Genomic DNA, 69,881 nt, shown 5'->3' with positions numbered 1-69,881 from the left:
AGAGGGAAGTTTACAGTGATAAAAGCCTAACTCATGAAACAAGAAAAATCTCAAACAATCTAACCTTACACCTAAAGGAAATAGAAAAAGAAGAGCAAACAAAGCCCAAAGTTAGTAGAAAGAAGGATATAATACATACAAGAGCAGAAACAAATAGAATAGAAACTAGGGGTGCCTGGGTGGCTCAACTGTTAAGTATCTGACTCTTGATTTCGGCTCAGGTCATGGTGTCGGGGTTGAGACCCATGTTGGGCTCCACAATGGATGTGGAGCCTGCTTGGGATTCTCTCTCCCCTTGCCCTCTGCCCCTCTCCTCCCAAAAAAGAAACTGAAAAAAAAAAAGAAAAGAAAGAAAAGAAAAGATCGATGAAACTAGGAGCTGTTTTTTTGAAAATATAAATAAAGTCAATAAAACTTTACTTCGACTCATCAAGAACAAAGAAAGGACTCAAATAAATAAAATCAGGAATGAAAGAGGGGAAGTTACATAAAACACCACAGTAATACAAAGGATTAGAAGTACTCCAATTTGTTGGCATATAATGAAAATTATATGCCAACAAATTGGAGTACTTGGAAAAAAATCTATAAATTCCAAGAAACATGCATTCTTCCAAAACTGAATCAAGAAAAAATGGAAAATCAGAAAAAACTGACTACTAACAACAAAATTGAATCAGTGATCAAAAAAACTGACAAACAAAAGTCCAGGATCAGATGGTTTCATAGGTAAATTCTATCAAACATTTAAAGAAGAGTTAATACCTATCCTTCTCAAAATATTTCAAAAAAGAAAGAGGAAGGAATACTTCCAAATTCATTTTATGAAGTCAGCATTACTTTGATACCAAAAGCAGACAAAGACACTACAAAAAAGATTACAGACCAATATCCCTGATGAGCATAGATGCAAAAAATCTTCAAGAAAATGTTAGCAAACTGAATTCAAAAATACATGAAGGGGCACCTGGGTGGCTCAGTGGGTTAAGCCTCTGCCTTCGGCTCGGGTCATGATCCCAGGGTCCTGGGACAGAGCCCCGCATTGGGCTCTCTGCTCAGCAGGGAGCCTGTTTCCTCCTTTCTCTCTGCCTGCCTCTCTGCCTACTTGTGATCTCTGTCAAATAAATAAATAAAATAAAATAAAAATACATGAAAAGAATCATCCACCATGATCAAGGGGGATTTATTCCAAGAGTGGAAATATGGTTCAATATACACAAATCAATCAAGGTGATATATCACATTAGTAAAATAGTAAAATAAAAGATAAAATCATGTAATTATCTCAATAGATGCAGAAAAAGCATTTGAAAACATTCAACATCCATCTATGATAAAAACAACAAAGTAGGTATAAAAGAAACATACCTCAACATACAAAGGCCATATAGAGAAACCCACAGCTAACATCATACTCAATGTTGAAAAACTTGCAGTTTTTCCTCTAAGATAAGGAAAAAGATAAGGATGTCCACTTTCACCACTTTTATTCAACATAGTACTGGAAGTCCCAGCAACAGAAATCTGATAAGAAAAGACCAAAAGTCATCCAAAGTGGTAAGGAAGAAGTAAAACTGTCACTATTTACAGATGACATGATAGTATATATAAAAATCTTTATAGACTCTACCAAAAAAAAATTATGACTAAAAAATGAATTCAGTAAAGTATCAGGATACAAAATCAATATACAGAAATCTTTTGCATTTTGATACACTAACAATAAAATAGCAGAAAGGGAAATTAAGAAAACAATCTTATTTACAATTGCATCAAAAAGAATAAAATATCTAGGAATAAATGTAAACAAAGCAATGAAAGACTTGTACTCTGAAAACTGTAAGACAATGATGAAAGAAATTGAAGGCAACACAAGTAAATGGCTAGATATACCATGCTCATGGATTGAAAGAATTAATATTGTTTAAATGATCATACTACCCAAAGTAGTCTATAGATTCAATGCAATCCCTATCAAAATACCAATATTTTTCACAGCACTAAAGCAAAAATATCCTAAAATTTGTATGGAACCACGAAAGACCCCAAATGGCCAAAACAATCTTGAGAAAGAAAAACAAGGCTGGAGGTATCACAATCCCAGATTTCCAATTATACTACAAAGCTACAGTAATCAAAACATTATGGTACTGGCCCAAAAATAGACATATAGACCAATGGAACACAAATGAGAGCCCAGATATAAACCCTTCTATGGTCAATTAATCTATGACAAAATATGCAATGAGAGAGCCTATTCAATAAATAGTTTTGAGAAGACTGTACAGCTACATGTAAAAGAATGAAATTGGCCACTTTCTTACACAAAAATAAACTCAAAAGATTAAAGCAAAAGCAAAAATAACCAAATGGGACTACATTAAGCTAAAAATCATTTTGCACAGTGATGGAAACCATCAACAAAACAAAAAGGCAACCTACAGAATGAGAGAAAGTATTTGCCAATGATGGATAAAATAATGGGTTAATAACCAAAATGTATAAAGAACTCAGACAACCCAACACCAAAAAAGCAAATAATCTGATTTGAAGAATAGGCAGGGGATATGAATAGATATTTTTCCAAAGAAGACATATAGATGGTCAAAAGAAAAATGAAAAAATGCTCAACATCACCAGTCACCAGGGAAATGCAAATTAAAACCATAATGAGACATTATCTCATACCAGTAAGAATGGCTAGTATCAAAAAGACAAGAAATAATAAGTGTTGACAAGGATGTGGAAAAAGGAACCCTTGTACACTGTTGGTGGGAATGTAAATTGGTACAGCCACTATGGAAAACAATATGGAGTTTCCTCAAAAAATTAAAAATAGGGGCAACTGGGTGGCTCAGTGGGTTAAAGCCTCTGCCTTCGGCTCTGGTCATGATCCCAGGGTCCTGGGATCGAGCCCCACATAGGGCTCTCTGCTCAGCAGGGAGCCTGCTTCCTCCCCTCTACCTGCTTCTCTGCCTACTTGTGATCTCCATCTGTCAAATAAATAAATAAAATCTTTTAAAAAATTAAAAATAGAAGTATATTATCCAATAATCCCACTACTGAGTATTTACCCAAAGAAAATAAAAATACTAATTTGAGAAGATATGTGCATCTCTATGTTTACTGCAGCATTATTTACAGAAGCAAGCTATGTGTCTATTGATAGGTGAATGCATAAGGAAGATGTAGTATATATACAAAATGGAATATTACTCAATGATAAAAAAAAGAAAAATCTTGCTATTCATAACATGGAAACCTAGAGGTTATTATGCTAAGTGGAATAAGTCAGACAAAGAAAGACAAATACTGTATGTGGTATCTATATGTGGTATATGTGGTATCTAAAAAACAAAACAAACAGAAACAGAAACAGACTCATAAATACAGAGAACAAACTGGTGGTTGCCAGAGGGGAGGGAGTGGGGGGATGGGTGTAATAGGTGAAGGAGAGTAAGTGGTGCAAACTTCCAGTTATAAAATAAATAAGTCACAGGATGTAAAGTACAGCATAAGGAATATAGTCAATAATATTATAATAATTTTGTACAGTAACAGATGGTAACTACACTTACTGTGGTGACCATTACATAATGTATAGAATTGTCAAATCACCATGTTATGCACCTAATACTAACATAACATTGTATATCAACTACACATCAATAAAAAAAGGCAATGTGTCAAACCTCACACAAGAAGAAACAGACAATCTGAATAAGCTTATGTCTATTGAAGAAATTGAATCAATAATTAATAACCTGGGGCGCCTGGGTGGCTCAGTGGGTTAAGCCGCTGCCTTCGGCTCAGGTCATGATCCCAGGGTCCTGGGATCGAGCCCCGCATCGGGCTCTCTGCTCAGCGGGGAGCCTGCTTCCTCCTCTCTCTGCCTGCCTCTCTGCCTGCTTGTGATCTCTCTGTCAAATAAATAAATAAAATCTTTAAAAAAATAATAATAATTAATAACCTGCCAAAATAGAAACTGCCAGGTCCAGATGGGTTCACTGGTAATTCTATCAAATATTTAAGGAAGAAATTAAACTAATTTTCTACAGTCTTTTCCAGAAGATAGTTGCAAAAGGAATATGTCCTAAGTCAATCTGAGACCAGTATTACCCCAATATCAGAACCAGACAAAGACATTAGAAGAAAAGGAAACTATAGACCAATATCTCTCAAAACATAGACGCAAAATCCTCAACAAAATATTAGCAAATCAAATTCAACAATATATAAAAATTATTATTATGCACCACAACCAAGTGGGATTTATCCCAGGTGTGCAAGGCTGGTTCAATATTCAAAAATCATTTAACATAATCCATCATGTTTACAGGCTAAAGAAGAAAAATCACATGATTATGTCAATAGATGCCAAAAAAAAAAAAAAAAAAGAAAGCATCTGATAACGTCAAATACCCATCCATAACCAAAACTCTCAGCAAACTAGGAGTAAAGGGGAAATTCCTCAACTTGATAAAGAACATCTACAAAGAACCTACAACTATCATCATAACTAATGGTGAGAAATTCAAAGTTGTCTCGCTAAGATCAGGGTCAGGGAAAGGATGTCCCCTTTCACCATCCCTTTTCAACATCATGTTGAAAGTCCTGACTAATAAGACAAGAAAAGGAAATAAAACATGTACAGATTAGGAAGGAGTAAATAAAACTGTCTTTGTTTGCAAATGATATGATTACCTAAGTAGAAAATCCAAAAAAATACACCAAAAAAAAAAAAAATCTTCCTAGAACTAATAAGCAATTACAACAAGGCTGCTAGATATAAGGTTAACAAAAAAAGTCAACCACCTTCTTATATACCATAATGAACAAGTGGAATTTGGAAATAAAACACATTCCATTCATATTAGCATCCAAGAAAAGTAAATACTTAGGTATAAGTCTAATAAAATGTGTACAGAATCTATATGAGGAAAATTATAAGACTCTGAGTAAAGAAATCAAAGAGGAACTAGATAAATGGAGAGATGTTCCATCTTATGGATAGAAAGACCCAACATGTCAAGATATCAGGTCTTTCCAACTTGATCTATAGACTGAATACAATCCCAGTAAAAATCCCAGCAAGTTATTTTGTGGATATTGACAAACTAATTCTAAAGTTTATATGGCTAGTCAAAAGACTTGGAATACCAATATAATATCAAAGGAGAAGAAAAAGTTGTAGGATTGTCACTGCCCAAGTTCAAGGCTTACTTACTATAAGTCAACAATAATCAAGACAGTGTGTATGCGTGAAAGAAAAAATAAATAGATTATCATGGAGCAGAATAGAGAGCCCAGAAGTAAACCCATGTAAATATAGCCAACTGATCTTTGACAAAGAAGCAAAGGCAACACAACAGAGAAAAGATCATCTTTTAAACAAATAGTGCTAGAACAACTGAACGCTCACATGCAAAAAATAATAATAATGATAATCTGGACACTGATTTTACACCCTTCACAAAAATATTAACTCAAAATGGATCACAGACCTAAATGTAAAATGCAAAACCAAAAACTCCTAGAACATAATGGACGAGGAAATCTAGGCAGCCTTGGGTATGGCAATGACTTTTTAGATACAACACCAAAGACACAATCCATGAAAGAAATCATTGATAATGTGGACTTAATTAAAATTTAAAAATTCTCTGAGAAAGAAATTGTCAAGAAAATAAGAAGGCAAGTCACAGACTGGGAGAAAAACTTACAAAATCGGTATCTAATAAGGAATGTTATCCAAAATTTACAAAGGACTCTTAAAACTCAACAATAAGAGAATAACCTAATTTTAAAATGAGTAGAAGACCTGAACAAACCCCTCACAAAGAAGACATAGAGATAGTGAATAAGCATACGAAATGATGCCCCACATCGTAAGTCATTAGGGAGCTGCAAATTAAAATGACAAGATACTACTTCATACTAATTAGCTCAGCAAAAAATCCAAAACCCTGACAAGACCAAATGTTGATGAGGATGTAGAGCAACAAGAATGCTCCATGTTAGTAGTAGGAATGTGAAATTATACAACCACTTTGGAAGACAGTTTGGTAGTTTCTTATAAAACCAAACATATTCATACCATCAGATCCAACAATTGCATTCCTTTGTATTTACCCAAATAAGTAGAAAACTTTGTCCCCACAAAAACCTGCATGTGCAGGTCTGTAAGAGCTTCATTAATGATCAACAAAATTTGGGAGCAACCAACATTTAGTAGGTAAATGGATAAAATGGGGTACATCCACTCAATGGAATACTGTTCAGAGTTAAAAAGAAATGAGCTACCAAGCCATGAAAAGACATGGAGAAACCTTAAATGCATATTACTGAGTGAATGAAGCCAATCCAAAAAGGTGCATACTCTATTATTCCAATGATATGACATTCTGGGAAAGGCAAAACTATAAACACTGTAGTAAAAAGATCAGTGGTTGTTAAGCATTAGGGGAGAGGAAAGGATGACTAGGTGGAGCACAAAGAATTTTTAGGGCAGTAAAACTCTTCTATATGATATTGTAATAGTAGAAGCATGTCATTTTGCATTTGCTATAAGCTATAGAACGGACAACACCAAGTGTGAACTCTAATGTAAACTATAGACTTCCAGTGATAGCACAATATGCGGCTTCATTGATTGTAACAAATATATCACTCTGGTGTAGGATGTTGACAATGGGTCAGGCTGTGCATGTATTCATGGGAATTCTTTGTCTTTCTGCCTGATTTTGCTGTGAACTTAAATGTTCTAAAAATAAAATGTATTTTAAAATGAAATGAGATAATACACAGAGGTTCCACATATAAGGGGCTTGGAAGTCACCACTCCATCCTAACAATAGGTGAAAACCTGAACAGATTGAAAATTCAGTAACTCTTCTTGGATCTGTAAGAGAGGGGACATTACAGGGCGAATAGCTGCCCCCACGACTGGAGAGACAGGCAAATATGGAGAGTCCCATTAATACGGGAAGCTTTCTAGTACCCTTTTTTCTGCAGTCTCTGTTCTCTTCTATTTCCTTTTTTGTGTTAGTCCATAAGGTTTTAAAAAACGTTAAGACATTTTGAAGATCTTGATTTGATTGTCCATGTATCTTTTCATTCATTCATCATTCATTCATTCAGCAAACATTAATTAAGTACCTATAATGTGTTGAATAGTGTGCTATTTCTTATGGGAATATAAAGGTGTATAGACGTAGACACTTCATTCAGTCAAACATTCAATGGTTTTTGAACATCTTCTATGTGCCATGCACTGTGCTAAGTGTTAAGGATTCAGCAATAAAGGGAGCATCCCATTTCAAAAACAGTGTGACAACCACAACAACAAACTCTTTTCCTCACTGGCTTTAACTCGTCTCTAGTGAGATCTTCATGGTACAACTCCTCGAACAGGTGAGGGTTTTGTTTGTTTGTTTGTTTGTTAGGTTTTTTGGTAGTCACTCTCTTAACTTCTTTTGGACTCAATGCACTCCAATCAGACTTTCAATCTAACATATTCCAGGAGGACTTACAACACAACTTTTCATGGTAATTGCGCTTATCAAGTTAATTACTAAATCTATGTTGCCAAAATCGAAGGTCAATTCTTTTTGTCATTGCATCTGATGCCCCACCACCATTCAACATGGTTGGCCACACTTCCCTTCTTGAAATACTTTCTTCACTTGACTCTCACAGTGGCACACTCTTCCAGTTTCCCTCCTGTCCCACAATGCTCCTGCTCAGGCTCTTCAGCTGGACCCTTTTCCTCTGTTCAGCCTCTAAATGTTGTTATCTGTCACAGGATTTAGTCCTGAGGCCTTTCCTTCTATCCCTGAGTGCTCTCACCTTATATTCCATCTAATCCTGTGACTTTAAAAAATTATTGTATACTTCCATTTCTCAAACTTACTTCTCTAGAAGGCGTAAGGGCATAATTGTCCCAAAGTGATCCAGGAGTTTAACAAGGTACCGAGAAGTGGGATCCACTCTCCCCAGCATGAAGGACCAGATCCTGAATGGCTCTCTGTGGAACTAGTGGCTTTCTTCCCCGAGGAGAGGGAAACATTTCCCGTGAGCTCCACTGACTCCAGGTGTTGGGCAATTGATTTTTCTTACAACTTTTATAAACAGCTGGCTTTCCAAACCCAGACTGTCTGGCACCAACATCACATGCGTTGCTCCTTCTATAAAGCTGCTTTCTGTGTTTATACGATACAAACGTGATATACAGTATTATACTGTATACAGTATAACCCATGTAAATATAGCCAACTGATTTTTATTGTCAAGAGAATGAGAAGACAAGTCACAGATTGGGAGAAAAATTTACAAAATCGGTATCCAATAAAGAATGTTATCCAAAATTTACAAAGAACTCTTAAAACTCAACAATAAGAAAGTGAATAACCTAATTTTAAAATGAGTAAAAGACCTGAACAGACTCCTCACCAAAGAAGACACAGACATAGAGATCTTTTTATAATATAATAGTCTCCTTTATAATAAAGGAGGCTAGTGTCCCTACACTGGAATGTGGACCCACACTGGGCACCACTTAGGCATCAGTGTAGAATGAAAGGATGGGGAAATCATGCCTTCTGTTTCTTTGCCAAGACTTGGCCTTTGTGAGTTTTCCTAATACAGCATATTGATTAACCCTTGCTATGGCATTTTGGGGAGTTCTTGTCAAACTCTGATGTCAAATGGTAAAGATACAGATAGGCCACATCTTACATGACATGCCCTGATCTTCCTTGAGCACCTGTCTGATGCACTATTTGCTTTAAAAAAAAATCCTCTTCTTCCATTGAATTTACTTGGCATCTTTGTCAAAATCAAGTGGCCATATGAATTTAAAGTATTAACTCACACCATAGGCAAAAATTCCCTCAAAAATTCCCTCAAAATTCCCTCAAAATTCCACAGGCAAAAATTCCCTCAAAACATAGGCCTAAATGTAAAGGCTAAAACAATACACCCCTTGGAACAAAACATAGGTGAAAATCCTTATGACCTTGGGTTAGATAAAAACATGAGTGATAAAAGAAAAAAATTTAGGGGCACCTGGGTGGCTCAGTGGGTTAAAGCCTCTGCTTTCAGCTCAGGTTATGATCCCAGGGTCCTGGGATCAAGCCCCACATCAGGCTCTTTGCCCACCCAGCAGGGAGCCTGCTTCCTCCTCTCTTTCTCTCTGCCTCTCTGCGTACTTGTGATCTCTGTCAAATAAATAAATAAAATCGTAAAAAAAAATTTAAAGATTTATTTATCAATTTTAGAGAGAGAGCATACCTGCGAGCAGGGAGAGGGGCATAGGGAAAGAATCTCCAAGTAGACCCCCTACTTCGGGTAAAGCCCAGTGCAGGGCTCAGTGTCACAACCCATGATATCATGACCTCAGCCAAAACCAAGAGCCCACATTTAACTAACTAAGCCACCCAGGCACCCCCAAAGAAAAGAATTTTTATTTTTTTTAAAGATTTTATTTATTTATTTGACAGAGAGAGATCACAAGTAGGCAGAGAGGCAGGCAGAGAGAGAGAGGGAAGCAGGCACCCTGCTGAGCAGAGAGCCGGATGCGGGACTCGACCCCAGGACCCTGAGATCATGACCTGAGCCGAAGGCAGCGGCTTAATCCACTGAGCCACCCAGGCGCCCCAAGAAAAGAATTTTTAAATGGGATTTCACCAAAATTAAAAATGTTTGTGCTTCAAAAGACACTACTAAGGAAATGAAAAGATAAGTCATAGATTGGACAAAATGCTTTCAAATCATTTATCTGTGGAAATAAATAAAAAGAAATTTCATTTAGGATGGAGTCAGTAGGCCAGCAGGGGGAGGGCTTATGCCAACCACTCATTGTCAATTGCATACCAAACCAGGAGATGTACCTTGCAAGTAGATACCACTTTACTCTCCGAAAAGGCTTTCCTCCTCCCCCAGAAGGAGCCCAACCAAAGAGGCTGTCACAGCTCAATCAATGAAAAGTTACTATCCTTCAAAATGGCATTTCACCCCAATGGACTTTCTGTTAACAGCATCCCAGCTTCCTCTTTTCCTCTATAAAAAAAGCATTCCTATTCTTTGTTTGGTGCACTAGTCTATGGTTCTGTCCTAGCTTTCTTATCTGGGATTGCAATTCTCTGCTTTTCCTGAATAAACCCATTTTTGCTGGTAAAATAACTGGTAGTTTTATTTTGTAGGTTAACTTATCTATTAAATCTTAACTTATCTATTAATATCCAGAATATGAAGTACTCCTACAACCCAACAATAAGAATATAAATAACCCAATTTAAAATGTGCAAAATATTTCAATAGATATTTCACCTAAAAGGTACAGGTACATCCAATAAACACATGAAAAGCATCACTAGTCATTAAGGAAATGCAAATCAAAAGCATGATGAAACACCACTTCTCACCCACTAGGACAGCTATAATTTTTAAAAAGGTGTGTAATGATTGGAGATGTCAAGAAACAATGTGGAAAAAAATTGAAACATTCACTCAATACTGGTGGGAAGTGTACCCATTTTGAAAAAAGTTTGGCACCTTCTTAAGTTAAAGATAAATTTACCATATGTCTCAGTGATTTTAATCCTACCTATCTACTTGGGAGAAATGAAAACATAGGTCTACACAAACACTTTATGTGGGTATTCACAGCAGCTTTATCTGTAATCATCCAAAAAGGGGGAAATCCCAATTATCCACCAACTGGCAAACCAATAAACCAAATATGTTGTATCCATACAATGGAAGAGTATTCAGCCCCTAAATGGAATGAAATGTGGACACACACTATAACAGAGATGAATCTCGGAAGTAGAGTATGCTAAGCAAAATGAACCAGATACAAAAGACCAAATATAGTTTGACTTCAATCATATGATGTCCTGAAAAGGCAAATTCGCAGAGTCAGAAAGGCAGTTGGAAGTTGCCTAGAGCTGAGGAGTGGAAATGAGGAGTGGCCGCTAATGAGCACAAGAGATCTGGGGATGACAGAAATGTTCCAAAGCAAGATTGTGGTGATGGTTACACAAGCCCATAATTTTACTTAAAATGGTTGAATTATACACTTAAAACAAGTGGATTTTATGGCATGTAAATTATATCTCAATAAATTTATTTGGAAATAAAAGAAATGTGATTTTGTGGCCCCCATCTGCCTTGCCCTTCATTTTTTTCTCATTTTCTATAGAATTTATAGTTATTGGTTCCACTCAGAGACTCTAAACCCTTGTTCTATGGGCTCTTAGGCTGAAACCGATTCCCAGAGGGACACTGGCCAAATTCTATCAGCCTCCAACACTCCTGACAGCTAGGGTAGTGAGTACCCTAGTGCTAAACCGGATGGGGGTTGTGTGTGGTTCACTGACAGCATGACTCTAGCAGGCAAAGCTGTATGAAACACATTGGTGGCCCCAGGTAGGGCTCCACAGGTCTCAGCAAGACCGAGGGCCATTAGCCAGTGCTGACAGCTTCAAAGAACACGCTCCTACAACTCAGGGACTACAGCCAAAGTTCCCTAGGCAAGTGTGTTGGTAGCACAAGGAGTCAAGTTTCAAGTGGGAAGAGGAGAATGTCTACAACACAAGGAAAAGAGAAAGAAAGGCCCAGAGGAGGGTGTCAATCTTTGTAGGGCATTTCTCCCAACAACTGAAGAAAACATTCTTCTTGAGTGCATGTCGTGTTTTTGCCAGGACCATAGGCTAGACTTCAAAACAGGTCTCCATAATTATCTAAGAGTCAAAAGCATACAGAGTGTATGTTCTGACCCCAAGTATTAAATTAGAAATCAATAACAATAGGATATTTAGAAAATCCCCTATTTTAGAAATTAAACAACATATTTTGGGATAACTCATGTATTAAAAAGGAAATCACAGGTAAATTAGAAAACATTTTTACCTGAAGGATGATAAAATCCAATACATCAAAATTGTCTGATGTGCCAACCCAATGCTGAGAGAGACATTTATAGCTTTACATGTCAATAGCCATAAAAGCAAAGGGATAAAATCAATAATCTAAGCTTTAACCCTAAGAACTTTGAAAAGCAAGACTAAATTGAAGCCAAAGGAAATAAAAGGAAGCAGATAAGTAAAAGAAGCTGATGAAAGAGAAAAGGGACAAACAATAGAGAACTACAACTGTTAACTTTTCTGTAATCCACACAGAAAAATTTCTATATTTAATGTTTCTATATTTAATGTTTAAGTGTTCTATATTTAAATGTATATCTGGAACCATAAAGACTTTAGGAGGAAAAAAAATCAAAGAGCATCTATTGGGACTAAAAATCAGAAAGTCATTGTTTCTGGGGTAGATTGGTGGGGGGAGGTGGGAATTGCCTGGAAAAGGGCAGGAAAGAGCTTTCTCAGGTGAAGGAAATGTTCCATATGTTGTCCTAGGTGGTAGTTACAATGAATATGTAATTGTAAAGGGTCATTGAACTAACACTTAAGATTTGGATGTCTTCATGCATGTAAATCACACCTCAATTTTTTTAAAGTAGGAAAAAAAGCTTATGAGGTTGGTATTTGGACAGCTCTGGAGCTCCCAAAGCATTCACAGCATCCTCTGAGACTCTGCTGAGAGTGGTTTTGTAACCAAGACGTCCATAAGATCCTCTGTGGCCACAACTCCTTATCCAAGCCATAGAGCTAAATGGTTATTACTAGAGAGCTTCCCTTCAGTGTTGTAATCTTCCTCCCCAGCTCTGGAGGTCTCCAAGGAGAAACGAAAATTGAGATTCTGGATATATGGTATTGGAAGGAAAGTCAATGCCCATAGAACTTCACAGGTGACTGAAACTGCCGCCAGTGCAGATGTCCACACTTTGCAAGACAGTAATATTTCCGATGACACTCTGAGAGAGGAGCTAATGGAGTACACAGTGGATTTTCTCCCCAAATGTGTTTACTTCACAAGGCAAACTTTCCCATTGTGCTGGCAGATTTTGTCTTTTCATTTAAATCCGCAGGTCTTGGCCTCCCAGACAGCTGGCACTGACTGCCGGATGTCTTGTTGCGAGGAGAACCAAATCTTTATCACACTGTGGCCCTGAAACTTGTTTCCTGTGCCTCAGAGGAATGAGAGATATATTAAAGGTCACTTCTCATGGGGGGAGGAGGGAACCTGGAAAAGGCATGAGCAATGATTATGTGGTAAGAGTTCAAGGGGAAGAGGCTGAGCCAGAAACAAGAGCGGATAAAACTCCAGGCCTGCCTTTGGGAAATAAGGAGACCAGAACCCAGGCTCTTCCAAGTGGCTTCCAACAGTCTAACAGGTTAGTACTTTTTCATTTTCTTTCAACTATTCCTGGGCATGGGAGTTTTGCAAAAATGGAGTGGAGGGAACAAAATAAGCCTATAACCACTTGACTTCTCTTTCTGGCCATCCCAGGGTCACCCTGTAATCTAATCTGCTCACCAGTTTTTCCATTCCTGGAGAGTGCTTCCATTTGACCATGGCTGGGTGGAGCTGTCTTGTGACAGGTGCAGGAGGGTTTCTGGGTCAGAGGATCGTTCGCTTGTTGGCGGAGGAAAAGGAGCTGCAGGAGATCCGGGCACTGGACAAAGTCTTCAGACCAGAACAGCGGGAGGAATTTTCTAGTAAGTGAACTTGAGTTCATGGGTGGGTTGCTCCATCTTAACCTCTACACAGGGGGTTCTTGTCTAGCTGATCAAGGAAAGTTGTAGCCAAATCAAGGATGATTCCCTGTCCAAAGTCATCAGAAAGGAAATCAGAGGTGGTGTAACGTAAGACATACAGGGCTGTCAGGAGACGGAATCTGACCCTGATCCAGAACTCGAGATCTGGATTACTGCAGGCCCGCTACTCTGGCCTCTAGGTCTCTTTTCTTCTCATTTATAAAATCATGTATCTCTCCCTTGTCAACAACCCTAATGTTCTGAAGATTGTGGACTTGGCAATGGCTGTGCAATACCTCCAAAGGACAGGCAAGCGCCATTACCTGGAGACCCTACAAGTAGGTCCCTGCCCCTCTTAATTGCCCTGGTCTTTCTGTGGCTTCATTTAGCATCTCCAGTGAAGGTGAAGCTGAGTGTGTGTGTGTGTGTGTGTGTGTGTGTGTGCGCGCGCGCGCGCGCGCGTGCACATGCGTGTGTGACAGGGTGGGGGGAGGAAGGTGGAGAGGACACACAGCGAACAGCATGGGAGAGAGCCAGAGACAAACTGTGAGGCTCCAGAGCGTGGGTTCCTCATGTGTATTCCCTATACATCTCTTCTTCCCATTTGTCCCTGCTTATCACCACAAGAAAAGTGACAGCAGAGGGGCGCCCGGGTGGCTCAGTGGGTTAAGCCTCTGCTTTTGGCTCAGGTCATGATCTCAGGGTCCTGGGATCGAGCCCCATATCGGGCTCTTTGCTCAGCAGGGAGCCTGCTTCCCTTCCTCTCTCTGCCTGTCTCTCTGCCTGCTTGTGATCTCTGTCTGTCAAATAAATAAATAAAATCTTAAAAAAAAAAAAAGTGACAGCAGATTCTGTTCACTGCTCTGCTCCTTTCCCCAGACTGCTGCCCCAGGTGCAAATGCAAACCTAGATTTCTAAAAACCAGTTTCACACTGTTTTACCCCCACGAATCCTCAAAACAGCCCTTTGAGGAAGGTAGAAAGGCACTCTCACTCAACAGGATATTGAGGAAATCAAGGTACATGAAGGTAAAGCAACTTGCCCAGGCACTCTGATTAAGGGACTGCGGGGCTCAGAGTGGAGCCTCATCGTGGACGTCCCGGTCATATGGCTCTAAGGCTGCCTCTTGGCAAAGGGAGTCTTCAGTCTCTCCCATTTCCCCACAGTGTGTCCCCCAAAGCAACCCCTCCCCTTCCCAGCCCCTGCGGACTGGGTGTCAACACGCAGGCCCCGGGGTGCCCGAAAGACCCTACCTCCCCACACGGAACCTCCCACACCCGCAGCCTCCCTCCAGGACTGCACTCATCACTCTTCTCTTCCTCATTCCTGTGCTCTGAACATCTCACACATCCTATTTCCTCTACCCTTTGCTTCAACGGGGCCTCTGATGAACACACATGAACATACACGATCAGCATCAATTGTTTGCGATCTTTTCGTCTCAGTAATACTCACAGTCTGACAGCCGATGTGGAGAAAGGCAAGGTTCAGCCCAAAAGACGGTTCCCCGGTGTGACCAGTCAGGGGGCGTCCGGGGCAGGCAGGGGCTCTATACAGATCCCAGTGGAGAATCCTCACAGCGGTCTGTCTACACTAGGCACTGCGCTCCGTGTTCTACGCCTGTCGATTCATTTGCTCCTGGTACCATCCCTGGAGGATAGGTAATGTTATCCTCCTCTTTTTAAAGACAAGAAAGCAGGCACAGAAGGGTGTCTTAGTCTGCTAAGGCTGCTACAAAAAGATACCCCAGGCTGGGTGGCTCAAACCTATTAGATATTTTATTTCTCACAGCTCTGGGGGCAGAAATCCAAGAGCAAAGCAGAGTCATGTTCTGGTGAGAGCTCCCTTCGGGGTTCAGAGCCTGTGTCTTCTTGCTGTAGAGGGCTCTCTCTGGGATCTCTTCTCTAGGACCCCCTCATGACCCGGTCTCCTTCGGAGAAGGAGAGAAGGCCCCATCTCCTGACAGCATCACAGCGGCATTAGGATTTCGACACGTGAATTTGGCGGGACACAAACTCTCAGACCATTGCAAAGGCTAACTTGTTCAAGGTCCCCCGGCTGAAAAATGACAACGCTGGAACTGAACCCAGAAGGTCTAAGTGCAGTGGCTGTGCTCTTAGCCACTAATTCGTCTAGTAGCTTCTCTCAGGGCCTCCCTACAAGGCAGCCCACACCGCGTAAGCAAGGGAGAGTTGGAGCTGCGCAGAATGCAGGAATCCGCAGAGCCTTGGGGCGGGCGGGAGCTGCGCCTCTACCACCGACACATCGGCAGCGCCCTCTTCTGGTCTCTCTGAACCCCTGCAAACTAATAGGTTGACCTGAGCCCGCCTGCGGATGTCAGCAGACCGACGAAGGGACGAAGGGAGGAAGGGACGAAGGGAAGAAGGGAGCGGGGCAGGAGGCGGGGAGGCAGAGATGGGGACACAATCAGAGAAAATCCTACTGATTCCCAGAAGCTTTCCCCCTGACTTTCTCCCCCTTCGGCGCCTTCTTGGAGCTGCCCAACAACGAGAACTTGCCCAGGACGGAGCAAACTTGGCAGAAGTGTAGGGAGAAGCAGATGGTTCTTCCAAGTGGTAACCCAGGAAGGAAATTTCGCTGCACTGAATTTTTCACTCTGAGTTTCTCTCTCACTGTTCTGGGGCTTCCACTGCCTATTTCAGTTAAACTGTCTTATCCTTTAAATACATACATACATAACATACATAGACTTATCCTTAATCTGCCTCAGGGAAAGGAAGAGAGTCCTGCCCTTGGGTGACAGGGGAAAGAGAACCAGGCTTGAAGGCAGGGGACAGGCCTGAGTCTTCCAGGGAACTGTGACTTAGACCTGCCCCTTAACCTGAATCCGCCTCAGTTTCCTTGTCTGTATAGTGGAAATCGGAATACCTATGTCATGAGATAGCCGTGAAAGAAAAATCAGGACACTGTGGTGGTGTGGGCAAAGCAGAAAGCACAAAATAAGTGGAGGGTATTTATCCAAACTATCCGTGGCGCCATGTTTAGTTCACTGGCCAGTGTGAAGTGAGGACGTTACCCAAAGTGCCCCTTCCTGTGGATTTCCAAGGAGCTGATGACCCTGAGGTTGAATCCACTGCCCTTGGCTCAGTGGCCAGAATGTTAGTCCCTTGGTGGCTGACTTATTTTCGTCACTGATATCTGCTTTAGATGATATCTAATCAGGTTTTTTTGGTTTGTTTGGTTTTTTTTTTGTTTTTTTTTTTTTCAGTTAAACCTCTCATTTGGGCCCATCCTAAATTCCCTGTTACTGGCTCCATTATCCTTCTGGTCACCTAAGCAGGAAATACTTGGGTTGACATGGATTCTACCTTTTTCTCTTGGCCTCCCTCCAGTAAGAACCAAGAGCTGGCTGGATAAGTTCTGAGAAGTCGAGCCTGTGTATCCATCCCCTTTCCTGCAGCTCCTGGGGGAGCCCTGGTTCTGTCCTCCTCCTCTGAACTCTGCTGCAGACATTCTCTCGATTTCTTTCTCAATTAATGTCTCCACTTCATGCCCCACACTGACCCATTTCACATACTGCAGCCTGGGTTGGCTGCACCGACCCCAAAACTGTGTTTATGTTTCTCTTCTTGTTTCAAATCCATGTGTGAGTCCTCATTCCCTACAGAATTAAATTCAAATTCTTTCCTCTTATATCCACCCTCCATAATCACCCTAACTCTCCTTTATGAATTTTATGAACTTCCCATGAATCTCTTAAAGAATTTTCATCCCAGCTGTACTTGACTCCTCACTGCATGAATTCCTTCCTTCTCTCCTTCCTTCCTTCCTTTAGAATAAAATGGGTTGGAAATGGATGTTCACTCTTTCCCAATAAATGCTACACATTGACTCATGTGCCTCTGTTTAACTTGTTCCTTCCATGGATTTGTCCCCCATCCCCACCCTTTCCCCCATGTACCTGTCCTTGAAGACCTGGGGAAATGCCCCCCTTTAACGGGAAACTTCCAGATCCAGAAAACCTTCCAGTGACCTGACTTGTGTTCACACAGAGCTCCAGAGCAAGATCAATTTGATGATGGTGGAAGGAGACATTCTGGATGAGCAGTGCCTGAAGAGAGCTTGCCAGGGCATCTCGGTTGTCATTCACACTGCCTCTGTCATTGATGTCATGAATGTCCTTCATCGAGAGACCATCATGAATGTCAATCTGAAGGGTATGGTATCCCAGGGAGGCTATGGAGTGAGGTGGGTGAATGAGGCTCAGAAAACAGAACAGGAAGGGAGGAGAGGCTCCCATCCCCAAACACCTGCTGAGTCTCTCCAGCTGCTTTTTCTTATCACTCCTGAGAGATTCAAGGCTGCTATGCTCAGTTTTTTAGAGGAGGAAACTGGGGCTGAGCAAAGCTAAATAACTTGTTCAAGTAGGAAAGCTGGAATTTAAGCCCACACCTATGTGTCTCCAGAGGCCACAAAAGCTCTTTCTACTGAAGCTCCAATCAAGAGTCGACTCCAATCCAACCTTGAACTCTGGCTATCCAACTCTCTTCTGCTTCTCCTGGGCAAGGACCAGACCTCAGGAGTGCCTCCCTGGTCATCATATTAGCCTTTCTGTGCCCCTCTGAGTTGGTAGTCACACAGTAAGGCCGAGAGCTAGGAACTCTGTGATAGGAAGGGTCCCCGTGTCCACGATGAGTGAAGGCCATAGCTCCCGGCCAGTTTCCTTCCAGCAGGACGCCTGTGCGAGATCCCCCAGCCTAATGAGAACATCTAGCTCCTTCCTGCTCACCCCAAAGAAGGATTCATCTCAAGAGACCTGCAAAGCTAGTTCACAGCCGTCTGGCAGGACAGAATTACCCAGGCCTGGCCTTCCCATGGTATCTTCTTAACAATAATAGCTTCCCCATATCCATAAGAGTACTTCTTCAGTTCGCTGCTGGGTCTTTTGTAAAAGGGTCCTTTCTAGCTAGGTGCCCAAAGTACACCCCCCTAGATCTTCATCAGTAAATGGCTGGGGCTCTTTCTGGTTTGCGACTTTCCAATCTACTTTAAAACGAGACACAGTTGTTTAAGGGATTAGCTTAAATCCCTTACTAGTTTCACATGCAAAGTCATCCTTCTGAGCGCTGGAGGCCAGTCCCTCTAGGACCACAGCTCCCCAACCCCCAGTCCCATCTGGTTTTCATGCCCTGCTCTACAAAGTTGGGAGTTGCTTTAGGGTCTCCAGCCTAAAGTAATACAATCTCAAGAAAGACCCTTTCTAATTTCTACTTAGCCATACTTTCACCACTCCCACACTGCAAGGAGGGTGCTAGATTAACCGAGTTTTCCTTTTTAGCCCCTTCTGCTAATTCCTGCTCTCCAGGACTCCCAACACCAGGGGATTTGAAATCCCTGAGAAGTGGTAGAGGTATCAGTTAATTAAAACAAGGTCAGTTCCAGGTTTAAGAGATACTTCAAATAATGGTCATTTCCCTCTCTGCAGGTTGATTAGCCCCACATTTTCTCAGCCTCTAGATCTGATTTTTTTAATGAGTCTGTCTCTCTGGAAAATCAAATTGCACAAATAAAAGAGAGAGAGAGAGAGAAATTAAAACGAAACTTTGCGGGGGGGTATACTTAAGGGGAAGGTGTTCTGCTTGACCTCCCTCAGCTAAAGGGATTCTGCAAGATTATCCCATTATAGGTATCAACCACCAGAGGGCACACTCCCCCTTCTGGTTCTCCAGCAAGCTCAGCCTAGAAGGCCAATGTCAGGCTCCAGAATGCTAAGTAAAAGGAAGGTTTCTCACCCCCACTTTTCAGACCTGAGTAAAAGGAGTCACAGAATTAGGAGTGGCCTTTGTATGGAACACTCAATCAGGACTAGGTAAAATTCTAGTCCATATTCTGAGTATGGCCTCCTAATTATATTTTATTTAAAATAAACTGTTTTTAACGAGGTGGTAGGGATAAGTGAAAATTTTCTAATGCCTTCACTCAGCAAAACATAAAATGGCAATCCTCTGTCCTTTTCCAAAATTCAAAGTACACACACAGGTCCAGGAAATCCAAAAAAAAAAACCTAGAATTCATGCTCTCCAGAACCCAAAGTTCGGTTTCTTCTCACTTTTGCCTTTTTGCATTTTTCCTATGGCTATAGCATGTTCAGATCTTAGCTGGAGACACAGAGGAATGCACTCCTCCTGATCTGCAGTAACCATCTCACTTGGGGGAGGGGGTGGACATGGTCTGCAGCCATGGTAGGCCCTTTGGGTTATTTGTTGACGCTGATGTTGTACTCCCCATGGTCAGGTACTCAGCTCCTGTTGGAAGCCTGTGCCCAGGCTAGCGTGCCGATCTTCATCTATACCAGCACCATTGAGGTGGCTGGCCCCAACTCCTACAGGGAAATCATCCAGAATGGCCACGAAGAAGAGCATCTCGAATCAAGATGGTCTGTTCCATACCCCTACAGCAAAAAGCTTGCAGAGAAGGCGGTGCTAGCTGCTAATGGGTGGGCCCTTAAAAATGGTGGCACCTTGCACACCTGTGCCTTAAGGCCCATGTATATATATGGGGAAGGAAGTGCATTCCTTTATGACTGTATATACAAGGCCCTGAGGAACGATGGGGTCCTGACACATCAGAGCAAGTTCTCCATCGCCAACCCTGTCTATGTTGGCAATGTGGCCTGGGCTCACATTCTGGCCTTGAGGGCCCTAAGGGACCCCAAGAAAGCCCCAAGCGTCCAAGGACAGTTCTATTACATCTCCGATGACACACCTCACCAAAGCTATGATGACTTCAACTACACTTTGAGCAAGGAATGGGGCTTCTCTCTTGATTCCAGAATGAGCCTTCCCCTATGTCTGAAGTACTGGCTTGCCTTCCTACTGGAAATAGTGAGCTTTCTGCTCCGTCCAATTTACAAATATCCACCCCCCTTCAACCGCCACACAGTGACATTGTTAAATAGTGTATTTACCTTCTCCTATAAGAAAGCTCAGCGGGATCTGGGGTATAAGCCGCTCTTCAGCTGGGAGGAAGCCAAGCAGAAAACCATGGAGTGGATTGGTTCCCTGGTGAAACAGCACAAAGAGACCCTAAAAACAAAGACTCACTGATCTGGGGGTGACAAGTAGATACAGAGGTTGTTGGGAGACGTCTACCGAGCTCTCTCCCTCTGGCTTCATACAGGAAGAAACAAGGCCACAGGCCCAGGTCCTACTGTCTCCCTTTTACAAGATGCCTGCCTTACTATTTTCCTCCTACCACCAGAAACCTTCCCAGTCCCTGGCCCAACCGGAAGCTTTCTGTCCTGCCCACACTGCAGAGGACAGACAGTGAGATTTGCTGTAGCTGCTCATACGAAAGCCTCCGCTCCTGGCTCTGAGCTATTCCGGCCTCTTCCGTGTAAGAATGTTGCCTATTAGTTCCATTTCCTTTGTTACATGCAAAGTATTTCTTATCTTTTACAAATTCCTAGTCCCACGCACAGCTCAGTGGAAAGAGTAATAAATGTTTTAATGCCTAATCTGGAAGACGCTGTGGTTGACGTGAATACATACCTTCCTCCTTCCCCCTCCATTTCCAGGGATCATTATCTCCTATTTAGAAAAGCAGCATGGAATGGAGGTGGGCAGAAGGGTTGCGGGGGGCGGGGATTAAGATCAACGAAGTATTTGCTATGTTTCAGGCAAATATCACTTCATTTAACCCTCTCTAGAAACCTCTGAGAGGTTTAGAAACCTTACTAAGGTTTCTAGTAAGGTTTAGAAAGTAGTAAGTTCTTCCAGTAAGGTCTAGAAACCTTACTGCCTTTTATGGCTAAGGAAACTTGATCAAAAGATACCACTCACTAACTGCTAAGTGACCAGGACATTTAGACTGACTAGAAAGCCCCTATCTGTCCACTGAATCTTGCAATCTGAACTGCCTAAATTTATAGCACAATGGGGGTGGGGTGGAGGGCTTGGTTAGCGGTGCAACAGAGCACAGACAGGTGGAGTGTGCCCATGCTGCTCCTTGGGAGAGGCCGGTTCCTTTGGGTCACCTCCTTGCTCAGCCCTGCGTAGGAGACCCAGGAGAACCCCTGAGGGGTAGCTGGGAGGTCTTCAAGCCCTTGCCAGATGGCCTGGGCAGGGAAAGGAGAGACAGAGATGCCACCAGCCTCTATCACCAATGTCAATGTCCTTGAAGACCCCTAGGACATAGGACGCACTGGGGCCACCTTGGCAGTTCACAACCTGTATCTAAACTTTCAAATCACATCATGAAACCACACCATGGAAACCACACCAGGAAAGTAAAGGGAACAGGTGTGAAGGCCCCTAAAACTTTGTCTCCTACCTGGTTCAAGAGGTAGAGAAGTCTACTACCCCCCCACTTCTCCTGCAGAATCAACTCATCCCTACTCTTTTCTCCTCTCCCCACCTATCTCTCACACTCCCTGCTGGAATGAGGCTTTATCCCTCTACCTCCTTAGCCTCTGTCCTTTCCCTCCATCTTCCCCTTCATCACTGGCCTTTGCAACCAGCATCCTTCTCTGTTGCCCTGAGGAGAGGAGGCCAACCAAGGCAGGTTTGGGGACTTGAATGATAACACGGTCCTCAGTTGAGTAGAGGACCAACAGTTGAAAGAAACACAGTCAGGGCCAGCAGAGACTGCGTGGCCTGAAGCTGGTAAGGAGGTGGCTGTTGGGCTCAGAGTATGGGAGGTGAGAGCTGCCTATCTCCAGACTGGGATGTTGCCTGTCTCTATGAACCAGAGCCACGGAAGGGTCACACCATGCATCCAGATGGCTTCTTTCTCACCCAGGGAATGTATGGATTACGAATTCAGTTGAGTTTGATTACCCTGAAGGAGATTGTTTATGCTTTCATTCTAAGGAGAAAGGGAAAAAATATTCTGGTGGGGACAAGGGTTTCTATCACTTTTAAAACCCCAAGGGCCAGAGGACCAACAGTGGGCATCGGGTATCAGAGCAGGGTGGCCCCATCCTGTGGGGTAGGGGAGAATGACACATTCCCTCCTGCCTCCCTCCAGGGCACAGAACACAAGGGGCAGCTCCTGTCCCCTCCTGGGCTATGCACACACCTTGACACGTGCATGCCAGGAGCCAGGAAAGGGAAGAAGGGTGGCGAAATCTGGGACAAGGGCCCTTCAGCTGGGTTTTTAACCTGGTGAGATTCCTTATCTATGAACCTGCCAGGGATTCTCAAGGAAGAGAAGGAGCTCTGTGGCCAGAGGGCAAGGGAGGGCAGTGGGAGCAGAGGAGAGGGGAAGGGATGAGCTGGTTGGTCTAGCTGAATAAGTCTAAAAGCCTTGGAATGTTTGGGCCCATGAAACTGGCCCTTCTTACTTAGACTGGGCACAGAACTGAGGGCTCCCGACCTTTAGAGCTAATGCACAGAAGCCCTCTTGCCTCCTCTCCTCTCCTCCCTCCCTCTCTCCCCCTCCATTCTTCTCCCCTTTCCTTCCATCTCCATCTCTGTCCCCTTCTCCCCCATTTCCTGGCCCCTCCCCCACCTAGAGCGGGGTGAATGAGTGAATGAAAATGCAGGTAAGGGCTTGGTCACCTGGTTAAGCCCTAAGGGTGAGTCCGGGGAACAGAGCTCACCGGATGTTGGGAGGGCAGTGAGGAAGCCCCACAGAGCAGTGGGGCCTCAGCGAGGCCTTTAGGGGGTGATGGGACTTGGGTAGAAGAGGGAGATATTCCAGACAGGTGAGGAGCCTAAGCAGCGGTGCCAAGGAGAGGGTGAAGTGTGGAGGTGGGAGGGAAGGAGGGTGAAGGGGAATGAGGAGGCTGGCCTGCCAGGTGGGAAGGGTTTAGCCCAGGGGAGATTAGATAGTTTAGGGTGTCAGAGGGGACAATGAGGCTGGCCTGAGGGCAGAGATGGGGCAGGCAGGCGGGTGAATGGCTGGGTGAAGGGCCCACAGGAAGGTGGCAGGGGGCCTGAAGGAGTAAGAGGGGGTGAGGCAGACCGGAAGGCCAGCCAGACAAGCTGTTGTAGAAACCCAGAGACCCTGTCTTTCACTCCACGTATAAAATTCTCAATTCATTAACATGCAAAGAGCAATACTGACCTCTCATTAGTAAGTCCAAATGTCCAAGAAAGAGCTGAATATAGTCTGGGATGAGGGCAGGGCAGCTCTGGGGTTAGGATGGGCCCCCTCATCCCTGGCACCCCGACAGCTCCAGGCAGTCTGGCCCACCCTGAAACAGATGATGCTATCAGGGAAGGTCATCCAAGAGATGTGACCCCCGATTGACCCTCAGGCTGGACCAGGGCTCTCAGAAGCTCCCGAGCCCCTCCCCTGTCCTTGGAATGCGAGCCCTCGCTGGCCTTTTCCATTCCCAAAGGCCACTCCAAAGACAGGTCTTGAGATAATGAAGTGGTGTTGAGAACACCCACCCAGTATCCCTGACCGAACCCAGGGAAGGCCTCTATGTAAACTTTTTAAGAACTGGCAGATGGGCACAAGGATCCATTCATCTCAGGGCCACCCAAGATAAGCCTCGTTAGTAAGGTCCCTTTGCTTGTAACAGCGTAGCTGCCGCCTACCAACCCGGAGCAGCCCCTTAAGTCTCTCCCTGCCCTCTGATTGTAGGAACCGGGTGCAGATTACACCTGGACACCCAGGAAGCTTCCATGAGGACAGCAAGCCAAGTCTGTATCACAGGTCATGTGAATATCCGTGCTTTTGTCCTGGAGATATTTCAATGTGTTGCAATTACAAGGTGCTGGCGCAGAGCCTCCTCGGGGTGTTATTTAATATATGATATTACCTTATTACCTCATGAAAATCTGAAAGAAATCCGAATTTCAAAACACAGCTAGCCCCGAGAGTTTCAGACAAAAGTTCACAGACCACAGGAGGCAGAATTACGTACCAGGTATTCCCTTCCACATTTCATACAATGGTCCTAATCGGACTTCAGACGAAGGGGCGGCACAGAGAGGTAAGTAATTTGCTCAAGGTCATCCAGTGAGTTCGTGGCTCAGGTCAAGTAATCAAAGGGCTTCCAAGGGTCTACACGAAGATGTGAAACTCACACACCTGCGGGAGCCAGCCACCCAGACTGTAAGTGAGGCGGGCTAAAGCCGAGAGGCCTAGCGGGGAGTGATGGGGGTCTGTGGTGTCCAGGAGACCACACACTCTGCTCCTGGGAGCTGGCGGCCACCGAGCACCCCGGGTTCAGGCCTGGGATGTACCCCAAGTTCCCAGATCTTCGGACTCTCCGAGGAAAGTAAAACCTTCCCAAATTTTATGTGAAATCTCTCAATTTCTAAATATTGGCACCTAATTCTAAATTTCGAAAACTGTGTGAGGATCAGCTCTGGGAACGTGTGGGCGGGTGCTGCAATCGTATGTGTAATATTTTATCTCTTAAAGAGTGGGCAGCCCGCCGTGTTCATTCTTGGTGGTAGGTCCTGGGTAAAGATTACAGCATATTCTGTACTTTTCTGTATGTTTGATATTGGTTGTAATTTTGTGAATACATTAATTTTGGTTTAAGAAAAAAAAAGAGTAAAAACTAATGAAACACATCTGTGGGCCAGACCCACAGCTAGGGCTTCCAGGGTTCCATCTCTGTTCCCAGGCGGCAGGTACCGTACACAGGAAAACGTACGAAGGCCATTAGAAAGAGGATCCCATCGGGTTAGGGGACTCAATAAAGTGCTGGCATTTGGGCTGAATACTGACAGATGGGTAGGATTTCAACAGGCAGATGTGGCAGGGGGTGTATCCAGGCAAAGGCGAGGAAGTCTGCCAAGAAACAGAGGTGGGAGAAGGGAGTCCTTTTTAGGTGGTGTAGACAGACCAGAGAGCATAGGTGTCAGGGAGAATGGAAGACACACCTGGAAAGACACGATGGGAAAAAACCAGGGTCACCTGGGGTCACCACTAGGAGATACTCTGCCTCCTTCCTTCTTTCCCCTCAGAGCACAACTCGGTTGCCCTTCTAAAGACCTTTTGACATTTACCTAGTTTACATGTAATATGCCTTAGAGGAAAATAATACTTGTTAAGGGCAAAGAGCACGGTCTCCATGCCCCCACTAGCAACAAATCTTAACAGTCAGGCTAAAGAACCTGGAGATTATTCAATATGCAGTCAGCAACCTGTTCAGCTGTCCCTGGATGGTTACTTTGGCACCGGTGTGTAGGATGGATTGGAAGAGATTAAGAGGATACTTCAAGAATCCCAGCAAGAAATAAAGGCCTCATTTATGTAGTGTTAGCAAAACGGGACACAGAGAGCAACTGGGGCCAGCCTGAGGCAGAACGGACACTACTACGTCAGGAAATGCCCGAATAGGGTCACAGCACCCCCTATGCACCCATTCTCCCAAGCCAGAAACCTGGGAAGTCCTTAGCCCACTCTCCCTCCAGCCTATCAGTCAGTCCCACCCATTTCCCCTCCAAAGTGCCTGCTGTGGGTGTCCCTCCCTCCCTAGGAACACGGCCTTGTTCAGGCCATCATTGTCTCTTGCCTGGCCTCCCTGCCTCAGAAAGTCACCACGAAATCCCCTCGCATCCTTGTTGCCGGAATTGTCAACCCAACGTCAAATCTGACCACGTCTGCGCCCTACCGAGAAACCATCCAGGACCCTTAGGAGAGCCCGGAGTGTCTTAGGATACCAGATAAGGCCCTTGGAGAGTTAGTCCCTGCCCACCTCTCTGGACTACTTTGCCACCAGTTCCTACCCTATCTCTGGATTCCCCAACTTTACGCTCTGCTCCAGAGATAGGCCAGGGTTTGGCACTTCCTGCAAACATTATGCTTTTACATACACCCACGCTTAAGTACTGTGTCCCTCGTGCTCAAGCCTTGCCAGCCGCTCCTGTCAGCACATCCCTCCCAAGCGCTTATCCACCATCCAAAGCTTCCATCTGATCATCTGCGTGCCATGTGCACGTCTAATTGCAGTGATTATTCTGCCCTCCCCCGCCATGCTGCCTTGTTCTTGAGGGTAGCAATTAGCCGTCTCATCTCTGTGTCCCTAGTACCTGGGCCGATGCCTGACACAAAGCAGGCACACAGATGGACAGCGGACTGACAGGCAGATGGATGGATGGGTGGTTGGTTGGTTGGACAGAAGACTGGATGGATAGATAGGCAGACAAAACGCAAACAAATGGAATTGCTGAGATGGGGAGGGAAGGGAGTTGGGGAGGCTGAAGGAATGACAAAGCAAGAAGGAATTTAGAGATAAGGTCAGGAAATTAATGAACCTGAAGAAGAGGGGGGGCAGGAGCAATCCATCTGCACTGTATGAAGAGTGAGCGCTTGAAGGAAATGTGAGAGGGAAAGACATTTATGAAGGCAGAACGCAACTGGTAAGATTTTTAAGGGGATTGGAAATTAGATGTACAGTCTGAAACAATGTAATGCCCAGAGAGTTTTCAAAATGCAAAAATAAGGATGTTCCAGGTTTAAAAACTTACTTCAGAGGAAATCTCATCAGAAGAAAAAGATGCTTCTTAAAGCATCAAGGACTCTGAAGGAAGTTTGTAGGGAGTCCTCCTTTATCATGGGATCCCACACAAGGGTATTGAGTGGGGGGAATGGGAGCTGGTGTTTCCAGGCATGAAAGAGACTCATTATGACGGAGTGGAGGGGGAGGGGAGGGCTAACAAAAAGTGGATTGGCACTCTGTCCCCAAGGGCAGGTGACCTGGGGTCAGTTGCAAACTCTGGAACAGTCACCAGTCTGTTCTAGAAACCTGAAGCTCCCCACTAATTAAGAGTGCAGTCTTTCCTCAAGAAACAAAAGAACTTGCACGAGCAAAGTCAGTCCTTCTCCCAAAATAGGGGCCGGCCACAGATAGGGCTGGCACATGGGCTCCTGGCTCTGTCATCATCTGAGCATGGTCTCTGCCCTTATTGAGGCAGGAATATCCTTTACTCGAGGCAGGAATATCCTTTACTCGAGGCAGGGCGAAACTCCCCCTTGCACCAGCTGGAATCTGTAAAGTCATGGGCTCAGTTACAAAGAAGCAGGGAGGATGTGTGGGTATGGGGATTGGTGTAGTCCTGGCGGGGCCCCACATTTGATGTTGCCCTAAGCTTTGGAAACTAAGTGGCTAGTCTTGATTATGAGCATTTCTTTCATCAGAAGGTAAAACAACTCCCTCCTAATCACAAGTAAACCAGGGAGTCTCCCTATCCCCTTCAGGACAGATCAAATTATTTGCGGGGTTCACATTTTAGAGTTAAAATGAACCCTAAAGTAAACTCTAAATTTTTAGACTTAAAATAAGCTGATCTAGGGCCATAGGCCCATAGCCCATTTAGCTATGGGTTTCTTCCCTTCCTCCTTTCACAAACAAGAAAACTGAGGCCTGAGATGTAAATTGACTTTCCCAAGATCACCCATAAATCAGGAGCAGAGCTGGCCTAGGGTGCAGTCTCTTGAGAACACACTAGAATCCCCGTGGTAAAGGAAAGAGGAATGTTTATAGCAGGGGCACCTAGGGCCAGGCAACATAGGGTTTGAGCAGCATAGGATATGGGGGGGGGATTATTATAGCTTCTGACACCTCTCAACCCTCCACCTGAACACTCTCCAGCCACACACACCACGCTCCCACCATGGCCTCTCCTGCCTGCAACACATGCCTGTTTCCTGGCTCCCGTCCCTCAGCCAACTTGTCCTCATGCTTCAGGCTGTGCCTCCCCTAGAGAGTCTCCAGCCTTCGAGGGAATGGTGAAGCGTGTCTCTCCACTAGGAAACTAGTCACAGTCCAGGTGGCTGCTTATGAACTCGTCTGTCTCCCTAACTAGACTGTGGACTCTGGAAGGCACTGCGAGGAGCCTGTGCTGGCAACCTGTGCACAGCTGTATTCCCACATCTGGCCCCAAGTGAGCACCCACTGAATATGTAAGGAGTGAAGGAAGGAAGATGATGTTCTTAAAGAAGGAGATTCTGGGAGTGCCTGAGTAGCTCAGTTGGTTAAGCTACTGGCTCTTGATTTTGGCTCAGGTCATGAGCGCTGGGTCCTGGGATCAAGGATCCCCCCACTTCACCATCCGCCCCCCCGACCATGTCTGGCTCCATGCATGGAATCTGCTTGGGATCTCTCTCCCTCTCCCTCTGTCCCTCCTCCTGTTCACACACACACACTCTCTCTCTAAAATAAATAAAGAAATCTTTAGGGACGCCTGAGTGACTCAGTCATTAAGTGTCTGCCTTCAGCTCAGGTCATGATCCCAGGGTCCTGGGATCAAGCCCCGCATTGGGCTCCCTGATCAGTGGGAAGCCTGCTTCTCCCTCTCCCACTCCCCCTGCCTGTGTTCCCTCTCTCGCTGTGTCTCGCTCTGTCAAATAAATAAACAAAATCTTTAAATAAATAAATACATCTTTAAAGAAAAGCAAATAAGTGAAAGATAAAGAAAGGGGAAGGGAAAGAGAAAGGGAAGAGGGAAGGCAAGGGGGAAAGGAAGGGGAAGGAGGAAGAGGAGGGGAAGGAGAAGGGAAGAAGAAAGAGGAGGGGAAAGGGAGGGGAGAGGGGGAAGGGAAGGAAAGGAAAGAAAATAGAACAGAAAAGGAATGGAAAAAGACTCTGGACCAGAATAAACGGGATTGGAGGGAGTAGAGTGAAGATTGTCCAAGACAAGTCTAGAGACTATACCCACCCATACTGGTGACCTTGTATTTGCTGCCCTGAGTTTGGCCTGAGAGTACAGTGCTCAGAATAGGCAGGAGAGGCACAGCTTCCTGGAGGCCAAGAAGGCACAGGGCCAGCATATTTGCTAAAGAAAAAGAGATAGGGATAAGAGAGACTATTTGGAAAGAGGGCAGGGGGCAGGCTTAACCAGCACCCCAGCTGCCTGATCCTTCTGTGGAGCCCATGCAGCCCGACCCAGCTTGTGGAATGCTGGTCTGGCAAGAACAGAGACAAGCAGGGGCTTCCCGGGACAGGAACAAAGTAGCCAGGGCCAGGGAGGGCTGCGGAAGAAGAGTGCAAAAGAGAAGAGACTCTCCCGTCTCTGCAAACAAGAGTGAACACCTGGGCTCTCTTTCAATTTGGCCCTTTTCAGAGTGACTCAACTCTCTTTATTCTCCTGGGTCTGTGCCCTTACCGGCACACTGGAGCCCGTGGCCCACTTCTAGGTCCAGTCCCAATGATACTGGACACTGGTGAGTGTTCGCCCCCCGACCCCCCCAGCACCACTGTGTTTCTGCAGCAACCAGCCACCATAACACCATTCACCAGCCGTACGTTTGCGCAGAGCCGAAGCTGACCGAGTGGCTCCCTAGCCCTTCCCCAGCTCTGTTGGGGTCTGGCTTCTCATCTGTACAGGGCACAACACCCCTCCCGATTGTGGACAACCAAGGCCAGACAGAGCAGGAGCCCAACAGAGCATTCCCTCCCTCCTCAGCAGTGCGGTCACAGCTGAGCCCCAGAAACTAATGCGGACTTAGACGAGCTTTCGTGTCATTCTTGTATTGAGACATGGATGCCTCCCAAGTTTTAAGCTCTCTGACCACCACCAGACACTAGAGTGGGGAGGGTCCATAGAGATGGTGTCACTTGAAGAGGAAAACAGGCCCAGAGAAATCGGAGCCTTGCTCAAGAACACAGCCAGTGAATGCCGGAGCTCTGTCCTGCACTCTTCCCTCCAAGGATGGCAGGACCGACTCCTCCATTCTTCCTCTGTTCCCAGGAAAGGAGTGAAGGCCATGGTCTCCCATCCCCTCATTCCCCACTGTCCTCCCCACCCCCCTGCCTCAGGAGCTGGAAGTTGGAAAGGATGCAGTCCCACAGGCAAGCAACTGCTTTTCTTCTCCTTCTAGGCCCCCAGGAGCCAGGCTATGAGATAACGGTGTGCAACTGCCTTGTTTCCTAATATTTGCACAGCCCCTAAACCTTCCGGAAGCTTCACATTTGTGATTCTGTTCGATCTTCTCCCCACACGTCACACCGACATCTTTCCATTGGACCGACAAGGCCAAGACTGAGCCCACCTGAGGTGCCCAGCCTAGGCTGCGGCAGCACTAGGCAGTGGCTTCCTCAGTCCAGCAGCTGTCTGGCTGTGAAGTCATGTCCATGACCTCTACTGTGTCCATCGATGTTAACCCAGAGAGCAGTAGAGCTGCTTCAGTGGAAACCTTGAGGTGGTCCTTGTGCATCGAAGTCCTGGCTTTATTCAGTCACCTTCAAACACTAGACCTGACGAAGTGTCTAGCCGGGTCCCTAAGCAGTCCCTTGCTTCATTAACTCCTCCAAGATCACACTGCCTCTTTCCCCTACCCTCCAAAGCCAGATAAAACGGACACTGCCTGATTTGCTGCAGCAGTGACCCTGGCACACGTCCTCCACAGAGTCTGCTTTACTCCGAGCCTTTGCTGGAGGCCCCATCTCACCCAGGAATTAACACCTGCCGCCTTGGTATTACGGAGTTCTTCCTTCTCCCACCAGGGGCCAAATCCAAAAAGTCACACTTGCAGTTTGCAAAATGATTCACCACCAGGAGGAACCTGGGTTTGATGTTAGGCAGAGAGCAAAACTAGCCTTCCCCTGTCCTGTTCTGGAGCGTTTGGATATGTGAACATCTCTCTCTCTCTAACTAACCCCCAGCAGCAAGCTGGGGCACTCCATGTGACCTTCTCTGGGTCTCTGCTTTTAATGAGCCAGCACCTCAGGGCACCTGCTCATACACAGGAGATGTGTCTGGGACGTTCTGGGAACATCTCGGCAGAAGAACCTTTCCAGTCCTCGTGGGTCAGGGGAGGCATCTCTGGGGAGACTCTTCTGTGAATAAATGACGTCAAACCACTTCCAGGGAGTTCCTAGTTTCCAGCAGCTGTGAGGCCTGGGACCGTTCAGTCCTTCCACTTAGCATGAAACCCCTGGAAATATAGACGTGTGGAAGCCAGCTAGATACATGAAACACCTTGCCATCCAACTCTTTGGTTGCGGTGATGAAGCAGGTCACCAACGGGATGCAGACGAGTCTGGGAACAGTCACCTGGATCCCACTGGGGCCGCTAGAGACTGAAAACCATGGGAATGGGGTTTGGGTGAGCCGGGGTGACCTTGGAAACACAGGCGGGCAGCAGGGAACCGTAATCTGCAAACACTTGAGGCTCTGGCCAGGAAAGAGCGGAACCCAGGGCTAGTGTGTTCAAGCTGGAGACCTGAAGCGTGAGCTCCTCTCCTTTCCCTCCAGGAGCAAAATTCAGAAAACAACTCTCTTGCCAAGGGCAGCTCCGAAAGGGAGAAATGCATGGAATTTCGCTTTGTTAAGTGAGCTGAGTTGGAATGAAGATCAGAAAGAAGGGAAGGCAGGAAGTCTGATTGGCAAAGACAAAGGAAGGCCAGCAGCAGCCCATGACGCCCATCTGGCACTATCTGATGAATGGCGAAAACAGGCACTTCTCCTGGCCCTGACTTATTATCTACCTGGGAAAGGTGTACGTGAAAAGTAGGCCTAGCAGGCGTGGGCAGGCAGCAAAGCCTGACTTGCTGCAGCAGTGACCCTGGCATTGTTAGGCTTTGCTGTCTGCCCACGCCCTTTGCCTCTATACTCTTAGCAGGGGAGAGGTTGTGAGGCTTATTAGTTTTACTTACTGTAATCCCCAAGAGAGCACGAAGGCGCCTGATTGGTCCTATAGAATTCTCATTCCGGGTTGCACGTAAAAGTTGCCTAGGAGGTCTATGTAAAATTACCGGTATTTGGACTTCACCCCAAACCAACCAACCACCATTTGGTACAATTTTTTGGTTGTTGTCAGATTTTGTTGGTGGTGTTGGTGTTGGTGGGGTGGTGTTTAGGGGCAGAAAGGGGAAGAGGGAGGGGGAGAGAGAGAATCTTAAGCAGGCTTCACTCCCACCATGGAACTGATGTGGGGCCTAATCTCACCACCCTGAGACCATGACCTGTGCTGAAATCAAGAGTTGGATGCTTGGGGAGCCTGGGTGGCTCAGTGGGTTGAGCCTCTGCCTTCAGCTCAGGTCATGATCGCAGGGTGCTGGGATTGGGCCCACATCGGGCTCTCTGCTCGGCGGGGAGTCTGTTTCCCCCTCTCTCTGCCTACTTATGATCTGTCAAGTGGATAAATAAAATCTTTAAAAAAAAAAAGGGGGGGGGTTGGATGCTTAACTGAGACACCCAGGTGCCCCGGGTTTTTTTTTTGGGGGGGGGGCTTGTTTGTTTGTTTTTAAAGCTCTCCAGAGGCGCACCTGAGTGGCTCAGTTGGTTGGGCAGACTGCCTTCGGCTCAGGTCACGACCTCAGAGTCCCAGGATCGAGTCCCGCATCAGGCTCCCAGCTCCATGGGGAGTCCGCTTCTCTCTTTGATCTTTTCAGCTCTCATGCTCTCTCACTCTCAATAAATAAATAAAATCTTTAGAAAAAAAAAAAAAAGCTCTCCAGGTAATTCTACTATATATAGTTAAGTTAGATTAATGAAATCTTGATCTCAAACTAATTCAGCCCACAAAATTCCAAGTTGACCAGATACATCCTCTCTACCTGCAAGGCAGACAGAGCCCTGCTCCAACAGCATGTTCAGGACCAGCATCCCCTCATGGCATAGCCCAGAAGTCCAGGTTTACTGCCATGTCCCCACAGAGCACTGAACAAATACTTCAAATACCTGATTCAGTACTTTTCCTAGGGACCAGGAGATAGACTGGTGGTTGCTTCAGACCTGAATAGTTGAGCTTAGGGAGGAATGTTGATAAATCCTGGACTGAGTGCCTCTTTCCATGACTGGGACCCAAAATCCACCGGCCCTGCCAGGCAAGACAGGGTGGGTGGACACTCGCACAAGGAGGTGGTTGTGATCATCACAAGAACATAAAGTGCCTTTCACGCTGCGTTTTTTTCTATTTCTTGTGAATCCCTTCCTTACAAACTGCCTGTCTCGTTGTTTCCCTGAGGTTGGGCACAAAGCAGCTAAAAAACATCTTAAGTAAAAGGCCAGTCTAGCTGGTAAGTTCCATCCAGTATTACCAACAGCCATTAAGTTACCTTTCTGAGAGCTGAGGTAAAGAAAATACTTTGTGATGTGATTCAGGAATATTTTTTTTTTAATAGATTAGGGGTGAGACCTAAGACTGCCTCCCTTCCCCATATCGGCTTTCCCCACTTCCTGTCAAAATGCCCCACAGAAAGGTTCCTCCAAGGAAGGAAGAAATCGATACCAGTGGCATAGCATTCACACATTTCCCAACATCCCAAAGCTGCAAGAATACGGAAGTGCCCTACTGAATTACTGGTTAAAATAGGCAGAGTATGTAGACATCAGCCAGTTCCAGGATGATCTAGGATCCACCAGAACACTCGAACACAGGAGTCAGCAACCTTTGTTTGTAAATATCCAGAGAGTAAACATTTTAGGACTGTGGGCCATGTAGCCTCTGTCACAAAGACTCAGCCTTGCTGTGGTAGAGCAAAACCAACCACAGACAACATGTAAGCAAGGTTGTATGGAGAGGACCACAGTCCAGAACATTTTACTTGCAAAGGGAGGTAGGCTAGACTCAGTAGTTTGCTGACCCCTGTTCTACCAGACAGTAAGCTTCTGTATACAGATCTCAGTGCCATTTAATGGATGACAAAGAAGAAAGAATGACATGGAAAAAGACTGATATGGATTTAATGACAAATGTTCCATATGGGTTGCTGAACACCAGAACGCTGTCCGAGGAACCATCATTAAATAAAACAACCTGAAAATAAGGCAATTCTCACATATACAAGCACACACTCACACAAAACCTGTTACTTTTAGGATCATTAAATTATTCACTATTTTAACAAACAGCTGTAAAATAACATTATACTGAAGGGAAATGTGCACAAACTTCAGAAACACAGTCCAGATAGTCTATGAACACAGGTTCTTCATCTGTACTTTCTCACATATGTACAGCCTCTTGATCCTGAAGAAATCACATGGCTCAAGGGGTTAACTTCTCATCTTCTCTTTCCAACTCAGAGCTCAAGATCTAATCAAGCCATTTAACCTACCAAAACTGCTCCAGCTTTTGCTAAGCCAAGAGCAGCCTGCACTTGACCAAACTCCCCGGGAAACAAATGATACACTTGCCTCCACCAGCATGAATGAGTTGACGGAAGGAGTCTTCAAATTAGCATTTTTAAGGGTGCATCACAGTTAGTGGGGCTTGCTGAAGAAAAACTATTATTCTTGAACTAGATACAAGAACCAGCATCCTGTCTGCATTTAAATTCACTTAATGCAGCTATGTTCCCTGAAGAAGTTTAGGAAAAATGGAATCACATTTTAAATGCACCACGAGAGTGGGGATTTTGGTGGTTGGGCTGTTTTCTTCTGCTGAGGGATCTGCTCCTCAAAGGGATACTGAAGTGGTAGCTGACTCTCTTACCCATGGTACTTGAAAGAAGAGAGGTCAATGAAACCCAAACATTTCCACTGCCACCAAATTATTTCATATGAGCTTCATCTCCCTTCCCTCTTGAACCTTCTTGAAAGCTGCCCATATATAACATAGCTGATGCAGACAAGACCGTACAGAGTACAATGGCAGTCAAAGGCCAAATAACTCATAAAGTGGATCAGAAGTTGCATGAGATTTCATAGGCACAGACTTGAGAGAACATAAAATGGCTGGAAGAGGTAGATGTGCATAAAAAAACACACAAAGTTATAAGGTTACCTACAAATTGGCTATATTATTTTCAAAGGAGTCCTATACACTTAGTATTCAGGGTAAAGAGTCAATAAATAATGGACATTGATTTTGCTCAGATTACTCAACTAAAAGAAAATAAAGAATTAGTGTCTTGCAAAATTATCTATCTTTTGAAAATTGATTTGCATTTGTAAATAACAATAAACTAATTAAGAGGGCAAGATCAACAGGCATTGTACAAGCCCAGAATTCTCAGGATTTTTTTTTTTTTTTTGGAAGGTGTTTTTATAAGGACAAAAACATGCTTCCCTACAGCCCCCAAGGAGGATCTTTGTTAAAATACAATTAATCAAGTATAAATTACCAGCATCCACAGAAAGTTTGCTAAAACCGTAAAAACAATCTTGCAGTTTTTCTTCTTTGCTTTCAAGTGTGTCCAACAGTTTGTGAAGATGCTTCCATGAAAAGTACAGAACAACTAACAATCACTAGTGAAGAAAACAAGACTGCTTTCCACAACTCTAATTTCTAAAGGCTAACCTGGGGGAGGAATTTTCAGTACAGGTAACCGAAATCTGTACAAGAGTCATCTAACTACAACCCCCTACTAGAAATGGAACAATCCTAAGATACCCTAATTATGTGACAAAGACCAGCTTTGTCAATAAGGACATCTTTGGCCCTTCTAGACTAGCCTTAAATTTTCCATGAAGCATTAAGAATTTTCAGTGTCTTCATTTTATTATATAAATCATGACAGGTTAAGTCTTTCTAGCAGCTGACAGGAGAACACAAAAAGTTTGACCGTACCTATCCCCACGGTCATCAGCCTGTCTTCCAAACAGCCTGCTGTACTCCTGTCCTCAGTCTTCCCTACAACAGGGGTCATAATACTGATCTACCTCACAAAGGTGTGAGAAACAATTAATGATCGTTAAAAAGCATAAAGCACTTTAGAAATATAAAAGTGCTATTTTGGCATTTATATAACAACCAGAAAACATTCATTGCTTGTGCTATTTGGCAATTTTGCACTTAACACCTTTCCCTGCTTGGGCCTTCCTTGTGTAAACCCTTGAGCTTTCTACTGTGCCTCCTGTGTACATAAAAGATATCTCTATTCAGACCAAAAGTCTCTATCAATATGGATGGAGGTGGCTGTTCGATTATCTCCCCCATTACTACCAAGAGGGAGGGGGACACTGGATACAGAGCAAAGGCAAATGAGACAAAGAAGCTTTGCACTCCAACATGTGAACATTTGCTCTCCTGGATTTCTCACATAAGGCCAGCAAAACTCTGAGCTAGATAACTTTTGTAGTAGGTCACTGGGGCAATGGTTGCTGATCTGAGATTCACTTCAAACAAGCAACATGCTGACCTGGAAAAGGGAAAGCCACACATAGCTGGGACTGTTTCATTCCCCTGCACTTAGAAGATCACAAGTGAGACGTGAAATACCGGGCTTGGCACACACCTAACACCTCCCATCCACACAGACCACCCTGACCCAGCATGAAGCTAGACCACTTTAAAGGAAGTAGCAAAGAACCAGGGGAGCAGAACCAAGATTTCCCAGGTGATCTTAAAGCCAGTTATGAACGGATTTCCAAACCTCAATTTTGCTCTTGGAATCCAAGTGCGTAAGCTTTCCTGCCCAGTTTCCCCTGGATGCCTCAAAATAGCAGCTAACTCTGGCTCAGAGAAATGAAGGGGAAAATATACTACATATCTTCTCCAATAGCATCGACAAGGTTCCTCTACTTTTCATGAGACTACAGCTGATGTGGGGCGACAGAGCAAACAGTGTTAACGTAACACCTGGTGAGACCAGGACAGAATGATTCATACCCACCTTTTATTTTACCCCATAAGCCTCTCCTGACGCCCACAGGCCCCCACAGCCCGACCTACTCTATTGCCTCCCATCCTGTTCACTCACCTAACCCCCTAACTCCCCTTCTTCAAGGTCCTCAAAGTGCCTGCACTTACTTGCTCTTCAACCCCTACTGCGTGCATCTGAAGATGTCATGGCTCAAGCACATCTCCCAAACACGTCCCGTTGGGGAGGCAGGCAAAATAGAACACCCCAAAAGAACCACACTTACTCGACCCTCCCCTTCAAGACCCCTTAACACCAAGACTCCCCGGTCACTCAGATTGTCCGTCCCGCCCCTTCCCCATTTCTCTCCACAAGCTCTATCCCCAGAACCGCTCCTCCCCACATGCTCCCCACCAGGGCAGCCTTCCCGCGGCCCGGCCCCTAGCACAGGTGCAGCTTCTGGTGCTGCGCCAGGTGTGTTTTGTAGCGGAAACCCTTGCCACAGCCCGCACACTTGTGCGGCTTGTTGCCGGTGTGGATGCGGCGGTGGCGGATCAGGTGCGAGCTCTGGATGAAGCTCTTGCCGCACTCGATGCACGTGTAGGGCTTCTCGCCCGTGTGCGTGCGCTGGTGCTGCGTGAGCGTCGAGAAGTCGCTGAAGCGCTTCTCGCACTGGCCGCAGCAGAAGGGCTTCTCGCCCGTGTGCACGCGCAGGTGGTTCACCAGGTGCGAGTTGCGCCCAAAGCCCTTGCCGCACTCGCGACACACGTAGGGCCGCTCGCCCGAGTGTGTGCGCTTGTGCGTGAAGAGGTGCGAGCTGACGCTGAAGGTCTCGCCGCACTCCGAGCACATGTAGGGCTTCTCTCCCGTGTGCACGCGCTGGTGCTTCACTAGGTCCGAGCGCCAGCTGAAGCGCTTGCCACACTCGCCGCAGCCATGCGGCTTCTCGCCCGTGTGGATGCGCTGGTGGTTGGCCAGGTGGGAGCGGCGCACAAAACCCTTGCCGCACTCGCCGCAGGCGAAGGGCCGCAGCGCCGCCGCCCCCGCGCCGCTGGCCGCCGCGTGCGCCCTCCGGTGGCTCAGCAGGTGCGAGCTGAGGCTGAAGGCCTCGCCGCACTCGGGGCACGGGTAGGGCTTTTCGCCCGTGTGCAGGCGCCGGTGCTTAAGCAGGTCCGCGCGCCAGCTGAAGCTCTTGCCGCAGTCAGCGCACAGGTTGGGCCGCTCGCCCGTGTGCAAGCGCAAGTGGTTGGTCAGGTAGGTGTTTCGGCTGAAGCCCTTTCCGCACTCCCCGCAGCGGAAGGGCTTCTCGCGCGGGGGCCCGGCCAGCGCGGGCCCCGCCCCGAAGCCCCCCGCCACGCCCACCATGGCGCCGCACTCGCTAGAGAAGCCGAAGGGCTCCAGGCTGGCGGCGGCGGCTGCCTCCGCCAAGCGGTGGATGCGCTGGTGCTGCAGGAAGGCGGCGCCCGGGCTGAAGCTTTCCCCGCAGTCCGGGCAGATGGTGGGCGCGTCCATGATGCTGGCCATCAGGCTGTCGAGCTCCCCGAGGTCCATGGCCATGGGGTGATGGAGCCGACGGAAGCGGCGGTGGGCGGGCTTGTCGCCCCGGTGCCGACTCCCCAGGGAGAGATGCCGCCTCCAGGGGAGCATGGGAGGGGGCGGCTGCTCCTCTTCGTCCAGCCGGTTCTCCCCAGCGCTCTCCTCTTCCTCCTCCTCCTCTTCCCGGGGACTCCGGGAAATGCTGTCGGACTCCGACAGTCCCGGGAACATGGCCATCTCGGCTACGCCAGATTGGTAATCATCATCTTCGCGGAGAGCAGCCCCTTCTTCCTCACTCAGCAGTTCCTCTGCAACAGAAAAGGTGGCAGTGGTCGTGACTATACTTGGCGCTCGAGAGGCAAACCCGGAGGACACCAGTCTCAGTAAAAGTGCAGGCCACCCTCCCGGGAGTATTCTCAACCCCTCCCCCAAGACCCCCGTGATTCCAGCCTTCTTCCCACCTGGTACCTCCTGAGGAAGGCCTGCAGGAGAGTGAGCTCTGAAACCCAGGCAAAGATCACTCAACCGCCCCTTGGCTGGCCAGTTCCTACACCAACTGTCTCTGGGGCCCAGACCCCACCCAGGGTACCCGAGGCTCCACTCAGCAGAGTCATCTGAAGGCTTGACAGTCTGCTTGAAATGGGCTGGGTGGGACTCTGTGGGATCTCGGGAGACATTAGCTTACTCTCACAGCTCCTAATGCCTTTCAGGACCCTGGCCTCAAAAGATAAGGCCACTCCAGCCAACCACAAGAAAAGGTCACCCGTCCTAACGAGGTAATGGGCTGATTTTTTAAAAATAAAACTTGTTAGGGGTGGAACAACAAACCCAAACACACCCCAACTTAAGGGCTTTACTATGTAAGCCAGGCAGGAAGAATGAGCACAGGACCTAGGGCTGGGGATCCCAGCTTAGAGACTTCCAGAACACACACCTGTCTCTGGCTGCTTAACACAGAACAGAGGGCACTCCAGAAAGTTACTAAGATATTAAAGACTAGGTATGTACACTGCAGGGGAGAGCAGGAGGAAGTCTGGGATGTGTCACAGGGGAGGGAATGTAACCTCATTAGTCTTGACCGCAAGGTATTTCAGTTCATTTCTGTCCTCAAGGCATGCACAGAGCAGTATAAAGCAACAAATGCCCAGAGATAGGACCAAGGATGTGGATGGAGGCGGAGGGCTAGCGCTTCCTCTTTCCAGGTCAAGAATACCAAGGAATTTGGCAGAGGCCTTGAGCACTTTGGGCGTTGCCACATAAACCTGGGCAGGTCACTTACCACTGAGTTTACTTATCTGCGAACAAAGATGATGATGACTATAACTGCAAACACCTGGACACTTTATGAGCTCAATGCTGTGATAAGTCTTCAAATGCAGCAACTCATCTAAACTCCCCCCAACAACCTGATGAGGTAGGTTCTGATATTAGCTGTGCTCCCTCACATGTTATTGCAAGTGTTAATTTATAGCAGTGTTCTGTACACTGTAGTGCGACACCAGTGAGTTACCCTCTTCATCCACGTTTACCAGAACAGCCCACCTCAGACTGGATTGAAGAAAAGGATGTTCCTCAGGCTTATGGTTCCGCGTAATGGTCTCTGCTAGAGGGCTCTCCCACAAAGAATGCTGCGCTGGGTTCTAACTCTAGAGGAGCTAGAAATAACTGTGAGTGGGGGCAACTTCCATGGAAATGCCAGCTTTTCCTCACCTGGGCAGATGTCAGATACCAGTTCCCTCTCCTCTGGGTCCCCTCCCAGAGTTTCATCATGTGGGTTGGAGTCCAGCTCCTGCTCTGGGGGGTCTTCTCTCTTGTCGGCATCCTGTGGGTGAGAGCCCATTCCTCTTTCTTCTGGGTCCCGTTCTCTGTCTTCAGAGTTCTCAAAATCAGAGCCCATCCCTTTGTCTGCTGAGTCCTGGGCTTCACACACACCCTGTTTATTTTCTCGTTCCATCCAGGAAGAACAGCACAAGGGAGGTGACCGGGGACCCCTGTTCCAGACAAAACACAGATATAGGTCAGGTCAGTCTGGCCTCACCCCCTCACCATATCTGGCTTTGATTTCCACGAAAATCAGTGGCTCAGTCCAAGAAAATGTGTAGAGGTTCAAGACCCAGATGACAAATTTCTGCTCCATGTCACATTTTCAGATGCAGAGAACCAAGCACAAAAGATGCTGGTCTGGGTGGCATGGGAACAGTGACAACTCCATCTGAGATCACATGCCAGCTCCCACTGGACTGGATGCAGATTCATCTCCTCCCATCTCTGAAGTGGATTCTCCATTAACCTGGCTTTTTAGCCTTAACAGTGGTTGTTCCCATTTTTCGGCTGAGAAAACGTAAAGCTCGAAAAGAAGGACCCCGTCAGCCTTAGACTAACCTATAAGCAGTAAGTAGGGATTAAACCAGCGAGGGCCTGCTGCTTTCCTGCACCCAGTGAGTCAAGAGATTGAAGCTCTAGCAAGTCTGCTGGGGTGTGGAAGAGGAGGCAGCGGCCTTCTGTGTTAGAAGCCATCCCTACAGGGAGCCCCAAACAGGAACGTGACCCTCACATAACAGGTAACCCCATCTACAGCACAGGCCAACATGTGAATTGTAGGAAGAAAATGACATCAGATTCCAAAACCCTTTGTAGATGTCAGGTTTACATGTAAAGGCCCCTTGCCAAGACGGAGAAGCCGAGCCAAAAATAATCGACTTCTGCCATCCATCACTCTTAGGGCTTAGCTCAAGGCAGCAAAGCAGATTAATGGTCAAGGATCTTGAACTATGACTTTGAAGTGTCCAGCACTCTCTGGCTCAGCAGCCCCCAGACAGGACTTACTACATAAATACCGCTGAGCAAAATGCTCTTTCTTTGGCTGGGAGCTTTTCCTGCCTCTGCAAGCTCTTGCCAGCCTAATTTTCAGGACCTAAGGCAAGGAATTTCACCTGTCCTTGTCTCCACCTTCTCTTCAATAGTGCAAGGAGGACAATGCTACTTAACCTTTCTCCCAGGGAGGATATCAGAAGGAAACATTAAAATGGGCTTTAGAAAACACTGCAAGGAACTGATACTTGGAGCATTACAAACGTGAAATACACAGGTCATTTCTCCGTCCAATATGGAATATGAATTATTTCTCTTTTTAAGTCCTGATGCCATTCCAGCACACCTCAGACATACAATCACCACCATAATTTTCACAGACCCATTGCCCTAACTAGCATATTCTGAGATTCTACCCTCTCTCGGAGATGAGAATGTACTCCCTAGATTACAGTGAAAAGCCAAGCCTGGCCCTTAACCATCATCAGAAAATGGCCGTGTCGGGGTGCCTGCATGGCTCAGTGGGTTAAGCCTCTGCCTTCAGCTCAGGTCATGATCTCAGAGTCCTGGGATCGAGCCCCACATCAGGCTCCCTGCTGGGTGGGTGCTCCCCCCCTCCTTGTTCTGCCTGCCTCTCTGTCTACTTGTGATTTCTGTCAAATAAATAAAATCTTTTAAAAAAAAGAAAGAAAGAAAAGCAAAAAAAGAAAATGGCCATGTCTGAGGCTAGTCAACAGTGTCCTGGAATGTAGCTAAGTTTCTTTAGACTCAATACAGTTTAAAATGACAGGTTCCAAACACTCAGGATTAGGCTCCAGGAGAAAATCTCAGCAAAGCCATAAACTTTTTAAGAGGAATATTACATGAGATACTACTGACCCCAAGTTACTTCCACCCATAACTCTCTTTGTCTTCTGGAGCTCAGACTCTACAGACAAATACATCCGTAGAGTCCGCATATATGACACACCCTGAAGGCTAGGGGTGGAGAGCACAGAGCAGGATTTTCAAAACATGTGACTTATTGGTTTGCTAGAGGCTAAAAGCAGAGAAGGGGTGGGGCCACTTCCAGGGAAACAATCTCAGACCAGCAAGTAGAATTCTAAATCAATAAAATCATCAGGGCGCCTGGGTGGCTCAGTGGGTTAAGCCGCTGCCTTCGGCTCAGGTCATGATCTCAGGGTCCTGGGATCGAGGCCCGCATCGGGCTCTCTGCTCAGCAGGGAGCCTGCTTCCCTCTCTCTCTCTCTCTCTGCCTGCCTCTCCGTCTACTTGTGATCTCTCTCTGTCAAATAAATAAATAAAATCTTTAAAAATAAATAAATAAATAAATAAAATCATCAAACAAGCATGTCGCCAGAAATGCATAAAACTAAAACAGCAGGGACGCCTGAGTGGCTCAGTCAGTTAAGTGGCTACCTACGGCTCAGGTCATGATCCCAGGGTCCTGGGATTGAGGCCCACATCCGGCTCCTTGCTCAGCAGGGAGCCTACTACTTCTTCCTCTACCTCCACCTGCCACTCCCCTGCTTGTTCTTTCCATCTCTGACAAATAAAGTTTTAATAAAATAATAAAATAAACACTAAAATGGCAGGGCATGGTGCCTGGAATGGTACAGAAATGACTACAGCTCACCCAGAAGGGTGGGCATTGGGAGTCCACCCTGGAAAACAGAGATGCTTAGGGTTTCTCCTTTTTTCCTTTTAAAAAGGACACCACACCTTCTTCATACCTCAGGTACAGAGAAACAGAATGAGAGTACTTTCTGATTTGTGATTTCTCAGGAACCAAGAGATACCAGATACCAGAAATATTAAACAAAGAAACATAGCTTTTATAGATTTAAGGGAAAGGAAGGAAAAGAGGCAGAGCCCGAGTTCCCCGGATAGGGCTGGAATATAGAAGTTCACAGGTGCCACACTCAGAAGCTTCTGAGCTCCCAAAGGGAAATGCTCAGATCCTCATTCACACCAGGAGAGGGAAGATTAGGTATGCTCTACAAAGAGTGGGGAGCTCCTGTCACCTAGAGGAACACCATTCATGGTGCAACATCTACTGAGATTTCTTTAAGAGTGTACTATGTTAGAGCAGACCTGGAAACCTTCAAGACCCACAATAATGGATTCAGTTCCATTCACACCAACCCATCAGTAGGTTCCAGGCAGCTACCAAGTACTAGAGAAGACTATTTAGAACTAAGGAAAGGCAGTCATGATATATCGTTAGATGAAAACTAGCTGGCTTAAAAAAAAAAATCTCATTTATTAGTATATGCATACAATATAATATACATACACACACATATATATTTACACATGTATATACGTATTCAGAGAGGAAAATTAGAACATTACTGATGTATTAATCAAACATCTCTTGGTCACATCTAAGGGTTTTGTACCACTTAATCTAAACAACTCAATGATGCAGGGTCTAATTTTCAACTTCAGAGACACATGAAGGAATAGGCAAAGAAGCCGTGACTAGCTCAAGGTCACACATATTGCCGGTGGCACAGTAGGGATTCAAACCCCTACAGGATAGTTCCAGTGCTCACAGTCTTAGCCAAAAGCTGGTGTATTGCTTGGGATCACTTTTCCTTTTTGTGAACATCTCTATTTTCTACAATAAAGATATATTTTTTTTTATCAGCAGAAAAGCCAACTTTGTTTTTAATGCGAGAAAGTACACTGAAGGAATAGCTACATTATTTTAGAAACAACAAGGCAGACATGCTTATCTCAATCTATGGAAGACAATTTTCAGAAATGTTATCTAAACACTGTGGTATAACTGACGTGTCAGTCAGTAGATCTGTAAGCACATTTTGTTCCAACTCCTCTCCCATTCATTCTCAAAACAAAAACTAGCAACATGCCTTCTTGGGCAAGGCCAGGGGTGGATAATGAATGGGTGGCCAGGCACTGTGGTAGATGTGCAGCTACACTGACCTAGGTTCAAATCCTGTCAGCTACGTGACCTTGTGCAAGTTACTTAAACTTGCTCATCTTCAGAGCTTGCATGGAAAAAAACAACTATACTGCCACCTATGAGATTTGTTGCTTATATCCTATAAGATTAGGAAAAGCAGTAGGCATAGTGACACCGTAAACAGCAGTTATAATGTTAGGAAACTTACGCGAACTTCTTGATTTAAAAAATTATATACACACACATATCCCTCCTAAACTGAAGGTCATGGCTATTCACCAAGAATGGCCTTTGGCAAGTACATGGCAGTTTCCTGTGGCCTTACTACTAAAGACTTTATAATGAACAGCCCACCCTGTGGACACAAGAGCCAGCAAAGGGTGAGGGAAGAAGGGGCAGTTCCATAGTGGTTTGGAGATGTGGATAATACAGCCTGCATTCAGAAAGTACAAGCAAGCTGAATGAGGTGTTCAATAAATCCGGACTCCACTGTAGGGGATATCGCCCTGCCCACCCCTGCAGAAGAGACAGAAATTTAAGGGGGTGGGGGCAGAAAACCAAACAGGTAATGGTGGAGGCAGTGAGGCAGACCCGATGAATCCTGCATCTAACTCTAATCATTGAACTAGCAGCAATGGGGAGGAAGGAGCCCCTGTTTCTGACTAGCGCAGCCCTTGGGCTGTGTGACTTTGAGTATTTGCCCCCTCTGGGCTTCTGTTCCATGAGGAGGTTCAGTCTGAATGGACCCGAGGCCTCTTCTGGCTTGTCATATGACATGCAGGAGAGAGGTAATCCAAGGGGACATCACTGTCAGTGTCATTAGACATCTTCATGTTTACTCAACTAGCACAGCAAAGCTATTAACGCCCCAAGTGTCCACCCCCATTTCCCTGCCCCCACCACCACCACCACACCTTTCTCCTTGGGTGCAGATCACTCCAGGGTGGGATCAGTTATCTCTGCGAAGACTGCTTAAATCCTACTTTCTAGAATTTGCAATATTTTCATGTCCCCTCTTTCTACCCCATGCCCCCCAACTCAAAGAAGAGTCATGTTCATTACCCTAGAAAGTCACTAGGAAAATGCTCAAGTGCCTTCTAGACAAATTCAACCCCACTGGAACAATGCCATAGAAGTAAATGGGGTAAAGTATGCTGGAAGGAGGTACTGAGGCAATGAGGTGGGGGAAAAGGAAGTGAAGCCAGGAGCAGGGCCAGAATTAGCATTTAATCACAGTGTACCAGTACATTTTCACAGTGGCCCCCTTTGCAGCTATGTGCAAAACCTAGCTCTTTTCCAAACGCGAGAGCCCCACCAATTTATGGAGTCAACCGCACTTCTGGGAGGAGGCTGGGGCAGACAAACCCAGGTCACTCTCCCACCTTCTTGAGAGAACACTGGCCACGGTTCTCCAGGGCATCTGGCGCAGGACCCCACATGGTCATTCCACCTCTGGCCAGGGTAGCTGGAGTAGCACGAGGTGCTCCCAGGCCCCTGCTGTGAGACGGTCTCCCCCTGGGCACTGCAGCTCATTTGACTCCAATAATCCAGTAATTTGGGGAGGTAAACACGGAGTGCCATCTACCCAGGTCTACACATAACGAACACCACAGCTCACAGGGCTTGGCAGATGAGCTCCCAGCGACATAGCTCCTAGGTATCCTAAGAATTCCGGCCAGCGTGTCCAGGCCCCTTGCTTTGGCACTGCTGCCCGGGAAGGGCACGCTGAGCTCTGGCAGCCGGGGGAGCGGAGCATGGCCCACCCAGGGCCCTGGCAGGTGGAGGGGTTGGCCTGCGCACAGCCCTCCGCCAACAGACTCCTGGCCGGCCTAGTGGGGGAGTCACGTGCCACAGCCACTGCCAGGTTGGCCAGGAGCCAGGCCGACGGGGCTGTCATGTCACGGGAAGGAAGCGGCTGGGCAGAGGGCCAGGAGCAGCTCCCACTCCGCCTCCTCCAGGCTGCAGTGCCTTTCCTGTCTCCCTGTCCTCTCCAAAGTGCCTTCCTTACCTCAGCTAGGGCCAGCCGGCCTCCCCGCCTCCCCCGCAGCAGCCGACTGAGGCCTCCAGCCTTCACTTCCCACGCTCCCCGGGTGCACCATTTGCTCCCTGGGGAGGGTTTCCATAGCAGAGGCTGGGCAGGAACCAGCAGGGACGCCAACTGGGGAGAATGCTAGAAAAACAATTTCAGTCTGCAGTTCAAAAGGCTGAACTCATGACCATAACTGGGGTCTAACCAGGGATTCCATGGGGTTAATCATTTGTCAGTCCTCAACACCAACTGAGTAAACAGTCAACCAGCACTAGCCTCTCTGGGGAGATGCCCATCAGGGTCCTGCCTCTTCACGATGAGCCTGTGGTCGGAAAGAACCCCAGAGGCAAAGAAATCCACCTCACCATTATTTGCCTGGATGCCTCCAGTGATCAAGGAGAGTGTGTCCACATCCAAAGGGGGCAGCTGATTTCCCCAGTCGCACACCCAGACTGTCCAACTCAAAATGCCAACCTGACCAGTGGCAGGCTGCCACACGAGGTGAACATTAATTTCTTACAGAAAGCCAAAAGATTACTGCAGCTAAATACTGAGTACTCACCAGACAGGAGAAGCTAAAATAATACAGTTTCCTCCTTGTGGTTACCGCTTTTTTACCTGGAGAGGAAAGCCCAAGTTGAAAAAAAGAGACAGGCTCAAACCAAGGCAACAGAGAAATCAATAGATAATCCCACTGGCCAGAGCTAGTCTGAGACGCCTTCCAATCTCTTGGGTCAAGAATAGCACAGATGTCCTTGGGGTCAGGCATTTCCTGTCTGTTGGTTGTGCTAGGGGCCCCTCAGTTTGGCGGAAGGGTCTCAGCTTGTCACAGCTGTCAAGCCTTCACCACCACCCTACTCTGCTGCAAAAAAAAAAAAAAAAAAAAAAAGCATTCCTCCAATTCAGAGACAGATTCTGGGTGCCCTCAAAGTGAGACCATCTGCCCTTCGAGGAGAAGGCACAGAAGCTACAGGTTCTCATGCAGACATTTACTCATCCATGTTTTACACTGAACCAACTGGAATGTCCTACTTGATGTGCAGAGCATCCCTTCTTTTCATGATTTTTTTCGTCACTGTGCTTGGCCTTGTACCACCACCACTACTGTATACATCCTCGGCTTTTTTTTCTGATGTAGCCCTTGGGCAGTCCTCGGGAGAACTGCCCTCAGATGCCTCCTTGGTAGCTCGCTCAAATGTTCAACATTTGTTATTTCATGGAATCATTGAGCTGGAAATTCCTTAGCTCAAACTCCTACAGATGGGAAAGTGAGGCTCGGAAAGGGAAAATGACAGGGTCAGGAACCGAAAGACAGCTTGCTAGAAGACGTCGGGTCAAAATCTCAATTTTCTCATGGCCTCTCCAATGATCTTTCAATCTCTTTAATAGAAAACACCACTTCAAAAACAGGCACCCAGGGCACCTGGGTGGCTCAGTTGGTTAAGCGACTGCCTTTAGCTCAGGTCATGATCCTGGAATCCCTTGATCAAGTCCCATATTCAGCTCTCTGCTCGGAGGGGAGTCTGCTTTTCCCTCTGACCTTCTCCCCTCTCATGCTCTCTCACCTTCTCCCCTCTCATGCTCTCTCACTTTCTCTCTCTCACATAAATAAAATCTTAAAAAACAAAACAAACAAACAAAAAACAGCCAGCCAGATAAATCCAGGGCATATACTGACTTGCTTTTTTTCCCCCTCCACACCATTTGTCAGCATTCTCCAGAGAAACAAAACCAACAGAATGTGCCTATAGAAAGAGAGTCACTATTAAGCAACTGGCCCATGTGATTATGGGGACTGACAAGACCAAAATCTACACAGTGGGCCAGTAGGCTGGAGATCCATAAAAGCTAATACTTTGAGGCCCTTCTGCTGGATAATTCCTCCTTACTTAGGGAAATCAATCTTCTTGTTCTAGTCAGGCCTTCAACTGATTGGATGAGGCCCACCCATATTATGGAGAGCAATCTGCTTTACTCAAAACCTACCAATTTTAATGTTAATCTCATCCCAAAACTCTGTTGCAGGAACACCCAGAATGTTAGATCAAGTATCTGTGTACCTAGTGGCTCAGCATAAAATTGCAGATGCATAAAATTAATCATTACACACAATAAATCTACAATAATGCCATCATAAGTCAAAATTTACTCACTAAAAACGTCTTCCTTTTTATAAAAACTATTCCTATATATTGCTGAACTGGGTGTGTATGCACTGTACAAACAGTAGGAAAGAATCAAAATTAATCTTACCCAAAGAGCCACAATGACACATATATGGGTACAAACACACACTCCCACTGCAGAGACACACACAATCTAATGATCTGTTTCACTGGAGGACAAGGCAGAGAGCCCACTTAGAATGTACATCAGCTGTATGTGGGATAAGGAAGTTGTTAACAAACAGCCTCCTTCTGGAGAGTTGATACTAGAATTCTTGTTAAGGTTACCAGATGGGGCCAGGTGACCTCAGCAAGTCTTTTCCACCCCAAAGGATTCCGTGATCATATTTCCTTTGGAATGAACAGTCCTCAAGGGAATGCTTACCACACCCTCAAAGGGAGAGAGGAGGGTTGGGATCAAAGGGTTTGATGCATACATTCGATCACCCCCGTTTTCCTCTACAGATTCAACAGGCAAAACTGCTCTTCCATTTCTCTGCCCAAAATAACTGTTTGGCGTTGTTGATGAAGGATGGGTGGTGTTCCCGCCCAGTTCATTTCAGCAGTGGGTAAGTAACACCTCTGCATATAATCGGCCAAGGTGTCTTCCAACAGAGAGAAAGCAAAAATAAAAATGTAGAGACATCTCCCGATGCTTCCATTTCCCTGCCTAGTTAAATTGTAAACTCTAGAGCTAGGCTGTTTTTCAGCACAAGGTGAAACATTTATATACATTTTAAATGTATATAAATTTTAAAAATTACATATTTGTGTTATTCTTATTTCCTTGAAAATAACATTATCAGCAAAACCCAGATCACAGGAACTACAGGAGAACCATAGGAGACACATCAACAGCGATGAGAAAAGTAGCAAGAAAGATAAAGGAAGGAAAACTGTATGTCAAAAAACTTGAGATGTATCCACCAACATCAACACATAGTATTTGAATCCCAGTTCAACTGAAGTACAAAAACAAAGTATAAGGCAGTCAGGAAATTGTAAATGTTGATTAGATATTGGATAGTAAGAAAGTTGTTCATTTTTTTAAGGTGTTGGTATTGGGAATCAATTTACAAAGGTAAAGGTATATGTAATGAAATTTACAGGTGAAATGGCATGTCTGGAACTTGCCTTATTTGAAACGAAATGTCTGGAATTCTAGGACAAAGGAGAGTGAGCAGGGATGCGGAAGAAACAAGATGGCCAGCCACTGATTACTGTTGAAGCTGACTGGTGTTCGTGGTTGTCCTCTACTCCTGTGATTGCTAGAAAAGTTACTAATAAAAAAATTTTTTTTTAAAGATTTTATTTATTTATTTGTCAGAGAGAGAGGGAGAGAGAGCAAGCACAGGCAGATAGAATGGCAGGCAGAGGCAGAGGGAGAAGCAGGCTTCCTGATGAGCAAGGAGTCCGATGTGGGACTCAATCCCAGGACGCTGGGATCATGACCGGAGCCGAAGGCAGCTGCTCAACCAACTGAGCCACCCAGGCGTCCCAAAAATTTTTAAATAGAAAACATACATTCCTATTCCTGTTTCTGAAACTGAGGTTGATTAGATTCACTTAAATTCTGAACATGCTGTGATCGATGGTCAGTGACTTCCACCAAAGAACTAGCTCGCTTTTAGAGCACACCAGATCAGAACTGACGACAATGCTCGATACTGAATAGAGCCCGTGAGAACAGGGGGCAGAGACAGTGGGGTGAAGAGATTAAAGACCTTAACTTCAACGCTTTTGAGACATTTTTTCTTTTTATGAAACAGAACAATAGCTGTTACATGCAAAAAAGAATCAGAAAACAGTTTCCACTTTCATCTACTTTTGTATTCCCAAAGAACTCAAAAAAGGATCGCGCCACAGCTGGTGCTTATTTATTTCCACCATTAGTTCGGCAACTTTATACCCAAGACAAAGGGGAAAATAAACCTGGCTAGGGGTTGAGGTCCTGACCAGTCTGTGAGAGGAATGCTTTATCCCCAGGAGTCAGGCCGACGAAATAACGTGAGGTATCCAACAGACTGAATACACTGATAATCGGTCATCCCCAGAATGATCTTCTAAAGGCATGAAAAATGTTAGGGTGTGTGTTGGTGAACAGGAAGTTAATACAGTAACTAGTGATTTATGAAAACTAGTGGTTTATGAAAACAGTAATTAGTGATCTCCATGTGATTAACATGAATTACTTTACTAGCCCAAACTGAACTTTTAAATTTAGAGAGTGTCCTTCTCAGAGAAATGCCACCCAAATCTACTCACCCCACATTACAAAGAGAGCAGCAAGAAGGTAGCATGTTTCCACTTTAGGTTGGAAACCAGAAGCTCACAGATACCATCTGTTTTAGCAAAGGACGCAGAGAACTCGTCACGGGTCACAGCTTCATCCAGGAAGTGGCGCACTTGTCTCAAGGAGACTCTGGTGTCCAGGCCTCATTCGCTGCTCGAATACCATAGTTCCTAAGTCATTCGTGAGGCTCAGGCCCTTTGGGTTCCTTACGTCCCCTTTACCTCCAGCTTCTAGGATTCCCTGGAGAGAGCGGAAGTCCTGTACAAGCGCAGAAACAGAATAATGGTATCTTCCTTGCGTGTGGGTTCTTAGCCTGAGGGCGTTCAGAGTCCACTAACGTTCTGAAACCTTACGTGAAGATGTCTGCAGAAACTGTCTTCTGATGAGAAGACCCACAGCTTTCTTTCCCTTGGACTCTGAAAGGATTCACAGCATACAAACAAAACAAAAACCCGGCAATTCCCCCGCTGCTACAGAGGACTCACAATACATTCCCTAGCACAGTATTTCAGAAATCCACAGTGGCTTTCGGGAAGAGGGATAAGAGCCCACTGCACCACTATATGCTACGAAATCTTCTGGTGGGTTGGTAGAGAAGATACTGACAGTAGATTCAAAATGAGGTGGTAGCAGAGACAAAAACAGCAGTTAATTTCAAATAGGGGCTAGAGCAGAATGAGAGGTGCAGCAACCTGCCTGATTGGTCTGTCTCATCCAGGACCCTATTTCATAGATGCATGAGGCAACAGATACTCAGAAAGGTTCAGTGAATTACCCATGAAAGTGCCAGTTAAGGGCAGACTCGAGCTGAAATCACGGACATCGAGAAACTTCTGTCCCAATCCCCTTTCTATTCAACACCACGCAGTCTCTGGTGCTTGGCTGAAGCACTCCTGCTTGCCTCCACCGCCAATCATTCCCTCACCTGCTTTTCACTTCCTAATCACCTGTGTCACACGGCAGGGGCACTGAGAAGGCCTTAAGTAGCTCTTCAAGCTTCTAACACACTGCGTCTCTGGGATGAAGCTAGTTTATACAAGTTTGACCCTGGGTTTATGGCTCCCATCAGCTGCTTACTTGGGCAGTGAGTCAAAGCACATTAATCAAGCCATTACCTTCCCAGGACACAAAATGCTTTGTTAGCTAATCCTCCTTTTCTCAAAGGAAAAAGAACTAAAATCTGGCCAAAGTCGCCAACTCATTCCTAACCAATCTTCAAAGTGTTCTCATAGTCATCCAACCTACAAATAATAACTTGGAAATTCCCAGGTGAGAAAGGGGATTCTGGGAGTATCCAAAAAACCCACAACGTAAGGAGCCCTGGATCACACCTAATGGCAAGTAAAAAAACCCACCCCGCCATCCACCTTCAACATGACCCATTACAATGAATACAGTTTCTCCGATTCACTCTTTTTTCTATTACATCTTTTTGCTTCTGCATAGCTCTGCATTCCCTGTGTGGGAGGTGAGCAGAAGCAGGCCAGGTAGTGGAAGCAGGCCAACCACAAGCTAAATTTTGCTGAAGAGACAATATCCACAGATCCTGAGACAATCTCACGGTATTTTTTTGTTGTTGAAAATGTCTTTAAAGGATCCCTCAGTTTCTGTTTTATTTTTAAAGATTTTTTTTTTTACTTATTTATTTGACAGAGAGACCAAGAGAGCACAAGCAGGGGGAGCGGGAGAGGGAGAAGCAGGCTGGGAGCCCAATGTGGGGCTCAATCCCAGGATCCTGAGATCATGACCTGAGTGAAAGGCAGAGCCCAACCAACTGAGCCACTCAGACACCCCTCACCTGTTTTTAAGATCTTATTTATTCAACAGCAGGGGCGGGCAGGGAATGAGCAGGGGAATGGCAGGCAGAGGAAGAAGGAGAAGCAGGGTCCCCACCAAGCAAGGAGCCCGATGCAGAGCTCGATCCCAGGGCCCTGGGATCATGACCTGGACCAAAGGCAGACACTCAACTGACTGAGCCACCCAGGCGCTCCAAAGGATCCCTCATTTCACCAGTAAGGAAAATGAGGACTAGGGGAAAATCAGTAGCTTGTTTGAATTCACAAAGGTAGTCAGCTGGTGGTAGAACTGGGACTACCATCCCGGTTATGTGATTCCTTGGAAGTTCAATCTCCCCTGCACGGAACTCTCCCAGCCAGCACTGTCATATTTATGGGTTTAGTGCTCTGGATTTACTGATAAAACATTTCAAGGACGCTACCCTCTTTCTTCCTATTTTCCTTGTTCCCTCCCCCAGGCTCCTATTTTTTCTTTCTATTTTATCTTTCCTCTTAAAAAACACAGAAAATGTTCTTCAAACTTATCTTCATGGGATGCTTTGAAATGGTCTCAGATTTAACTGTTTTTCTTAGACAAAACAGACATCTTGTTGGCCAGAACAAAGCAGTCATTTGAATTAGCTTTGACTTAATGGAGTTAAGTTATGGTAAACAGTTAATAAGTTCTTGGTACGGCATCTGAAAGAAAAGTCTTCATAAGAGAGAGAGAGGGTTAGAGAGAAAAGAAAGCCCAGGGAGCCATCAACCTGAAGAATTAGTATTGATTATGCCATTTTAAAAGAATTTTAAAAGACATTTTTCTATCAAACTATGAAATTCTAAGAAGGGACACTTTTCCCTCACATTATCATCTTTTAAATATCCCAAACCAATGATCAAACTATATTACATTCCCTTCTGCAGTGCCATTTTTTGGCCAACAAGTCTCACAGACTCCTGGGAAAAGGAGGGATCAATGCCACTGAGCCCTGATTAACTGCTTCATCATCACCTATCAAAACCTATCAGTTTTCCAGTTAACTGTGGGCTTCCCAGGTGTTCGCCGTCTCAGCACACAGTACTCATCGCTAACATTTCCGAAGTCAGGCTCACATCAGTACCGGCTAAATTTTCAAACTTTCAAATCCACCCAGTCTCTTCTCCTCTGATCTTGCCATTGTGAAAATTAGTAAAGGGAAACCTCGCTAAAGTCGAGTCTGGAGGGCAGAAGGGCAGGCTCAAAGAGACAGCCATGCTACTCAGGTCAGTCAAAGGAAGCACTGTCAATTTCAGACCTGGACAGAGAAAGACGTACATTGCATCTCCTGCAAGAAATCAACTACCGTAACTCAGCCAATAAGAAACAGTCATCACCCTAGACTTGGACTTTTCTGCTGCTGACGGCATTCAAAACAATCTTTCTCCACTTCCTTTTTCTCCATAAAATAATGTTCCTCTCCCTTGTTGCTTGGACTTGCCTATGGTTTTGCCATAACTTTCAGGTCTCAAATTACAGTTCCTCTACTTTTCCCAAATAAACCCATTTTGCTAGTGAAATAAGTGACTTCCATTTTTAAAGTTAACACCATCAACACCGTAAAGTGCTTGGCATACAAAACAGGGGATTCGGTAAGTGACAGCAGAAATCCTGTTGAAACACTCTCCTTGGAAATTCTCTCCTTTCTGAGCATCCATGTTATTACACTGTGCCAGTCCTTCTTGTGATCACCTACCACTTTGCCTTCTCTTAACTCCTAAAACAAGTCAAGCCCCAAGATTCTTGTTTACATTTTCTTCTTTCTCACCCTACAATCATCCAGCCACTTTCTCTAGTTTTGAATAAACACCTCTATCCAGAGACCTCGGTAATTTGAACCTCTTGCCCCCAGCCCCGATATGCACCCCACGTCCCTGTTTCTAATGATGCACCAAGCACCGCAATGAGGAGCTTTAATACCCCTCCTCATCCTGACGTATTGCCCTGCACATCACATGGGACACAGAACAGGAGGCATCAACAGACCTGGGTTCAAGCAGAAGTTTACCACCTACATGTCATATGCCCCAGGACAGTTATTTAGCTCTTTAGCTAGTTTTAGCTAAATTAATAGCTAATTTAGCTCTTTAGGCATAGTTTTCTCATCTATGCAATGAGAAAAACAAGTGACCTTCAAAGGCCATTGTGAAGACTAAATGAATTTCCCTTTGTCATTTCCAATTGTAATCTGACCCGTATCACACCAAAAAAACTGAGTAGTTCTTTTCTGAATCTTTATTACAAATCAGCTCTTCACGGTGCCCATTTCTGTTAATGCCTCTTTGTCCTTACTTGTGGGGAGGCTCAAAATCCTTGAGTCTGACTGACCTTTCCTCACCCCTTTCAATCAAATCAACTGCCCAGACCTTCCTTTTACTTCCTTTTTCTGTAGCCACTATCACTGCCACAGACCCTCTTGCCAGTTACAGGCATCTACTCACTACTGTTGGATCCATGTTAAAACACAGCTGCCCCTCCATTAATTCCTCTTGTTCAGAAACCTCTGACTGACAGCCAGAGCCTTCAAGGAAGCACAAACTCCAAGTCCTCAACAATGTAGCCCAAGACTCTCTTACCTCTCCCTAACCTCTAATCAGCTAACCTCAGGCCAAAGGGACTGCTTTATGACCCCCAAGAAGGTACCCAGGGTTTTTCCTCTCTAGCCATGCTCTTCCTCCTCAGAACGGCATGAGGCAGTCTGTCCTTTCCTGGAGGGAAGCAACACCTAGAGTGGTAAAAACTTGGATTCTGGAGCCACACCACCTGCATGAATCCAGCCTCTAACTCTATAATCTTAAGCAAGTTCCTCAATCTCTTCGAGCCTTGGTGGTTTTTTTTCATCTGTAAAATGGGTCACAACTGTATGTACTCTATAGGATTACTGTTAGGTGCTCAGAGAGAATTATTACTGTTTCACTTCATATGGCTTCTTTGAGGTACTTTTCCTTATCTTGTTCTGTCTGATATTAGTTTTTAAAATATAATCAGAGTTACAATAATTTGTATCTTGTTTGTCCTCTCTCTGTCCCACCTCCCAACCGTCAGCTCCTGTTGGGAACATACTGATTTACTCACTTTGGTCATCCCCCACATAATGAGCCCTCAAATATTCCTTGAAATGGGTAAAATTAGGTGTACTTATTTCTCTCCCTCAGTCTCAACAGGAAGAGCTAATAAGATCAGGAAATGTAGTGATGTGGCCAAGATCACACCAGGTAAGGCAGAGCCCTGGAAACAACCTAGCTCTCCTAAAAGGATCCAATAACCTGTCAGCACCAAGAGCCAAGCATGCTTAATTATCCTGCTAAATAAGTAGACATGATAGAAAGTGGTGATTAGCTTCAGAAGTTAGAGAGAATGTTCTTGAAAAAGAATCCTGCATCCCTTGGCCCAACGCCAGCACCCCTTATTTGCATCCAATTGTCCTGTTGGAATCCTCCCCTCCACTGGAAGATTTTAACACTCAGTTCAGCTCTGCAAAGAACAGAGGTGGCGCAGAGCTGTGTTTGTATTTAAGGTAGGAAACGCCACTAGACTCTGCCAGCCTGACAGGACAGCTGCTTCTCTCTCATCCCTGGAGGAAAGACAGGACTAGAACTAACAGAAATTAAACCATGAACGAAAAAGAGACTAATAACTTCAGAAGTTGTGTGTTTGGGGAGGGGGTGGGTGGGGAGGTAGAACAGGAAGCACAATCAAACATAGGAGAAACTGATACTCAACACTGAAAGTGTCCACTCAGACCAAAGCTTATCCTCTGGCAGTTTTCAAGAGTTTTGTGTTTTGGCTTGGTTTTCTTACTAGTATAATAGGAAGGGCATGCATGTCTTGATTTCTCTTCTCACCTACAAGCAATCAGCCTAAAAAACCCTTTTCCTAAGGGTCCAGAATTAAGCTATGAGACACACATAGGCTCTTGAAGGAATTTGTAAAAAGGGTACATGCTCTACAGAAAGTAGGTGGCCAGAAATAGTCACCAAACCACCAATTCAACCAATACACACAATACCTAGTAGCAAGTAGGGAAACAGAAATTAAAGAGTTCCTATAGCAAGTGCCCCCAAGCTAATCCAGACTGAGGCCACAGTCTGGTAGAATTCAACTGACATTTACCTTATTTTAAAAAAAGAAAAAAAGCAGGGGAGCATTTCTTCAGGTTTATTTCACATGTGATTTCTCATTTCTGGGGTAGGTTGGTTTTACATTAAAATAGATCTGGCAGGGGCGCCTGGGTGGCTCAGTGGGTTAAGGCCTCTGCCTTTGGCTCAGGTCATGATCCCGGTGTCCTGGGATCAAGCCCCGAATCAGGCTCTCTGCTCAGCAGAAGCCTGCTTCCCTCTCTCTCTCTGCCTGCCTCTCTGCCTACTTGTGATCTCTGTCTGTCAAATAAATGAATGAAAATCTTAAAAAAAAAAAAAAATTAGAACTGGCATACGTACACTCACCAAAAAGAAAAAAAAGTAAAAGTTCATATATATATTTTAAAAAAAAGTATCAAGAGAATGAGAAGACAAACCACAGACTGTGAGAAAATATTTACAAAGACACATCTGATACAGAACTGTTATCCAAAATATGTTAAGAACCCTTAACATTTAACAGTAAGAAAATAAACGACTTGACTTAAAAAAGGGCAACAGATCTAAACAGACAGCTCACCAAAGATCGATAGATGGCAAATAAGCCCTATGAAAAGATGTTCAATGTGATATGTCATTAGGGATCTACGCATTAAAACAACAACGACATACCACCACGCAGTTATCAGAATAGCAAAAAACTTAGAACACTGACAATACCAAATGCTGGTGAGAATGTGAAGGAACAGGAACTCTCTCTTACTGCTGCTGAGAACGCAAAATGGGACAGCCACTTCGGAAGACAGACTGGCAGTTTCTTACAAAACTAAATAAGCATTTTACCCCCTATAATCCAATATTCTCACTCCTTGATATTTATAGAAATGAGTTGAAAACTTCTGTCTACACTTAAAACCAGCATGTGCACATTTACAGCAGTTTGATGCATCATCACCAATATTTGGAAGCAACCCAGATGTCCTTCAACAGATCAATGGACAAATTGCTGTACCTCTAGAAAACAGAGTATTATTCAGAGCTAATTAATAAGAGATGAGCTAGCAAGTCATGACAAGCCATGGGGGGGGGACCTTCATGTCTCTTACTAAGTGAAAGAAGCCAATCTGAAAAGGCTATATACACTATGATTCCAACTATATGACCTTCTGGAAAAGGCCAACTATGGAGATGGTAAAAAAGAACAGTATTTGCCAGGAGTTAGAGGGGACAGAAGGATGAACAGGTGGAGCACAGGGGATGTTTTAGGGCCATGAAAGTATTCCATATGATACTAGGGTGGTGGACACATGTCATTACACATTTGTCAAAACCGTCATGGAATGTACAACCCCAAAATGCACTAAAATGCACTACGGACTTTGGGTGATAATGATGTATCAATACGGGTTCATGGATTTAACACACCACTCTGATATGGGAGGTTGATAAAGGGGCAGGCTGTGCATTTGTAGGGCCATAGGCCACACTGGGACTCTCTGTACTTTGTGCCCAACCTTGCTATGAACCTAAAACTGCTCTACTAATAAAGGCTACCTTTTACAAAATTATATCTATTTTCTCTGCTTATAGAGCATATAAGCACGCACCCTGTGCCACACCTCACTGTAGAAAACTGGCAATGCCCCACTATTGGGGAAAAAAATCAAAATGAAGTATTTTAAAAATATAACATTCATTCACTCAACAGTTACTGAACATTTACCATGTGCTACTACCCATTATTCTGGGCTCTGTTCTGTGGAGGTTACGTTCTAATGAAATAATCTTAAAAATCCACTTCTTAAAAAACATATTATTTATTTATTTGAAAGAGAGAGAGCATGAGCAGGCGAAGGAACAAAGAGAGAGGGAGAAGCGGGCTCCCCACTGAGCAGGGAGCCCCGCTGGGGGCTTGATCCCGGGACTCTGAGAGCATGACCTGAGCCAAAGGCTGACGCTTAACTGAGCCACCCAGGTACCCCCAAAATCTACTGCTCTCAAAACCACCTACTGCTAACAGAAATCACTGCCCATACTTGCCTAAGAGATTTATCAAAAAAAGAGAAAAAAGACTACGAAAGAAAGTAACAGTGATTCTTTGAAATATACAAAGGTTCCCAGATGTGTGTGTGGGGTGGAGGGGACAAAAAGGGCAGTATGTTCTTCCAGTGGTGCCCCGCCTAACTGTTATCAAGCATCAAAGGTGTGCTAACCACTTGAATATGCACAGCACCAAAATGATAAAAGTGACACATTTATTATTAATAAGACCCAGGTAGAATGGTTCCTAACTTAGGATATGACCCTAAGAAAAGTTCTCGGAAGGCAATACATATCTAAAATGCCTCTCAGGGGGTGCCTGGATGGCTCAGCGGGTTAGAGCCTCTGCCTTGGGCTCAGGTCATGATCCCAGGGTCCTGGGATAGAGCCCCGCATAGGGCTCTCTGCTCAGCAGGGAGCCTGCTTTTTCCTCTCTCTCTGTGCCTGCCTCTCTGCCTACTTGTGATTTCTGCCTGTCAAATAAATAAATAAAATCTTTAAAATGCCCCTCAGAATACAAGTACAGCCTTCCCCCCTAACTACATACATTTTAGCAAATTAAAGCTGCACCTATAGGGCTATATATAAGATGCACACTTCACCCTTTGCAGGAAGGGACACGAAGACTTGCACATGTCCTTCCCTACACCTAGCTGGAACACTGTTGCCAGGCAATGGATATGCAGTGAATGGCTGAACAAATGCAGGAATGGCAACAACTATCCTATTTGCCTTTAAAATGACTCCTGTGCAGGGTACCTGGGTGGCTCAGTGGATTAAAGCCTCTGCTTTCCGCTCAGGTCATGATCCCAGAGTCCTGGGATCTAGCCCCGCATCGGGCTAGATCTCTCAGCAGAGAGCCTGCTTCTTCCTCTCTCTCTGCCTGTCTCTCTGCCTACTTGTGATCTCTGTCTGTCAAATAAATAAATAAAATCTTTTTTTTTAAATAAATAAAATCTTTTTAAAAAAATTCTTTAAAATGACTCCTGTGCTTAACAACAACCCACAGCACACTGTGTTTGTATGCAGGCTTCCAAAGTGCTGTGTTGCCCTGAGGTTAGGGGAAAAGGTGGCACAGTCAGCCTCTGGAGTTGGATTCAGTCTTGTGGATGGTAAGCACCTTTTCCACCGGAAACGGAGAAGCCGGTTGACCTTTCTACCATCCCCATTAATACATGATACAATAAAGCCCAAACCCATATCCCACCCAAGTGATGCTACTCCCCCAGAGGTTAAAAAAAGGAATGAATTCCTTCCTCACCTTAGCCTTACCTCTTGCCTCCCCAAACTGTTTCTGCAGAAGCAAGGAAACTTCTGATTTTCTCAGATGTGCAACAAAAGGCCCTTCCTACAATATTATGGAGAGGTGGGCACGACTTCAAGGGGGCAGGCACTGAGGCCAGGGCACCCCCCCCATACTACCTAATATCAATAAAACACCGTAATCACTTAACAGTGATGTCTGAGTCAACCTCAAGCTCGTGAAACTCAGCAACACACAGGTCTGCTTTGGCATATTTCCAGAAGGTGCTTTTTATTTTTTTATTTTTTTAAATTTTTAAATTGGGCATGGAGTCGAACATGGGGCTTGAACCTCGACCCCAAGATCAAGACCTGAGCTGAGATCAAGAGTTGGACACTCAACTGACTGAGCCACCCAGGCTCCCAGAAGGTGCTTATTTCTTGTGGCAGTCATATGAAAAGGATGAAAATTAACTAAGAAAACGATCCCTCTGACCTGTCTCCCAAACTGTCAACATGCAAATGATGTTTCATGTCTACATTTCTGCACTGTCAGTCATTACCAATTTATGGTCAATTCAACTCAGTTCCCGAAGGTCCACTGTATGCCAGGCTGTGTTCTGGACATATGGTTCCTGCCAGGAGCAGGGAATATGCAAATGTTCCCACATGGGTGGTGGCTTACTCAGGTTTGCCTTCATTGGGAAGACACTGAGCTCCAGGTATTTCAGACAACGCAAAAAATTAGAGAGGCTGCATGTGACCTGGAGTGTCAAGAAAGGTGGCTTAGAAAGGGTAAGAGGTGGCCGGGAGGGAGGAACAGAAAGAATTCAGATAGGCTGGGAGAGAAAGGAAAAGGATTCCAGGCAAACAGTTCTGTGCTCAAAGATCTTATTAGGGGTTCTGAACCCGAGCTTTCGAACTGACACCCGTGGGAGCTTAAGGGCATAAGAATAACGAATTTATGAAAAACCAGTGCCTCTAAGAATGGGATCTAGTAGGATGAATTTAAAAACCCAACAATGCTCCCGGTGGGAAATTTGGAAAGTGAGGGATCTCAGAGGAAGAAGGAAGGGAGACCTGGCAATATTCTCCCAGGGTAAGCAAAGATCCACCTATTTTGAACAGACCCAAATTTCCAGCCTATTCCCAGATCAGAAACTGGGACCAGCAAGTTTCTTAACTTCCCTCTGACCCTCCATTTCCTCAATTTTTGAATGGAGAGAATAATACATAAGTCATCGGATTAGGGCAATGTATGGAAATTACCCAGTTCAATAGTCGATACACAGATGTTCAATAAACGGTTAACTGGTGCTGTCATCACGTGCAAAAAACAGCACAAAAAGCTGTCCAGTTAGGGTTAAGTGAGGGACTACAAAATGGCAGCACCTTTGGGGGAAATCTGAGAGTCTGATCTGCCTTGCACTTTTACATACAACATTTTAATCCTGGTAGATGGCTTGGACTATAAAAATCAAAGCAACATGACAGATGTCAGTGGCTCCACAGCCAAATACCAGGACGGCCTTTGTTGGTGCTGCTTTCTAGAAAGTACATCTCACCTGCACAACTGAGAGAGAACAGTCACCTTCTTCACTCCAGGAGCCAGGCGGAAACTCACTAATTACCCACCTGGGATTAATTGATTCCATACCTTGTCTATAAGAGTTCGAAAACATAGGCTGGCAAAGAACCTATTCAACAAACTTTTAATGAGTGTCTTTGTATTAGACATTGTGATGGATTCTTTTAGGGCCTCTTAATCCAGGAGCACACGGAAAAGCACCAGAGATTCTCATGACCCAGATGACTTCGATTCACAACTGCGAGGAATCCTCACAGGTCTGAGAAAGGCTTCACCCCTTTTTTTATAGAAAAGGAAAGAGATAAATTAAGACATATGCATTCTTTCACTCATTCCTCATTTACTCATGCATTTCAAAGAAACATCTGCTCTGTACTGCTAGGTATAAAGCACCAGGTAGAGAAAGCCATTGCCCTCAAGGGGTTTACAGTCCCAAGGGCATAAAATTAACATCTAGCTATCACAAGGCCAACCAGAGGTAGGAGTCATCCCAAGCATACAAAGTACCATGGCGATGGGATGAACTCTCACTGGGAGGTCTGGGAAGCCTTCTAGACGGGTGCTACATCAGATAGGCAAGAATTTGCAGAAACTAATCAGAGGCCATGCAGGGATGCCAAACAAGCATGGAATTCAACGTGGTGGAAACACTGGGGGAAATCTATCTGTGGCGTCTGGAAATGGGGAGCTGTTTGTTGCAAGAATGGGTAGGTATTTTGGGGTGCCCTGGATCCAATGGAGGTAGGTGGGCCCAGAACCGTGAAAGGTTTTGTATGCCCAGCTAAGGAGGTAATTATACTGAGTACATTACATAGTGCTAAGAAACCTGTTCAGGAGGGGTGGGGGGGGGGGGAGAAGGAAAAGAAATCAGATCTTAGATCCAAAGAAAAGCCCACATAGCACTGGCATAGCTTCAGGCTCCAGACCTCTTAAAACGGCACTGCAGTTTTGGGGGAAGGGGTTCCCACCCTCCATGAGCAGGCAATATCTTTCTTGTCTTAATTTATCCTCTTTATCATCAATTTTTGCCCTTTCTCTTTCCCTTAGCCGGATGCTAGAAATGAGGCAAACATGTAGATTCTGAGGAAATCCAAGGAGCTTTTTTGGGGGTGGGGTAGGGGAGGAAATGTGGTGCAACTCCATCAGCCTTAGTCATACAACCTTCGGTGAGGTCAGCTTCATACCACCACCTCACTCCAGCTGCACCAGCTCGTTTGCCCCAGTCTGATTTGTTTCCATTCACCTCCTTAATCCCAATGGTTTTTTTTTTTTAAAGATTTTATTTATTTGACAGAGAGAAATCACAAGTAAGCAGAGAGGCAGGCAGAGAGAGAGGAGGAAGCAGGCTCCCTGCTGAGCAGAAAGCCTGATGCTTTCAGGACCTGGGATCATGACCTGAGCCGAAGGCAGCGGCTTAACCCACTGAGCCACCCAGGTGCCCCAATCCCAATGGTTTTTGAAGACCATCAATGTTTTCCTTTGTGTGTAATGTAAAGGGTGGCCTGACTTCCCCTTTATGACTCTGCTTCACTCTGGTGCCATCTTATTCTCTTCGGGGGCCCAGCTGGAAATCTGACATCAAATTCTCCCCCAACAACAACCTCCACCTTCAACATTTGCACACGCACATGCACGCACACACACAGCCAAAATGTTCCAACTCCAAATCATCTTACAAACTGACAGAGCTTTCCCCCTTTATTTTGCCATCTTCATGCCCTCAGCCTGGACACCTGGGTTTCTCCCCCAACCCCCCCATTCTTACCTTACCTTCAGATGCTTCATTTCTCCTACAGAAATCAGTGTAAATAGTGTGTTTCTCCCTACAAACCCTTTATACAAGGTGCAGGGCTCTGTGCCCTACCACATCCTCCTTAACCATGAGCCTTGGGTGCTCCTGCCTCACCACCCAAGTGTCATTTTTAAAGGTCCATTTGGCTCTTAGAATATATTCCACATTAACTAATATCCATGTATTGTCTTGTTAAGAGAAAGAGGTAACCATCTGGGTACAGCATTAAAAAAAAAAAAAAAAAGACAGGGGAGAACCAGAGGCCCCTTGGTCAAGTGAGTTCAGATACAGCAATAACACTTGGGCCGTGTTCAAAGTTGCCCACTCATCCATCACAGCTCCTCAAAGACTATTAACTTGCTAGCCATTATCCAACCACCTTCACCACACCCTCAGTCCCCCAGAGAAGAGCATAAGGCCAGAGGGGATGCAGCATATTCATGTCACCCCCAACCCCAGGTAAAAGACAAGTAAGTCCGCTATAAAAGCGGGGATGCAACAGGCCCAAATTGAACCCAGCCTAGCGCTCACTGTAACAAGAGGTGGGTGATTCACTCCTGGGGGGGGGGCAGTTAGGAAAAAGGAAAATCGTGGAAAGTCCCAGAGGAAGTGGTAACCCTATTCTCGAAGCCTGGCCAGAATGTACACTGGCTCATAGGTACACTCAGCGCCCCTGCTGCCGCTGCTCTCCCGCCTCAACCTCTTCTTACTCGCCCTCTCCTCCCAACACGCGTCTCACCCCCATGCCTCCACTCACAACATTATCCTTGGGTGAATGTATCAGCTTTGCCCCGCTACCCGCCCACCGGCAGACATGGACTTCTGGGGTTGGGAAGTCTACCACAGCTAAACGGGGCGACGAGCTGCTGCCCATCTTCCCACCCACTCATCCTTATTGTGCCATTTGCCCAGTCTGATGGCAGCCCAAGCCGCTGATGTGAGTCGGCGAGAATGCAGCGGAGAGGGCAAAGGAGGAACACACAGCACAGACACCCAAGAGGACCCGCTGCCCCTCCTTGAAGTGCCCCACCCCCACCCCTCCAGCCTCGAGTAGGGCTGGGGGCGCAGACAGACAAGGGAAGGGAAGCACACTCAGTCCCTGTCCGCAACACACAAAGCCCTTCACCTTCTCCTTGCCTTCCAAGCTCCTCCCTGGGCTCCGTTTTTCCGAGGGTCTCGGATGCCCCCTTCGGTGGTCTGCGGGACGGTCCCACCCGCTTTCGCCGCTCTGCCTCCTCCTCCCTCGCGTCTCAGCCGCCTCCTCCCCGCCCCTCGCCACAGACCCCGGAGGGAGCGCAGCCCGGGTTCGGGGGCCGCCAAGAGCACCCCACCCGCGCTGGGCCCCTGCGCCCCGGGAGAGCGGACAGCGGTCCAGCGCGCGCCGCACAACTTCGCCCAGCCGCTCCGCCACCCGCTCGCGGGCGTACAGCCCATCCCCGCAGCGGTCGGGTCGGGTGCCCGACCAACCCCAGCCGGTCGAGAGCCCCGCCGCAGCCACGCGCCTACCTGCGAGGCGGCGAGAAGCGAGGGCAGCGCGCGCCCCGGCCCGAGCCCCGCGCCGCGTCTACCCTTGTGCAGCTGCGGCGGCGGCGTTTGCAGCGGCCGCGGGCTGGCTGGCTGGGTGGCTGGCTGGCTGGCTGACTGGCTGGCTCACTGGCTGGCTGCCCGGCTGACTCCTCACTGGGGCTTCCTGTAAGGCTGGACAAAGGACATTTCCTGGGAGGAGCAGGGGAATGTTCCCAGCATGCCTCGATTTGTAGTTCCCGGGGACTTCCTGCTACCAGGGCCCCGGGCGCGGAGGCTTCCCCCTCCAGACGCGCACCCGGCACGCGAGGACACGCGCTCGCTCCTTCCCTCGCGCTCCAGGGCTGGGAGCGGCAGGGGCGTCTAGGCCGGGGTCCTGCTCCGCCCCACGGCCCCGCCCCGCAGCCCCGCCCCGCCCCGCGGCCCCGCCGAGCGCGACTCCGGGCTCCCGAACGTGGCCGCCCCCGCAGCTGGTGGCCTGTCGCTGAGCTGTCGCGGGGTGCGGGAGGACTCTGCGGTGAGAGCTGCCATTTCTTCGGATAGGGGGAAGTTTGGGGTGGGTTCTTTTTGAGTTGACTTGTTTTTTCAATAGATTTTTCTTTTTCCTTGTCTTTTTTAAACCGCCGGAATCCTGCAGGGGGCGGTATAAAGAACTTGACTGCTCACCAGGAATTCAGGTTCCTTAAGATTTGGGCGCTTCATCCTTAAAACCGTAAGACCTGTTTTGTTTCCAGATCCTGACCCCGTGACATTGCTCTCTCCCATGTTGGCCTTGTCCCAGGCGTGTTTTCAAGAAAAGTAATTAAATTAAGAGATTGAAGACAAATTGCATGAATTAACTCCAAGACACGTAAAACAACAACAACAAAACAACCTGTGCGGCAGACTTAGGAGCATGGTGGAATTTCTGTTTCTCTTTCTCTTGTTCGCGTTTAGGATCTGGTTTCGTCCGCCTTACAAACAGACGCGATGGCCACTGTATGGCCATCTGTATCAGGGGTTTAGGAACGTTGGGCATTGGCTATAAGAGAGAACTCCACTTCCAGCCCAGCCTATCAGCAGTCCTCCACAAATTCCTGTCTAATTCTGGAATTGCATACCCAGGACACTCCTGGGAAAAATCAGGGAAGGGCCACATGGAGACTTAGGAAAAGCAGTGCTCTCTCCCCTTAAGGAGGGTGATCAGAATGTAATGAACGGAGCTAGGAAAGGAAGAGTCCCAATATGCTCTAAAATGTGTTTGAAAAGTAACCAGAGAGAGGGTCGTAATGACCACGCCTATCCATTTGGCCTTTCACATTTCAAATGCGCATGTGTACATTCAATGTGCATTTAAGAAAAGTGCATCCATGTTGCGGCTCTAGTTCTTTCTCTTGAGATACTTAAGATGGGCTGGATCCATTTAAGGTGTAGCAATGGTGAGAAGTGTGCAGATGTCATCAGCTACCTCCCCGAAGTTCCTATTGCATGTCTCCCTGTTGACTGTCCACCTAAATTAATTTTGGTGTCGTCTTTGCATTTGGGGGACCCTGCAAATCACAGCTTCCTAAGGGTTTGCAGTCTGGTAACGTTCTAATAAAACTGTCCCTCCCTCCACCATCACCAAGAAAAAAAAAAAAAGATAATTGATAATCATTTGGCAAACCCAGCGGCCTCTTGTAGTGTTCAGCTTGAAAAGATGAAACACTTGCTGTAGCATTTAACATGGCCTGCTATGCCCTCAGCAGAGCTATTTTCTGCCTTCCTATATAGCACACTCTCCTCATTCTCCTCCTACGTTTCTAAGTTAGCTCAAGATGCCTAAAATTTCACTCACCTCCCTCCCATACCAAAACCGTCTCTCTCTTTTGTTGCCAACCCCAGTTAACTGGTGACTTCAGTAGGGATCTGTTTAACACTTACTACACATTAGTCACCATGCCCAGAGTAGACATATGTTAACGTCCCACTGTAAGACATTTACTGAGTAAGCGCTGTCTTAACCCTCAAGAAGTTCATACTCCTGGGCTCCATGCTGGGTGTAGAGCCTACTTTAAAAAAAAAAGTTCATACTCCAGCTGACATCACACAGACAATTACCACATAACATTTAAGTGCTATAACAGAGCCGTACATAGAGGTTTGTGTTCTCAGAGGGTCTCACTCTTCCCATAAACTCTTTTGTTCAGGCAAAATCAGGAATGGGAACAAGAGAGGCCAGGAAACGCAAGTAGTAAATAAGGACACTCCGTGTGTAAAATTTGGTTGTGAAGGGGGTGGTAACTGGGAAGGAAATAGGGTCTAAGGGGAAGACGATTTCTGTTTGTGGGCTTTCTGTTTGTTTAGTTTTTAAGATGAGAGCTCCTTAGGGATGCTTGAAAGCTGATGGGAAAGGTCTAGGGAGAGGCAGGGGGTAAAGACAGAGGAGAGAGAAAGGAGAAGAGATCAGGCATTCAACAAATACTTGTTGAATTAACTAATTCCTGTTACATATCATTGCTGAAGATGCTCAGATCAACATTAATAAATTGCACATTCCCAGCTAATATCAGCAGAGCCTGAGACCAGACAGAAATGACATTCCTTTCTCCCTCATGCATCCTCCCCGACCCTTCAAGCCCTCAGGGGAGGGAGTAGGGAGTGAGGGGAGGGACACAAGGGCTCCCTGATGTTACAGGATGGAGGTCAAGTTTTCCAATTCTACAGCAGATTCCAAAGGCACACAGCAACTTCAGAAAAGTCTTAACTTCCCAGCCTATGTTTTTAATTTTTTAATTAAGTGAATATTTGGGATGCCTGGGTAGCTCAGTCAGTTAAGCAGCTGCCTTTGGCTCAGGTCATGATCCCAGGGTCCTGGGATCCAGCCCCACACTGGGCTCCCTGCTCAATGGGAAGCCTGCTTCTCCCTCTCTTGAGGCTCCCACTGCTTGTGCACGCTCTCATCTTTCTCTCTCTGTTAAATAAATAAATAAAATCTTTAAAAAAAAAATAAGCAAATGTTTTACCCTTGCCTTTTTTCCCCTTCACTTTGAGATAGAATAGGTAACTATACTCATCATTACTTTTCAAAATGGGAATTGAACCTGGAGAGATTTGCCTCCATGTTTTAACAAGCATGAGGTGGACATCTGTTGCTTCCTTACCCTCACAAGCATCCATCCTCCCCCCCCCTTTTGTGGTAACAACACCTTTGGGGAAATAATCCCCTTTCCAGCTTAGCCCTTACCGTTTTGAGAGGGGCTCTGCTTCAGTGGTGGGTATATAATCATCACCTACCAACTACCTTGTTCCATTGCTGTACAAAGGATCAGCTACTAAAAGAAGCAAAGATGAGAAAGGTGGGCGTGTGCGCACACACATGCACACATGCACACACATGCAACATACAGACATACAGAGATGGAGATGGAGAACCCATGCACCAGCAAATCCTTATGATATTGTTTGATCAAGGTAACCCTAGATTTTACGTTAGATGAGCCAGAACATTCCCTTTGGGCTTAAGCTATTTGACCTTCAGTTCCATCTCTTGCAGCCAAGAGAGTTCTCTACAGCTGAGTATGAGGTGTTACAGTACAGATCCTTCAATGGGCAGCTAGTTTAGCTGAAGAAGGGTGAGAGGTGAAAGGATCCCTCTGTCCCAGGCTGGGGAATGGAAATCTTTGTGATACAGGTCATCAAAAACACCGAATAAAAGGTCTCCAGGTCCCAGCATTTCAAAGGAGGAGTTTTAGAGGTCTTGATTGACAAATGTCAGCATTTGGACTGCTTGCAGTTTTTATAAATATTCAAAAGAAAGAGACATGCTAATGTTGAAACCGGCCTCTTCAGAAACAGGATGGAAGAAATTACAGCCTGGCTAAAAGATGCTCCTTTTTGACTCTAGCCAGCCAACCCAAATGGTCAAGAGTCAGATATATTGAGCCATGCCAGGATGAAAAAAAGGAAATTCTTTGCCCTTTCCAGAGTAACAGCAAAGGCAGGAAGGTTAAAAAAAAAAAAAAAAAAAAAAAAAAAAACTCATCATGGAAAGACCGTCTCCAGGGTCTGCATCAGACTCCTGCTGTACCATCCCTGTCCGAGAAAGGGAAGAATTAACCCCATTTTAAGTAGGGTGACCATATAATTTATAATCCAAAGTGGGACAATTTGGAGTGTGGGGAGGAGTGCTATTAATAATTACACCTGAATGACAGCTCTAAAGCAGGTCACCCTAATTAAAAGAGCTCACCACTAGGATATAGCCTTGCATCAAGAGGCCAATCTGTCTGTCCTCCTCCATCCCAGTTCATTGTTCCAGTTGCCCCTAGGCAGAGGTCAGGATGGTGGCCATTAAATTGAAGACTGGAAAGTGAATCAACCATAAGGCTTTTCCTTAACAGACAGAAAGTTCCGGGCCAGGGTCTAGAGTGTGGATGAACCCCAACACTGCTGAGTTCCTTAATAGACAGAAAGTTCCGGGCCAGGGTCTAGAGTGTGGATGAACCCCAACACTGCTGAGTTACAAGAGCAAGTGGGTGGGAAAGCAGTTCAATCCTGAGAACAGAAACCCTCCCCAATTCCCACTGAGGTTGTGCTCAGCAATGAAAATAATGAATAAGAATCTTTCTCAAGAGTTCAAGTGGAAACAGCTCCATTGGCTGTCAATGACAACTCAGTTCTTTTCCTGGCGGGTAATTCTTGCTATTTCTAATTAGCAGAGTTGAACGCATCTTATAGGACAGCCTCGCGGGCTGATTATTTTCCCTTTCCTTTGCTACAAGTGGATTTGCCCTATTTTTCCTTCTACCACTTTACACAGATTGTGTGGGGGCATCACCAGATCTGTAGTTTCGCCATGAGCTATCAGAACAGAAATCACTTAAAGGTCAAGGACCAGGAACTAGACCCAAAGTAAAGTTCTCTCCCTTTGGAGTGTGCGTGAGTACCTTTTCATGTATGCATAGAATCATCACAGGCTATTAGGTGGGGACATTTTTTAAATCAAGTGTATGGAAGAAAGC

At 45.8% G+C, this 69,881-nt stretch overlaps 2 protein-coding genes and 1 long non-coding RNA gene across 6 annotated transcripts; 1 reads left to right on the top strand and 2 right to left on the bottom strand.

Moving 5' to 3' along the window:
• Nucleotides 1–13,183: 13,183 nt before the first annotated feature.
• LOC125099255 (3 beta-hydroxysteroid dehydrogenase/Delta 5-->4-isomerase) lies at nucleotides 13,184–20,910 on the top strand. Its single transcript, XM_047728715.1, has 4 exons — nucleotides 13,184–13,294; nucleotides 13,411–13,619; nucleotides 17,672–17,836; nucleotides 19,914–20,910. The coding sequence occupies exons 2-4, from the start codon at nucleotides 13,475–13,477 to the stop codon at nucleotides 20,723–20,725; spliced, it is 1,122 nt and encodes a 373-aa protein (XP_047584671.1). The 5' UTR covers nucleotides 13,184–13,294; nucleotides 13,411–13,474; the 3' UTR covers nucleotides 20,726–20,910.
• LOC125099256 (uncharacterized) lies at nucleotides 14,912–20,935 on the bottom strand. 3 transcript variants are annotated; one of them, XR_007127070.1, is made up of 4 exons: nucleotides 20,860–20,935; nucleotides 20,587–20,680; nucleotides 17,581–17,855; nucleotides 14,912–15,986 (listed from the first exon to the last, which is right to left on the bottom strand). It is a non-coding gene; the product is annotated as an uncharacterized LOC125099256 (long non-coding RNA). The 3 variants fall into 3 exon arrangements; XR_007127068.1 differs by lacking the exon at nucleotides 14,912–15,986 and adding an exon at nucleotides 16,578–16,820; XR_007127069.1 differs by lacking the exon at nucleotides 14,912–15,986 and adding an exon at nucleotides 16,578–16,817.
• Nucleotides 20,936–34,189: 13,254 nt separating this feature from the next.
• Nucleotides 34,190–65,410, bottom strand: ZNF697 (zinc finger protein 697). Of its 2 annotated transcripts, none has more exons than XM_047727652.1 (3): nucleotides 64,882–65,410; nucleotides 40,303–40,583; nucleotides 34,190–38,900 (listed from the first exon to the last, which is right to left on the bottom strand). In XM_047727652.1, exons 2-3 carry the CDS (start codon nucleotides 40,544–40,546, stop codon nucleotides 37,498–37,500), a joined length of 1,647 nt encoding a protein of 548 aa, XP_047583608.1. In that variant the 5' UTR covers nucleotides 40,547–40,583; nucleotides 64,882–65,410; the 3' UTR covers nucleotides 34,190–37,497. The 2 variants fall into 2 exon arrangements, with proteins under 2 accessions (XP_047583608.1, XP_047583609.1); XM_047727653.1 differs by lacking the exon at nucleotides 64,882–65,410 and adding an exon at nucleotides 46,927–46,982.
• Nucleotides 65,411–69,881: the final 4,471 nt, after the last annotated feature.

This window comes from Lutra lutra, chromosome 4 (genome assembly GCF_902655055.1).
Source record: "Lutra lutra chromosome 4, mLutLut1.2, whole genome shotgun sequence".
NCBI lineage: Eukaryota > Metazoa > Chordata > Mammalia > Carnivora > Mustelidae > Lutra > Lutra lutra.
The sequence above is the reverse complement of the archived record's forward strand: the minus strand, read 5'-3'. Positions and strand labels throughout refer to the sequence as shown.

Coding starts and splice junctions, on each gene's coding strand:
- LOC125099255 (XM_047728715.1), top strand. CDS start 13,475: ATGGCTGGGTGGAGCTGTCTTGTGACAGGTGCAGGAGGGTTTCTGGGT. Junction 13,620..17,671: donor ACAGCGGGAGGAATTTTCTA/GTAAGTGAACTT, acceptor GTGTTCACACAG/AGCTCCAGAGCAAGATCAAT. Junction 17,837..19,913: donor CATGAATGTCAATCTGAAGG/GTATGGTATCCC, acceptor CCCCATGGTCAG/GTACTCAGCTCCTGTTGGAA.
- ZNF697 (XM_047727652.1), bottom strand. CDS start 40,546: ATGGAACGAGAAAATAAACAGGGTGTGTGTGAAGCCCAGGACTCAGCA. Junction 38,901..40,302: donor GGTATCTGACATCTGCCCAG/GTGAGGAAAAGC, acceptor TTTCTGTTGCAG/AGGAACTGCTGAGTGAGGAA.